Genomic DNA, 72,089 nt, shown 5'->3' on the forward strand with positions numbered 1-72,089 from the left:
TATATCCATCCATGTGATTCTGCACTCCAAAACCCAACACAAAATGCCAATAGAACCTTTAACCCGGACACGGATTGCATACGGTGCACTATGGGCCCACTATGATGTATGTGTTTAATTCACGCTGCTGTCCATCCAATTTTCCAAATCATTGAAGGGTACGGGTGCCAAAATAAGGCAGGTTCAAGTCTCAGATTGACCAAACTGCTGGAAACAGTGGTGATAAACGGCCACCATTAAAAACTTCCCGTGGGCTATAATATTTTTGGATCAAGCTGATATTTGTTTTTTCACTTCATCCAGGTCTGTGTATTTTTATCAACAGGTTGGATGGAAAACAAATATTATGGTGGGCCCAAGGAATTTTTTAACGGTGGGCGTTCAATCAAAAATGTTTCCTATGGTATGGTCGGGCTAAGATTTAGATCTGCTTTTTGGGTTCATGGCCTAAAAGGAGCCAGAAAAACTAATAGACGGTATGGATATACAATAAATACATCAAGATGGGCTGAGGTCGCACCAATTTGGAAAGCCTTTAACATGCTGCAAAGACGGACGCAATGCTCCCCACTCTTTTTGTAGTAGGAAGCTGTGCGGGGGCCAACAAAGATTTCTGAAACAAATCCACTCCATTCATCAGTTTTTCAAGACAATGAAAGGACAGTAATCTAAAAAATCAGATAGATCCAAAACCCATATGGGCTACACCACATGGAACAACGGGGATTAGACGCTCATAAATGGAAACTTTGTGGGGCTAGTGAAGTTTTGAATAAATGAACGGTTGTGATAGCCTATAAACATCATGGTCAGCTTCAGGAAAGTTTCAACGGTGGATGTCTGTTTTCCCACTGTTTTATGTCATGTGGCCCACATGATTTTTCGATCTGCCTGATATTTAGAATTTTATCCTATCGTGATTTATGACGGGAATCACCGTGAGCCTCACATTGCTATGACTACATGAACTTTTTGCGGATCCGCGAGGTGCCCTTAACCTGGCTCTCATACGGTGCCATGTGGGCCACACCATGATGTATGTGTTTAATCCATACCGTCTAATTATTTTTTCAGATCATTTTAGAGCATAATGTCAAAAATGAGTCAAATCTAAGTCTCAAGTGCACCACGCCGAATGACACAGTGGTGATGAACTCCCACCATTAAAAACTTTTTACTACAAAAGTTTTGAATAAGTGTGTGTGTGTGTATATATATATATATAATCCTTCGGCCAAGTTTGTGTGACCTAATGAACTGGTTGGATGGAAAAATAAACATTAATGTGGGCAGTAAGGTATGTGCCAGTAAGTTTTTAATGTGGCCATTCAATCATCACTGTTTACTTTGGCCTAGCTCACCTGAGATTTGGATCTGCCTTTTTTAGGGCTTATGGCCTAAAATGATATGGAAAAATGATGGACTGCGTCGATGCAACATGGTGGGCCCTATGCGATTTTTCTCCTTGTTTAGAATTTTTATTTATTTATATAATAACACATATTTATATCCAAGTACTTATTTAATTCTTATCAACAAACCTCATTAATGGGTGGGCATTTTCGTCATTTCATGAAAAAATATTCTTCAAACTAAAAAGTAGCGGAAAGCATCTTTTTAGAGATACTCGCAGTGATGCCAGGTGGGGCCTACCGTTATGTTAGTGAGAAATCCATCCCGTCCATCCATTTTTAGAGATAATTTTAGACATCACTACAGAAAATTAGGGGGATAAAAAACTCAAGTGGCCCACACGAGAGGAAATACTGAGGATTTGAAACATTCGTATGGACACAAAAGTTTTGTATCGGGCTTTTTTTTTTTCGTGATTTTACTTCATCCCAGTGGGAATGACCTTATAAACGGTTTGGATGACATGTAAACATCAAGATGGAGCTGTTGAAGGTTTCAACAGTAGGCATTTCTTTCCCTGATTTTCCCTCTCGTGTGGCCAACTTGAGTTTTGGATCCACGTAATGTTTTAAAAATTATTTTTAAATGATCTCTAAAAACGGATGGACGGGTTGGATTTCAGAAATAATATCAAGATGGCCTCACCTAAGCATCTCAGGAAATTCCTTTGAAAGGCTTTCGCATGAAATCCGTGTACTGTTTTGTAAAATTCTCTTTTTTAAGTTCTACGCAGAAGGGAATTAATATCTACACCCACCTTATTGACTTACGTACAATCTTTTTCCATTTTCAGAACTGAAATTGTACAAAAGTGCATAGTTTCAATTCCCAAAATGCAAAGTGGGTATATGAAAATCAGGAATATTGTCTGTAAACACTCTTTCCCGATGTAGAATATGCATAGAAGTAGCTCAAATGATCAGTGGAAATTTTCTTTTTTTCATGGAAATGTTTCAGATACCGAATTGAAAAGGACCCAAATCACAATTTTGTCGGATTTCAAATTGGCGAATGAGTTTTTAGATTTTCATCTGAGAAAAAACAGAATGGAAGACAGTCCAGAACTCAGTACTCCATTAGTCAACAAGCCGGGGCCCATGGAAGTGCGTCGTATGAACCGTAGCAGTTCTGCTAATTCCATGATGGGAGATTTCTATTCGAAATTGCCAGAGAAAGTGAAACATGCAGTCAATCTGGAGCGGCCTTTTCAGATCGGTTTCTCAAAAGTGAATGGTTTGGTAGAAGGTAAGGTTTGTGTTCTTGTTGTTTCAGTTTTCTTTCTTTCTTTCTTTCTTTCTTTTAAGTGTTTGGATGGATTGAATTATGGGAATTGGTATCTACAGCTACTCTGATTGATTTCCTTTCAAACACTACTGTACTACTTCGATTCAAAAAGAAGGAAAATGGGTGTGTGCAAATCAATTAGGTGGGTGTGGATTTTAGCTGATGAGATGATGGTTTTGCTTCTATTTTCTTCTACTCTAAATCCAATTAGAAGTAAGCTAAAATTTTAGTAGGGGACGATCGGGTTGGATTGTTTTCTGCCAAATTCTGTACCAGTTTTTTTGGGTCAATCATAAAATATTGGGCTTCATGATTTCGAGTTGAAAATATGAAAATCTAAATATGATATTTGTATTTTTGACATTTCCCAAATGCATGGAATGGTTATGCAATTCCCTTTAAGAATCTAAAACCCTACCTAATTTGGGGTAAATCCAAAGGGAGTGGTTTAGGTGCCGTAGGGGCCGTGGAGCCCACCTTGATGTATGTATTATATATCCAGCCCGTCCATCCGTTTTGTAAGGTCATTTTAGGGCATGAGCCCAAAAATGATGTAGACCCAATTCTCAGATGGACCATACCATAGGAAACAGTGGTGATTGACCATTTGATGGGCCACAATAGCTTTGGATCAAGCTGATTTTTTTTTTCCTTCATCTAGATTTGTGACCTTATTAACTGGTTGCATGGCAAATAAACATTATGGTGGGCCCTAGGAGGTCTTTAATGGTAAGGCAATCGATCACCATTGTTTCCTATACTATGGTCCACCTGAGATTTGGATCTTCTTCGTTTTTAAGCTCATTCCCTAAAATGATCTGGAAAAATGGATGGACGTTGTGGATATAGAATACATACATCAAGGTGGGCCCCATGGCAAGGGCCGCACCATCTTGGGTGAGACCTGGGGCCGCACCTAATCCGTTCCCAAATCCAAATGGGCCCTGCAAAAGAAATTCAAGTGCATTTGGATTATTGCAGTGAAGATTTTGTTATCTAGAGCTGGGTACTACAAAATGCTCATGTGTGGGGGGTTTTGTATCGGCCTGTATTGGTTGTCGGGGGTGTTGTATCGACCTGTATTGGTCATCTGTATCTGTGCCGTTAGAAGCCGATACAGCCATGAAGGACCCATTTAAAAGAAGATTTTCCACCTTTTTCTTCATTCAACCAGGAAGATCCTATTTCTGATAGGAGCAGTTGACAATTGAATCCAATGTTTCCATTATTTTTGTATCCATAATAGTGCAAAAAGAAGGCCCAGCTCCAGGTTGTTCAGGAATAGTGGCATTGAGTTTCTTGACCCTTTGCCTTAGGATTAATCAGTTCCATTTCTCGATAGGGTTTGGGTCACTTGTTTGTTGTTGATAGACTCGGTGATTACTAAGAAATGAAATGATTGGGAGGGAGCCCCAACACAAGAATTTTGACCAGTGAATCCTTCTGAAGAATGGTTTGAGCCTTGGTGTGAGACTCCATATTTTTTGGAAACTGAACTAATTGCCCCATGTGTCTCTTAAGAAGTATAAAGAAAGCTCCTAAGATATATATGATACGACTCCATGCTTCACCTCAATTTATGATGAAACTAGTTCTGGATCTAGAGACTCTTGATTCTTCAACCAGTGCCCAGATGCTACTTGCCAACCTAGCTTATCCGGCTTCTGACGATGGGCGATCAACGGCCTATGCCTCTACAAGTGCTCTCTAGGCTTCTATGGGGCTTCCAAAACCTGAGGCAGCTCAGCTCCCAGAATGGAATTGCCTGACTTACCTCTCTAGCTACCGACTCCGCCTTTGCTATTGGTATGGCCCATATCATATCAGCCAGTAAGCTGACCAATACACCAGGCAATACCTTCCCTAGGTACCTTGATCTAGAGAAGAAGGGATCTTTGTTATCAGGTCCTTAGCTTATAGACTGCAATGAACTTGCTTCACCCCTGCCGGCCTATCACCCTACTTGTCAGGTGCTTGTAACATACTCTGCCACAGTGAAATTATGATGTAATGGAATTATTCAGGTTACAAGCATCATTTCACACAGCAGTCTTGATGAATGGAATGTAGATTTTAGTTAGGTGATCTTCAAGTCCCAAGGCGGTCTGTTAGACATGGTTATAATACTCATCAAACCGAATCAACTCTTATCTTGGTTGAATCTTGAGCTGAGTTGCCTTCTTGAATCGATTTGCTATGCAGACTCTCTTTAACAGAATTATGTGGAAGAAAAGGTCGTTGAAGTGAAATAACTAGCTGTGGATACCTTTTTTTTTTTCTTTCTCATTCCTACATTCATATGTTAATTCACGAATAGGAGTACGTCCCGTCTACCCAACCGTCTGGACAATGAGTCAACTTGAATTTTTCAGATTCTACACTTTTGAGGCAACTCATTCCAGAGATTTTTCTCTCCTTGCAGATTTGAGGATTATCAACTAGAAGAAGACGGTGGTCTTCTTCATTTTATACACACACCTGCTATGCCAAATTGGAACATGAAATGTTATTAATATCATTTCGATCACTATTAAATTGTTAAATGCCATTGCCAAACACAAGTTTACTTGTTTAGATTTTATTTTTTCTATTATTCATTCCTTTCCTACAAAGCCTCCTTCACCAAATTCAAATTAGTAAGATTTTCTGTGTAGGGGAGAAGGAATACTACGAAAGACAATTCGCTATTCTAAGGTCCTTCGAGGAAATCGATTCTTTACAAGCATCAGATGTCATCGACGAGGATCAAGACCGTGAAGAGCAACGCCGCCATGAATTTGCAATGAAGATCTCAAACTACTCAAATATTATTTTGCTGGCCTTTAAGGTAATTCAATTTATTTCTTTGTAATATCATCGTGAAATATTTCAAGATATCAACACAACAAAAAGATCTTCAATTAAAACTTTGATGATTTGATGGACAGGTCACATAGGCAGGGCCAACCTAGCAGAGAGACATGTGGGTCCCAATGCCTATGTCAACCAATCAAACTGATGAGTGGATAAGATTAGAACCTGTTTGGATGGATTGGAATTTGGAATCCTCTACAACACTTATTTTACCCAGTGCGTAAAGCACCCAAGTCTGTGAGGCCCACCATGTTGTATCTGTAAATCTGCTCCGTCGATCAGGCTTTACCCTCAATGTTAGCCCCACAGACCAAAAAAGTGAGCTAGAACCACAATTCAGATGGGCCACACCACATGGAAAAATGGCATGAGATGCCAACCATCAGTTTCCGTGTTGGGCCACCATGGTGTATATCTTTTATCAAACCTGTTAATCAGGTGTGACTCGCTGGGATGAAGAGAAGATACAAAAATCAGCCTAATACAGAACTAAGGTGGACCACTCCGTGTGAAATTAGCGGTTTTGGGAGTAATTTTACTTTTTTCATCTCAACATGCAGGTCTTTGCTACATTCAAGACTGGATCCTTAGCAATTGCTGCTTCAACACTAGATTCCTTTTTAGATCTCATGGCGGGCGGTATCCTTTGGTTCACGCATTTGTCGATGAAGGACATAAATATCTACAAATATCCGATCGGCAAGCTGCGTGTACAACCAGTCGGCATCATCATTTTCGCTGCTATCATGGCTTCTCTTGGTGAGTGTTTTTATTTGTATCCACTCATTTTTATGATGATTTGGATATTATGATCATTGTTACACCAAAACATAAATTTCCAATTTTGAATCAATACTCGGATTCAAAAGAAGAGATTACTATGTTTTCGAAAATAGATCAGTTTCAAATGACATGGATCTACACATCCTTTGATGAATTCAAATGATCATGAGGCTTATATCAGCTTATGCTGTGTTTGGATGAACAATTGGATTAAATTGTAATAATTAGTTCAATGTAGTGGGAATAACCAAAATCTACCAATAAGCGGGCCATGCATTCGCTAATAAGCAGTCAGTTAAAAGATCTTACTACCGTTCTTCAATCAATGGAAGTGTCTTGCCCACCTGATGGCAGACCAATGGTTCACAATGGACAGCCTGATTTATGGCCATCGAAAATAAACAATATGGCATGGATGATGAACAACCTGGATCATGCACAAAAGTTCTACGTTGGCACATGCCGTAAGCTGGCTCTAGTGAACAAACTCTCTTTGATGTTTCTTTGGTACCGGGTCCACTGGTGCCTCTCATCTTGTTTGTAGGATTTCAAGTACTGGTCCGAGCAATAGAGCAACTGATTGAAGACAGACCTTCTGCCAAGATGACAATGGAACAACTGGTGTGGTTATATTCAATCATGATCGTGGCTACTGTTGCAAAACTCGCACTTTGGTTCTATTGCAAAGGCTCGGGAAATGAGATCGTCCGTGCCTATGCAAAGGTTTTCCTACTCAAATCTGTAGTTTCTGAAATGAGAAATGCTGGGCTAATTTGTGCAAAGGTGGCACCCACAGTGAGATTTGGAACATTCATCAGGTGGGGCCCACATTGAATGTGCTCTGGCTGAAAATTTAGGACAGTGATCATCGGACAGCGCACGTTTATAGTGGGCCCCACCTGATGAATGGTATGGGTTTCACACAAATGTGGCACATTTGCACTTGTGCCGCTAAGTCACCTTCGCATTTCTGTTCTGAAATACTTCATTGCATGCATGATTACAACGATGATGAATGTACTTGTTTGTCCAATACTGGCATCCAGGATCATTACTTTGATGTTGTAACGAACGTTGTGGGCTTAGTCGCTGCCATTCTCGGTGATAAATTCTACTGGTGGATTGATCCAGCTGGTGCTATTATCCTGGCAGTCTATACAATTTTTAATTGGTCTGGAGCTGTTTTGGAAAATGCAGGTATCTTGTTTTCTCCCATTGAAAATGCAGCTATGAGAAATGCTGAGGAGGCCCAGTCGAAGATAATCGATGACCCTCTTCACAGATCTAGTTATGATTGGTGATGGGCCACGGCCAGGCCACTGCTAATCAAAACCCAAATTTCAATAGGCCCAGCTCGATAGTGTGGCCACAAGCATTTTGAAATTCGGGTATGAGATGCTTCAAGGCCCAGCATTTGATGCTACTAGATCTAGTTGTCCTCTGCATTTCATTTTTTCTTCTCTTGAAAAATCTTTTACTATCTTCTCGATCCATCGACTAATTACCTTGATGGTTCTCCTGATGCAGCATCATTGGTGGGCCAATCAGCCCCACCTGAAATGCTTCAGAAACTGACATACATCGTCGTAAGGCATCATACACGAATCAAGCATGTAGACACAGTTCGAGCCTACACCTTTGGTGCTCTTTTTTTCGTCGAGGTTAGTGTTGTCTGTTATTAATTTTGAGAGTTTGTTCCTACAACTCCTTGCATGGTAACTTGTAATGCATACCAGCCCAAAAAGGTGTGTATAGAGAGGGGAGAGACATTGAAAAATCTGGCCATTAAGGGCTGGAATGCATGTCTAATTACCCTGCAATGGGTTGTGGGTTTTACAATCCTGAGAAATTACCTCATACAGGCACTGTATGTGAACTTCCATATACAACCATGTCTTTCCTGTTAATGTGTCACGTGTGGAAAATTCAATCCATGCAATGTCGGGCCACACGATGATGTAGATCGCTGGATAAGTTGACCGCCTTGGGTGCGATCATACCAACACTAATGCATCGGATCCCATCAGGCCACGCTTGTTTTCACACCAGGTGGTCCTGGTGATATAGCCCACCTTTTGTGTGGCTCTGATATTCCAGACATGTGACCCATCAGCACGAAAGACTAGGATGGGTTGTGAAAGCTCATGTACAATACTCGTATATGTCCATTCTCCACAATATCTGGTTAAAGTGTCATAACACAACGCCCTTAAATCAAAACCATGCTATTGAGTGCCAATGTAGCTAATGATCATGGTTTTAAGACTTAGACAAACCTGATGTGACTCGGACACAGTTCGACCCAATCCGGTTTGAGACCATGACTCAACCCCAACTCCGGTGAGTCGGGCTGATTCAACCTGTACTCAACTCGGGACTGAATGAATCGGTACGAGTCACTGAGTCTTTTAACCATGCTAATGGTACATATTTTCTTAAGCAGCTTCTTCAGTTCTCAATGCTTGAAATATTACACTTCCTCTGTGCTTTTTATTCCTTTCTTTTCGACATAAATATTTTACTAAGAAAATTAAAGGAGACAAAAAAGTAGTGGGAAGTATGGATTAGTATCAGTTTCGGATTGTTGAATCATCCCGAAACTGGTACAACTTGCATGGACTTGTTCTGGCTCTTTCTGACTCAGTCCTGTTTTGGTCCCATATCAGTCTGGTGGCTCATTTTATTTCAGACCAAGACGGATACAACGTAGATGATACTGAGCCATATTAGACGACTTTATGAACCATGGAGGGAACAAATTCCATCCAAATAAGGTTGATGCCAGGTGGACAGCCAGTAGAAGTGATTATATTGGACGCTTCAAATGCAAAATTTGGCCCATTTGGACACACTTCTGTAAAAAGGGGTTTTCATGCCTGCTTTTTCCGGCCAACTTGACAAAAATTAATCCAATTAGGTTTGGTGAGTGATTGATGAGGCAAGATTAACATCCTGTCCAAGAAAGTGTATCCAAACATACAACACAAACTGGAGTTTAGCCCTGCATCATGAGTGCATCCAAACATATACTAAACTATAACTTGCCTTTCGGAGGATATTGACTAATATGCTCTCCTAGATTTGTTTTATTAGTGGAGTCAACCATTATGTGCCCACAATGGTACGTGATGAAATCCAACCCGTCCAACAAGTACACCCCACCATGATGATCACATTTTGCAAGCCCTTTATCAGATGAGTGTGATTATATGACCAGGATGGTTTGGATGTGCAATCCGTGATGGACCCATCCTATTGAATGGTTATTGGTGACCCTAGGTGGTGCATACAAGTCCCACAGAGGGATCTGCACTGCAATACAGTACTAAGAATTTTTATTAGATCATCCTCTATCCACAATTGTAGTTTTTTTTTCCTTTAACCACTGTCTCAACCAAAACAGGTGGACATCGAACTGCCTGAAGATCTGCCATTAAATGAAGCACATGCCATTGGAGAGTCTTTGCAGACGAAGATCGAGAGTCTTCCCGAAGTCGAGCGGGCATTCGTCCACCTTGATTTCGAGCGTGATCACAAGCCAGAACACCACGTTCTTAACAGGCTGCCTGACACTCAGCCTTGAATCTTGATGATGAGCTTTGAGGCCAACTTTCAGTTGTTGTGATATTCTCTTAAGCCTTTGGATCAATTTTCTTGTAGGAAAAGAACTGGAACATGTAGAACGATATTGGATTTCACCAGCAAACGAATCATATATACTTGACTTGATTGCTTGAGTTGCAAACAGCTGGGCCACACATTGGTCTGGTCTGAAAACTTTAGCATAAAGAGGCAATGAGAAATGCAAACAAGTGGGCCACAGATGCACTCTACACGTGAACCTTCTGACTAAGTCTTTAGACGGTCCAGCTTTCAATAGGCATCAGGCAAACTTGATCATGGGCTCACCTGTAGGCAGAACATAGCCTCAATCCACACTTACAGGGCAGTATCAACCATCCATTTTCTACTACTGAATTTTAGACCGTTGATCATTATCTTTTCCAATGGCACTATTAAGAATTAACAACTCTTTAGGAATTACGTCAGAATAAACAGATTTCTCCTCATATAGACCTAAGCACTCTCCATGAATTGTGTCAATTCATCCAACAATCAGGAATACTCGAAATCTTTTTCCACAATCTTCCACACTAACTATAGCTACCAAGCAACATTCTTCCACAAGACTAACCAGTGAACTCTAAACTCTTTTCAAAATCTCTGCACGACCCTACCATAGAATCAACTACTCCGTAATTCTCTCCACCTTTCTATTAGACTCCATATTATTGAAGATTTCTGATATACAATGAGCAACAAATTGCGAGATTCATTAAGGAACCACAATAGAGAGAACTGCAAGCGCAAGGCATTTCAGTGATATAAAATCATTCTATGAGAAAATGCCAGGTCCATTCAGGAGCCTCCACAGAGAGAGATGCAAGCTTAAGGCAATCCAGTGATACAAGCCTACACTTCAACAATACAAGATCATTCATTGGTGCAACCCACAATAAATGTCGACGCACCCCCAAAGATCTCCATCAGACCAATCCCAACCATCCACCCAGTTTTATAAATAATAATTAAAAATAAAAATAAAAAAATACATGTACCCATGATTCGGAAATCACTATATGATGGATACATGGCCCCATCTTTACAAGCAGGAGGAAACAAGGGTTGGATAATCCAGACTGGTATAGGTTGGGTCACCCATGGATGGATAGTGCGAAAATCTCACATGTTTGAAAATCCTAGCCGCCAGTATTACATCCTTGTTGAATTGAGGGCGGACCACTATCATGATACTCTTCTAAACCATCGATCCAAAAGATAGATCCGAAAGTCAAAGATTGTATTACAAGTTTTTTTTTATATGTGTTTGGTGAATCCACAGCAGGACAAATAGACAAATGCCTGGATTACCTAACCATGATCCTCAGTAGTCACGCTGCACATGGATGAGATATTTTAACCCACGGTCCATGTTCGGTGAAAGAAGGATCCATCATTCAGGTTTTCGAGTTGTGATTTGGTGGCCATTTACAATTCTAATTCTTTAACTGCCCCATTGTTAGCCGAAACTCTCAATCAAATTGATGTTTAACCATAGGGGCATTCACAAACAGGACCATTTGACAGAGGTTGAATCTACACAGTGATCCCCTCACAGGTCGTAAGCACAGCTGCACAAGGCGACCTGAATTTCGATGAATTAACGGAGTGATCAGTGGCCTGATGTGCCAGTCATACAATCGGGGCCATGTCTGGTGATCAAGACCGTTCATTTAACAGGCACCATGGTAGATATTCCCAACATGGAAGTTACCCTAAGAATAGAAGACGGTAAATTTATAGAGATTATCGAGAACAAAAAGGCAACAAAAAACAAAAAAGACATGATCAGACAGGTAGGATCTGCCAATCTAGAAATTTGTTTGGCAACCCCACATTGGGAGTGAGGTCCCCCAGATCGACGGTCTGGATTGCCAAACCATAGGCCCCGCTTGTACTGAATGGGTACATAAGAACACCCTATACTGCATGGTTATGCAATCTTCCTAAAATAAATCACAACCACAAGAACACCCTCTTCTTATTGGTGTCCTTAATCTTGGGTCTTTATAAACAGAAACATTGAAGAAACATCTCCATCGGGCAAAAATGTGTCGGTGAGGAATGAGACCATATAACCATCAATGGCTAATTTGGGTAGATGACAACCCGAGCGGTAGTTCGGAGAGTTATTAGGATCGACGGACAAAATGAGAGGCTGAGAAAACACTGGTAACTCATGAAACTGCTATCACAATCATTTCAGTTTTGCAAACAGCTTTGGCGCAACCTGCATCGTTAAGGCAGTTTAGCACAGGGCTCCACCAATTATGTGTCAAAGAGGAATTTACGCTGCCCCTTGTCCCGAGTACATCACATGGTGTCCTTGGATTCAGTTTGTACAAGTGTGATGATTGCTCTGATGGGCCCCACCCTCACTGCCTCATGTCCCAAAAATTTTACTTGGAAGGAACAATCCTGACCCCCTTTGTATTGTCAAGGAAACATAATCCTCCAATTAGTGGCCAGCAAACAGACAGGAATCACAAAGAAATGTCCATGTTCAACGGAAGAAAGGCCAAAAGATTAGACGGCTAGGATTGTCCGATCTGGGAGACTTTGAAAGGAGGGTCCATCAGTGATTGGCCCCATCTCCTTAATGGTCTGGATCACAGAACCATGTATCCAGGTCTAAAAACTGAAACCAAGAAAACTATGTATGTTATCAGGTAGAAGCATACAAGTCCTGCTATATGAACCACAACCCATGTCCACAATGAAGAAGACAACTTACACATTTATCAACGCACGACCAGTAATCGAAGTACTGCCCGGTACAATGCTTGTGCCCAGATTCATCGCCTTCGATCCTCTTAACACATGCCTGTAAAGAAAATGAAACAAGCTCTTAAATACACCATATATTACAATTGTATGGCAGTCATCTGCTTAACTAGTTTTCTTCTCACATGCCCTAATGCCCAGATTATGGTACAACAGAATGCAATTTGGAGTACAACCAAATGTCCAAGAAGATTGCATATCCATGTTTCCTTTCTCTATTGTAGTTACTTGCAATCAGTTGCCTCAAGATCAGATTATTAGCTAACCTCAGCGGGGCCTTACAGATGACTGTTAGTGAAGAGGCATGACAGGTTACAAGCAAATTATAATCGCCCCACGCCAAGACTAACCCCAAGGCATTAGCGAATACGGAGGTCATAGGGCGGGGTCCTTTGCATGCCTATGTCAGCCAGGTTGGCACACCTTGTTCTCTTTCCTTTGTTTTCCCCCTTTTACCGACGTAGTCCATGAGCCTATAACAACATGGATATGCGTATCAAGGGAGAAAATGCAAAATCTACAACAGGGATCTGAAGCCGGTTGTTGGATATGGGTAAAACCGTAAAAGGATAATAATAATATAATGCACGTCAGCACAGTGACTAGGTGTTCTATTCTTGTAACTTGTAAGCAACTCTCATCCATTAGTTTAATGGATAGAAGCGGGAGCGGGAGCGCGATTCCAAAGCATGACTTGAAGTGGGAGCCATGCAACTAAGGTTCAAATAGAAATGGCTTGTGCAATATCGCATACCCAAGTCATATCCTACTAAGCCAGGTGATCCAGGATCCAATTATTAGAGCTCTCTATTATGTGGCATAAAAATATTTTCACCCCAACAAATTTTTTTCTAGTTTAAGACAACAAAAACACATACAGTTGATTGATTAAAATCCAATCATAATAGCATCCCCAAATATCCGAAGAAGCATAATTAGGTATATGATGATAGGTGAAACAATCAAGGTGCTCATGCTGGTAATATTTGAATATCTGAAAATTCGATATGCCAGATATTACCCGGTACTCAAGAAGAGGCTTCACACACTTTGGCTTGCAAGATTCCTCGAGGTATTTCTTCTGATCAACAGGCTCCTCGTCCGCCCTTAATTGAAAAGAAACATGTAACTTACAAAGTTCACACAGTTATTCGAATCAAATTGACTATGAGGAATATATTGGCCCATAAAAAAGGAAAAAACAAAAACTATCAGCAGGTTATTGTGATTGTCATTTACTGAGGTGGAGCATTCAACACTCAATAGTACAGGAGAAAAAGCAATGAGCAAGGCGAACATGGACATGCATGAAATTCCTTGACCAAATAGTATTCAATAATTTGGTGTTATACCGATAATTGCTGGATGGTAGATATATCAAATGAGATTATCCATTTAAAGCAAATATGCCAATGAAAGGCTGGTAATCACAGAAACACGCGAAATTATAGCCCACAGAATCACAGATAGCCCACAGAATCACAGACCACCGCCATACAAGGTGTCCACCCATCCATGATCAGGATTGTTTATTCATCCTCCCACCAATGACAGAACAATCTTACTGGCTCCCCTAAGCCCCCGCAAAAGGATGGCTAAAATCAAAAGGGCATTATTAACAGTCTACAAGATTAACCAAGTCCACTGGATGGCAGGATTGTCCTCTCAGTACAACTTTAGTGCAAAAGGCCACTCTTTGTTTTGATAGGAACACAAGATAAATAGTCTGAACTGACGAGTGAAACAGAGGGGCCAGAAGACTGCAATTTCAGGTGATCCAGTGGACTGCCAGATCAGTCTGAGGGGTAAATCAAATTTAACATCTTTATTTTACACTTCAAAGACACTAGTTTGCCAAGGTTCGAAGAGAGTAGTACCCAATAGATAGTTAAGAGTTGTAGCTGGCACACAGGCCAGAACAAATGCATATCTTGAATTCATAGGTTCTAGTGGTCAAATGCAGATATTTGCATTCGCAACTTCATTCAAAATAGAAGGATAAAAGCCCCAATGAAGTACAAAAGCCTTGCATGATTTTTTGGGATTTTTCCATATAGCTGCCTGCCTTTGTGCCATGGACCAAAAAACTCCTGCTTTTAAACTATTTCCACAGAATTGCCTGCCTGTTGCCCTGTTAATCAAGCAATCCCCTGCTATTAGTCTTGCATATAGTTTGAATCTCGTATTTTCGTATTGATGAAAGCGACCTCACTGCACTAACCAGCACTAAACCGATGCTGGCTTGCAACCCCCTGATGTAGGTGGGACCCACTGTGACGGTTTTTGAGAAATTCACCATCCATCCATTTTGCCAGCTCATTTTCGGGGGTGGGTCTAAAAATGAGGCAGATCCAAAACTCAAGTGGCCCCAAAAACAGGCAGATCCCAAACTCAAGTGGGTCACACAAGGGGAAACAATGAGAAAGGAAATGCTTACCATTGAAACCTTCCCAGGGTCCATGTTGTTTATATGCCATCCAAACTAGTAATAAAGTCATTCCCACTGGAATGAACTGAAAACCAAAACATAGTAGACAGATCCAAAACTTTCATGAGCTTGGGCCCACAACTGCCCCATGAATGTATCAAACGTTCAATACGAACCGCCATCCAAACTAGTAATAAAGTCATTCCCACAATTGTTTCCTACCATGTGACCTACTTGAATTTTCAATATGCCTGATCTTTTGGCCCACCATCTAAAATGATCTAGCCAAAATGGACAAGATCCCTCAGAAACATCAAAGTGGGCATCAAGTGTTTGAACAACGGCAGTTCAATCTCCACTACTTGCCGCCCTATGGTCCACTTGAGTTTTGGATCTACGTCATTTTTGGGCTGATGCAGGACAATTAACCATTTGCTCTAAAAGCTCAAACTGTTAGAGAATGGCGAATTAATCCATTTATCTCATAGCCCAGGCCCCACATCTCATGGGTTAGGACCTCGGCCGAACCCCCTTCGTGGGCCCCAAATCACATGGGCCGCCCACCTCGAGCGTGTCCTCACATCCCATGGGCTACCCCACTTAAGCCCGGTGTGAAATACGCATTAATCACCCTGGTAAGGAGTCTCGAACACGAGACCTCCCCCGTGGGCCCCAAATCGCATGGGTCACCCACCCCGAGTGTGCCCCTGCATCCAACAGGCGACCCCACTCGAGCCCAGTGTGAAAATGCCCCTGCATTAATCACCCCCGGTGAGGAGTCTCGAACACGAGACTTCCCGCTTTGATACCAATTTGATGCAGGACAATTAACCACTTGCTCTAAAAGCTCGAACTATTAGAGTATGGCAAATTAATCCCTTTATCTCATAGCCCAGGCCCCACATCTCATGGGTTAGGACCTCGGCCGAACCCCCTTCGTGGGCCCCAAATCACATGGGTCACCCACCCCGAGTGTGCCCCTGCATCCAACAGGCGACCCCACTCGAGCCCAGTGTGAAAATGCCCCTGCATTATGGGCCCACCACGTACCCTGAGCTGGAAAAACAAATGGATGGCCAGGACGGGGTGGATTTCTCAAAAACATCACAGTGGGCCTCATGATTGTTTCAACGGTGGACGTTCAATACCAACTGTTTCCTACCATGTGACCTGCTTGAATTTTCAATATGCCTGATTTTTGGGCCCACCCTCTAAAATGATGACAGGGTGGATTCCTCAAAAACATCGAAGTGGGCCTCAAGTGTTTGAACAGTGGCAGTTCAATCTCCACTATTTGCTGCCATATGGTCCACCTGAGTTTTGGATCTACCTCATTTTAGGGCCCACCCCATAACATGAGCTGGAAAAACGAATGGATGGCCAGGACGGTGGATTTCTCAAAAACAGCACAGTGGGCCTCACGATTATTTTAACGGTGGGCATTCAATACCCATTATTTCCTACTAAGTGGCCCACTTGAATTTTAGATATGCTTCATTGTTGGGCCCACTAAAATGATCTAGCTAAAATGGTGGACGATGGATTTCTCAAAAACACCCCAGTGGGCTCCATGACTTTTTCAACAGTCCTTGAATGAACACCAAAGAGAATCAGAGAGAAGCAAAGTGTTTCAAAGGTGGGCATTCATTACCTACTGTTTCTTGCCCATATGGCTCGCTTTAGTTTTAGATCTGCCTAATTTTTTGGCCGCCCCCTAAAATGATCAAGCTTAAATGGTGGACGGTGGATTTCTCAAAAACATCATGGTGGGCCCCGTGTGTTTGAACGATGGTTCAATCTCCACTGTTATCAAGCATGTGGCCCACTTGAGTTTTGGATCTGCCTCATTTTTGGGCCCACACCCTAACATGAGCTAAAAAACAGGTGGACGAGGTGGTTTTCTCTAAAACATCACAGTGAGCCCCATGACTATTTCAATGATGGTTGTTCGTACCCATTGTTTCCTACCATGTGGCTCATTTGAGTTTTGGATCTACCTCATTTTTTGGCCAACCCCCTAAAATGATCTAGCTAAAATGGACAGGTTTGATTGCTCAAAAACATCATGGTGGGCCCCACAGCTTTTCAGCAGTACCTAAATGGAAACTAGAGAGAGGCAAAGTGTTTCAACAGTGGGCATTCAATACCCATTGTTTCCTACCGTGAAGCTAGTTTTGGATCTACCTGATTTTTGGGCCCACCCCCTAAAATGATCCAGGAAAACTGGCAGAATGGTGGATTTGTGGGGAGTGTTTCAACAATGGTCGTTGAATCTCCACTTTCCACTGTGTGGCCCATTTGAGTTTGAATTTGCCTCATTTTTAGATTCGTGCACTAAAATGATCTGGCGAAACTAAAGGACATGGTGGATTTCTAAGAAACATAACAGTGGGTCCCATGATTATTTCAACGGTGGGCATCAATGTCCACTATTTCCTGCCATATGGCCCACTTTATTTTTGGATCTGCTTCATTTGAGGGCTCGGGCCATAAAATTTGATCTAGCGAAGCCAAACATGGTGGATTTCTCACAAACATCATAGTGTGCCTCACAACTGTTGCAATGGTGGGCGTTCGATGCCCACTGTTTCATGTTATTTGGCCTGCTAGAGTTTTGGATCTGCCTCTTTTTTAGGCTCACGAAATAATTTCTTTGGGGCAAAACTGGTGAACGAGATGGATTTGCTAGAAACATAACGGTGGGCTCCGAGTGTTTCAATGGTGGGCATTCAATCCCCGTCATTTCCTGCCGTGTGGCCCACTCAAGTTTTGGTTCTCACGCCCTAAAATGATCTAGAGAAACTGATGAATGAGGTGGATTTGCACAAACATTGCAGTGAGCCCCACCTAGGCAATCCTTGTCCTATTAATGGCACATTTGACTAACCTTAAGTACCTTGCAGTGAGCCCCACCTAGGCAATCCTTATCCCTTTTAATGGCATGTTCAACTAACCCAACTACCTTCTCTCTACTCCGCTGCTGACCCTCTCTCAGCTACCACTCTCTTAGCTCTCACATCCGATCATAATCAGGGCCCTAGTATGGATGGCCTAGCATTCAATAATCACAGATATTAGACAATCTTATCCATCTAATGTGCGGCCACTAAAGCGACGAAAGAAAACAAAATCAGTTATAAGGTCACACATGCAATGGGTAAACTGTTTATAAAGTTACAGATGAGATTTTTTAATGGATTTTATTTTTGAAACATAGGTCATCTTTCCTGATGCCAATACATAGGTGGACACCATCAATGCATGGCTATGCGCACACCCAGTATTGAAACCTTCCTAGGGCCCATCATGATGTTTCCTTGCTACCTAACCTGTTCATAAGGTCACACAGACCCAGATGAAGGGAAAACACAAATATTAATTTGATCCAAAACTTGTGGCCCCCAACAAGTTTTCAACATTAGGCGTTCAATCCCCACTATTTCGTGAGATGTTGTCTGTTGATTCCATTCTCGAAAAAGCCTAGATGTCACACAGAAAATGCAATGGCCCCACCAAACTCGATCGTATCACGTGTTCTCATCTTACTCCACAAAATTGTGCAGTGGCAATGTTTCTCATTGAAAAGGAAATCTCCCCCATCAAATAAGGTAAAACTGTGAAAAGTGAGCACCGCGAGGGCAAAAACGTCATTTTCATGCTTAGCGGCCAATTTTTCTAACCGTTCATCAATCAAAGTCAACGCAAGCAACTGAATTACTGTATCTTGAAAAGGCAATCGGTTCTATAAAAATAGTTCAGAAGTATGTGGTTTTCGGTACATAGCCCGAAAGGCAGGAATTTGAATCGTGTCAATTCAATTCATACTATTTCAAGATATCAACGAAATGAAAAGAATTCAAAGATCTAACCTTTTAGACCACTAAAAAACAAAAGTTTTTCATATAGACGCCTACCTTTTGAGTTATGGACCGAAAACCGCTTACTTTTAAACTATTTCCATAGAACCATCTGCCATTTCAAGATACGGACACCCAGCTATCTGTGCTGACTTTGATTGATGGACGGTTTTAAAAAGTGATCATTAAATGTGAAATGACATTTTTGCCCCTTGTGGTGGTCACTTTCCGCGATTTTATCCCTTTCAGTGAAGGTCGAAGGGGGTTGGCTTCTTTTTCAACAAGAACCAGTGTCATCGCACTGCACTACTTCATGAAGCGCGATAAGAACATGATGTACAAGCAAGTTGGGTAGCCACGGAGGCCACCAAAACTCGAATAGGCCACAATGCAAGAAACAATGGGGATTGAACACCCACCGTTGAAACATTCGATGGCTTCCATCTCAACGAGAACCAGTGCCATTGCACTGCTTCATGAGATGAGACAAGAACACGTGGTTAGGGCTGTACACGAACCGGGCTAGCCCGGTTAACTCACTTGACTCAGCCCGACCCGGAACTGAGTTCGGTCCGAGACGGGCCATTTTCTTCAGCTCGAAATTGAGTTCGGCCCGACTCGGTCCGAAACCCGACTCGACTTGGCTCAACTCGGCCCGACTCAGCCGTTTACATATACATTTTAACCATTCATTTGATAGCCGCTGACTGGATAACCTGGATAGTTTGACATGTTTCAAGTTATGCACTATCCGCAATGAGACGTATAACTTGAACGGCCTAGATTTACCCAAATACAAAAAGGAATTATAATGTCCTAACTAGTTAGATTTTTTGTGGAGTCTATAGTTCAACTATCTAAACCGTTGATCGAGGGCCTTGTAATGGGATGCGAATTACCTGCCAAAGCCCTTCCCATGAACTTGTTGTAAGGTCCGAAACTGGCCCGAACTCGCCCGATTGCTGACCGGGCCGAGTTCGGGCTGGACATGTTGGCCCGGTGACCGGGCCGGGCCGGGTTCGGGCTGGGTTTGGCTGGTGACCGGGCCGGGCCGGGTTGAGCCCAGTTCGACTCGGTTTGGCCCGATGTACACCCCTACACGTCGTACAAGTGAGTTTGGTAGCCAAGTAGGCTGCCAAAACTCAAATAGACTACAACGCAAGAAACAATGGGGATTGAACACCCACCATTGAAACATTTGGTGGCTCAACGTGATGTTTCTGACAAATCCATTCCATTCACCAGTTTTGCCAAAAAGCTTATGGCGTGAGTCCAAACATGTGTCAAATCCAACTCTAGTGGGCCACACAGCATGAAATAGTGGGCATTAAACGCCCACCACTGAAACAATCATGGTTCTCACTATAATGTTTGTAAGAAATACATCACACCCACTAGCTTTGCTAGATCATTATATGATGCGAGTGCAAAATTGAGCAAATCCAAAAATCAAGTGGGCCACACGATAGGAAATGATGGGTCTTGAACACCCACCCTTGAAACAACTGTAAGGCCCAGAGTGATGTCTTGGAGAAATCCATGTCATGCCCGTTCATCCATTTGTCCAACACATGTTAGGAAGTGGGCCCAAAAATCAGGCAAATTCAAATCTCAAGTGGGCCGCATGGTAAGAAACAACGAACACCGTTCAAACACTCAAGGTCTACTATGAGGTTTTTGAGGAATCCACCCCGTCTACCATTTTAGCCGGATCGTTTTTGAAGGTGGGTCCAAAAATCAAGCATATCCAAAATTCAAGTGAGCCACTGAGCAAGAAATAGTTGGTATTGAACGTCCACTAGTGAAACATTCATGGGGCAATTGTGGGCTCATAGAAGTTTTGGATCAGGCTATTATATTTGGATTTTCAATTCATCCCTAGTGGGAATGGCCTTATAACCGGTTTGGATGGCATATAAAAGCATGGTAGACCCCTGAAGGTTTCAGTGGTAGGCATTTCCTTCCTCATTGTTTCCTCCCATGTGGCCCACTTGAGTTTTGGATCTACCTCATTTTTTGGCCGACCCCCTAACATGAGCTGGCAAAATGGATTGACTAAGTGGATTTCTTAAAAACATCACAATAGGCCCCACCTACAACAAGGGGTCGCAAGCCAGCGGTAGGTTAGTATGGGTTAGTGCGGTGAGGTCATTTTGATTAATATATAATTACGAGAGTCAAACTGTATGCGAAACTAACACTAGGCGGTTGCTTGAATAACAACATAAAAGGTAAGCTGTTTTATGAAAATAGTTTAAAAGCAGAAGGTTTTCAGTCCATAGCCCAAAAGACAAGCCACTATATAGAAAATTCCCAACAAAAAAACTGTCCACAAATAGTGGATTTTTTTAATTGTGATCCAAATATCTCCAAATGCAACCAAAATTTTAATTCTAGTGTCCAACCAAACAGGTCCTAAAAGAAAGTTGAACACTATCATATCTTGACGGTAATATATATATATATATATATATTCATGAGGCAAGAGAAGTCAGAGAATTCAGAAAATAATTCAGTCAATTGCAATACTTTAAACCAATAATAATTATAACAATAATAAAAAGATGGGAGCACTTATAATACATGCCAAACCACCACCCCTACAAACCTATTTCCAATGCATATATCACAAAGAAAATGAAGAGACCAATCGAACTATTACCTGCAGAAGAAGGGAATGCAAACAAGTGATAGGAAATCAAAAAGAAGAAGAGATACTCACATAGTGAGAGAATATAGATATCAACAACAAAAGGCAAAAGAATCACCGATTTAACCTGCAGAAATGAAACCGCCGTTATCATAATAATCAACTGTCAGGCATATCGAGCATAAAACAACCTAAAATAAGGGAGTCGATACGTAATTACTATGAGTGATTATTTACATAATTTGTTTAGTTCACGATTTGTCTTTCTACTTTATTTAGACTGTGCTTGGATGCACACGTGAATTGAATTGCGAACATTTAGTTTAATTAGAGGAAATGAAAAAACAGTAACAACAGATCCCAGCATTCGTATTGAGGAAGTAGCCCTCAAATTATGATTACGATCCTTCTAAGGATGACAGATTGGCAGTGGGTCAGACCAGCCTCTCAGATCTTTGGCCTGGTGCAACATGGGTCAGGCTTTGGGGGTGGATTCCTAGGCTCATTTCGACAAGTCAAAAAGTTTGCCAGATTAGTAATTGGCTGTGCTCGATCAAGCTCATTGCTCCATTGGATCAAGTCGGCTTGGGTCGTATCAGGTCAAGCTGGGCCCAGACCATGATGATAAGTGTGTGTCAACCATATGTGTGTGTATTACACCATGATGATAAGTGTGTGTCAACCATATGTTTGTGTATTACACCATGATGATAAGACTAGGTGTGCCAAAACGGTTACGTATCGGCCGTAACGGCCGATACGTAACGGAAACGGTGGGAACCGTTACGTGTTTCGGGGTCGTATCGGCCGTTACCCGATTTTGTACCCGTATCAGCAGTTACGGGCCCGTGTAACTTTTTTTTTTTCATTTTAAGCTGTTTTTTTGAAACTTCTTGCTTCCAAACTGTTTCTCACTCCTACTACTAATTTCGACCAACCTTGGCTAGGTATTCGAGATAAAAACACATTATATTACAGATTTTTTTGAATCAAAGTTCGGTGGGCCATTTTTCAGAAATTCGTCAAAAATAGGTATTTATACTTTTTTTAATATGTTTTACTGTTTTAATCATGTCATATGATGTGTTAATCATAGTAGAACATGTTAATGTGCATTTTATAGATTTGGAGTGCCATTTAATAATTTTTTAATATTTTTTTCTATTTACGCATGAATTTTGGCCCCTTTTTTTAAAATTCGAAAAATCAATTTTTAATGGTTGTTTTGCTATTTTAATCATGCCATTTGATGTGTTAATCATAGTAGAACATGTTAATGTGCATTTTACATATTTGAGGTGCCATTTTATATTTTTTTAATTTTTTTTCTATTTACGCATTTATTTTGGCCCTTTTTTTGAAAATTCAAAAAATCATATTTTAATTATTCTTTTGTTGTTTTAATGATGCCATATGATGTGTTAATCATAGTAGAACATGTTAATGTGCATTTTACAGATTTGGGGTGCCATTTTTTATATTTTTTGTATTTACGCATTTATTTTGGCCCTTTTTTTGAAAATTCGAAAAATCATTTTTTAATGATTCTTTTGCTGTTTTAATGATGTCATATGATGTTGTTAATGTGCATTTTACATATTTGGGGTGCCATTTTATATTTTTTTATATTTTTTTCTATTTACGCATTTATTTTGGCCCTTTTTTTGAAAATTCGAAAAATCACTTTTTAATGATTCTTTTGATATATATATATATATATATATATATATATATATATATATATATATATATATATATATATATTTCTATTTATGCATGAATTTTAGCCCTCAAAAATAATTGCAAACACTTAAATGTAAGATATTTTCATATTACATTCATTCTAATATATCTATCATTGATAATAGATAATTAGAAAATTAAATATATGAATTTTGTAGTCAAATTCAGGTTATCCGGTTCAGAAATTTATCAAACAGTCCGATACAACTTCTCACCAAAGAGTGGACCGTTACACCACCATAAACATGTTCCAATTTATAAATGAATGCATATTTGGAATGCTTAGAATATTCCAGATTTAATCCATATTTTTTCATATTTTTTTGGCAAAAAAAAAATTTGCGCCGTTACGGGCCGTTACACTCCCGTATCACCGTTACGCCCCCGTATCCGTATCGGTTTTGGAGGTCACCGTTACGCCAACCGATACCGATACGGGACACCTTGTGATAAGTGTGTGTCAACCATATGTGTGTGTATTACACCATGATGATAAGTGTGTCAACCATCTCTGTGTATTACATTCCACTAACATGCATGTATTGATTGCTTGATAGAATCAGCTTGCAAAGGTTTTAATCGGATCTATTGGGGATTAAGAAAAACTTGACCCATTTTTTAGTTTTGACAGCCTGACCCCAGCCCTGGCCCGTTAACATCCCTACCTTCAAGCCGAACTTGAAGGTAAGAAAATGGCAACTTGGTGTTGAGACCATTCGATATAGTACTAAGGGAATTACAATTTGGTTCGTTCCATTTTCTTAGACCAATTAATTGCAATTCAATTTGATAGTACAGCTAAAAATTCCCTTTAAATTATAGTCTTGATAGTCAACAGGAAGTATTTGCATCACATATATCCATTTCATGCTAGACAAACATCCAAAATACATATTGGCAATTGAAGTCCACATATTGTGCCTATAGTTGCACGAAGCATGAAGCAAAGTGGCAACAGATTTGGGTGTGGGAGCAGGGAAGTTTGTGACAAAACGTTTTCAATTACAAACTGTTAGGAAGCGGGAGCAGAAGTCTAAAGCATGATTCAGAGCAGGAGAGGGAGTCTTGAGCATGATTCGAAGCGAGAGTCTAGAGCACTTTTTGAAGCGGGAGCCATGGATTTAAATATCCATATCGTATTGGCTGAAATGGGCATATTTGCATCGCCTCGACACAATACACAATACGCGCCAATACAGCCATAAAGGCCCAAATTTGAATTATTTTCCCCCACTTTTCTCTACTTCTTTTCTCTTTTTCATTTAAACCAAGTAGGAAGCTTAGACTACATCTAGGCCTATTTTATTGATTAAAACCAAAGATTTGAGGGGGACTTGACAAATTGAAGTGGAATGGACCGCTATGGAAAAGGGGCAAACCATCACTTTTTATGTTTTCATCTTTTTTTTCCATTGTATTTCAATGTAATGGGCCCTAATTTACCAAATTCTATTTGATTGTGTTCAGTTAGGGCTCATTTGGTTGACTCCAAACAGGTCAAGCTGACAACCAGCATTATTATCAAAGATAGGTCTGATCCACTATCATATACTTGTCCAAAATGAGAGAGAGAGATTCTTGAATATCTGATTATTTCCCTTTTTCTAGTATTTTTCCTTAATTCTTTTGGCTCAATATGGACCAATACCATAAGTGATGCCCATATCGTATGGTTTTTCGAGCGGGTAAGATACACTCCACGAGACCGATATTCAGAAACATGATGGGAGCACCACCTGGTGAAAAGGATCATGCAACAAAGATCATGCTATAAAATCAAAAGACGCCATACAAACCAAAAAACAGTTCGAAGTTTGCAGAATCAGTACCTACAATAGGTTGTGGGTTAGACTAACATACAGAGCCTAGTTCACATCCCAACTTGTCAAGTGACGCAGCACAGGCAAGCCCCACAGTAGGCGGAAGCCACCACAAAGATCACCTAACACATGAACGAGGCCATCCGCAAATCGGACCTACCAACCGTACAAAAAAATGGACTGTTTAGATCAAACATTTCAATGATTAAATATGCTCGTGCCATTGTGCTGCCCAATCAATGAGCACACTAGCCTGATCTTTGTGCATGGTGATCCTCGTGGTGGGGCCTACCTTTTTCTCAGCTCAGTCGTAGGCAATGTTGTCAAAATCATTACCATATCGCAAATCATAATAAGGGTTGAATCGTTTCGAATCGCAAATTGTGTCGTAAATCATAAGATTTTATTATTTTCTTAAAAATCTGAAGAAAAACAACAAAATATGAACAACTCATCAGTCATTCATTTCCCATCCATTTGCACCATTATACCTCCAATATCATGATGGAGTTAGATGATTGCTGTTTTGTCATTCAAAAAAGTTACCTTAAAAACATACAAGAATCCTTCAACAATTTATGATCTTTTTACCTTTCTTGAGCGTAAAATCACATTGGAAAAGCAGCTTTCGGTCATGTAGACCAATGAAAAAAGAATTGATTTTTAACCATCATTACCATAATATATAGGTCAACACTATCACAACCATCTATAAAAACATTCGAGATACGTTATACATCAATTTGGTGCTTTGACCAATTAAAAGGTAAGAAATGATAATAAAATGCAAAACAACTTAACATTGAAGAGTATCCATCATGTAATCTCTTATAAAGAACAAAATAAAATAATTGACCTCTTTTAAATGATTCTTAAGGCTCCCACCAATTTAAAAACATAAAATGAAAGCCAACTAAAGCTTAAAATAAAAGACAAAATCAAGTACATTTTGAATTGTAAATCAGGATTTGAATCATAATTGTAGGATTCATCTACAAAGGGATCTAAGGTGGGATTCAAATCGTTTTGCTTGAGATTCGACCTAAATCGTAAATCGTAGGGCCTATTTAGATGGGTAGGAACAAGTCCAACAAGACAAAATACTGTAACCAGGTTGTGATGACAGGAAATTGTTTAGGGTCTGTTTAGATGGGTAGGAAAATCCTTGTTTTTCACCCCGATATGCACTCTTAGAGAGAATATGGCTCATCTCACTTACGTATCTGGGTGCTGCTCTATTTTCCCATCTGCACAAGGCAGGAAATCCGAACTGGCCCTTGGTTAGTCGAAATAGTTGTTTATGACTTTTATGTTGCTCAGTTATTCAATGTATGGCTAAAGCATCCTGGATTTCTTAGGTAATATTTACTATACTAGCGCAAATCATCACAAGCAAACATTGCAGTTTTCTGTATTCGCAGAATTAAAATTACATTTTTGACCTATGCCCGCCTAACCTGGTTGGGTACTTTGAGTTCACACACACATGCACAGACACATGCATAAAATCTAACTCAATCTAATAATTAAGCAACAATTGTAGTCCAGAGAAGTTAATAATAAATAAATAAATAACTTTGTTTCAAATCCTGTAACTAAATATGTACCTACTCAAGAAATTGGGTATATCATTCAGTTGTTCTTAGTTGTTCGAAATCCTGTACAAATAGAGTCAATAGACCAATTAACAGACAGACATTCCCTGAGATCATGAGACAGTACTGTCATCCAATATGATGAATTATGAGGGGGGAAATGATGAAGGATTACAACTCTTTATCTATGGATGCGGCGATCTCCTATACAATAGAAGATCGGTACAATTTGGTTGGTCAGGAATTTTTCACATATAGACAATATATACTACTAACTTTTTGGTCAATATGCCAAGTGAACCTACAAGTGAGTTTACAAATTATCGATATCAGGTATTGCAAGGGAATCAACCATTTTTCTCTCTTTTCCTTCTCGCCCGAATCTATCTCTTCATCATCCATACCCTTCTCTTTATTTTCCATCTTCCATATTCTATGATCTATCCTTCAAAAAAAAAATTCCATGATCTACTAACCAAACTGAAGAACGAGCCAAGCTCTGTGCTATCAGGTCAGCTGTCTACTCATAGGCAAAGGTTCTGAATGCCGAAGGTCCTAGCATACCCTAGGACAAAATATTTTATTATTTTACATTTCTCGTATGGGTGTGTTGGCAATCTGATTTTTAAAAGCCTGTGTGAAGAAAGGGTGGAGAGAGTGAAGAAAAAGGAAGAGATCCAATTTATTAGACTTATAATTGCAATTCAATTCAATAGTCCAGCCAAACACACCCTTACATTACTGATTATAGTGTTATTTGTCATCAGAAAGTATTTTTACATCGCAAATATCCATTTATTGCTACAAGAAAACATCCAAAATACACATTGGCAATAGAAGGCAACATATAATGCCCTAGGATCGAAAATTGCTCACATCCCAACTAGTCAAGTGGTGCAGAATAGCCAAGCCATGCAGCATGTGGCACCTGCCACAAAGATCAGCTGGCACGGGAACGAGGCCATCTGCACATCAGACAGGCCACCTGTGCCGAGACAAGGGAATGTTTAGATCAGACACTTCAATGATCTGATTAAATGTACTCATGTGACCCAAATCGATCAGCACGCTGGCCTGATCTTTGTGCCAGGTGATCGTCATGGTGGGGCCCACCTTTTGCTCGGCTCAGCTGTAGGCAATCATTACACCACGTAAAAACAAAAAACCAAAAAAAAATCAAAATCAAAATCAAAAAATTCCCCATGCTTTGAAAACCAAAACCCTAAAAAGGGCAGCACAGATCCAGATCACTGCTTATTTTCAGAAGAAAATTTTTTAAATTTTATAAAAAGGGGGGAATACGCTTACATAGACACATCAAAGTACGGAGAAAATGCGAGAATTACATCTCATTTGTGGGGTTCATTTAAACGGATTTTCATTGGAAAAACCAGATTTACATAGACATGCAAAGAAAACAACAGATTACATCGAAATGCAGAGAAAAATACGAGCTGTGCATCAAAATACAGTGAAAATACATGATTCACATCAAAATACAGAGAAATGAAAAGGCATCAGTACAGATCTGATCGGAATCTGACGAGAGAGAGAGGGAGAGAATACGCTGTCCTACCTTCGAAATTAGGGCACGCTTCGTTTCTTCGTCTCACTGCTGAGGTGAAAAACAGAAGACGACGGACCAAAAGGCTCTCTCTAGATTTTAAGCATGCGCTAAAGGCGATTCGCGCGAGGATAATTGGAAGAAAAAACTGCCAGACACGTGTGCGACGTCGCGATCGTTCATCAAGCGGAAATTTTCGTAACCTCCCTGAGAGCCGGAAACGGATTGGCTACTCCCCTGACACCAGCCAATGGCTGGTGGTCGGTGCTCTGTGGGCCCACTATGATGTATGTGTTTCATCTATGCCGTCCATCTATTTTTCCTGATCATTTTACGGAAAGAGGCCAAAAGCGAGATATATTCCAATCTCAGGTGGACCACATTACAGAAATGAAACATGAAAAATATTTTGGGGGCCATAACAGTTTTGGATCGAGATGATTTTTGTTTTTTTTCTTTACCTAATCAACAGATTGGATGTCAAACAAACAGTACAGTGGGCCTTAGGATAATTTTAATGGTGGATATCCAATCACTATTGTTTTCATGTGGTGTGGTGCACCTGGGATTTATATCCCTCTCATTTTTGGGATTGAGCGTAAAATGATATTAAAAAATGGATAAACGGAATGGATGAAATACATACATCATGGTGGGGCCACATAGCGCCGACCTGGTGTTAGGGGGAGTAGCCAATCCGTACACACACTCCATGTTAGCGACCCCACTGGGGATCGATACCAAAGACCTCGAGTGTTCAACGCAGCAATCTCCACTCAGTCTGTCAGTTGAGCTATGGATGTGGGTGTTTTTTTTTTTTTTTTTTTTAATACACGCACACCCACCCCCCATACTGTGATTAACTAAAATCACAAATATTATAATGATTCAAAACTTTTGTAGGCCCACGAATATTTCAACCGTAGACGTTCAATTCTCACATTTTTAGCTCACTTGAGCATTGGATCCGTTTCATTTTTCCTTTTTATACTAAAATTAACTCACAAAAAGGTTGGACGGGGTGGATTTCTCACAAACATCATAGTGGGCCCCACCTGGTTCCCAACGCAGGAACTTCCTTAGTACGTCTTCAAGAGAAAAGACGCCGTTCAGCAAGACACGCTACTGAAGTGACGTCACCAAGTTATGTGGCCCCGCCAGAAAATTTAGGCAGATCCAAAAGTTTAGTAGACTCGACCATAGAAAAGAGAGGGGAGAGTGATTCCCACAGTTGAAACCTTTCTAGGGCTCACCATGATGTTTATTTGAAATCAAAACTGTTCACAAGTTAATAAAGACATGAAAGAAAGTAAAACACAAGTATAAGCTTGTTCCAAAACTTATATGGTCCCTGGAAGTTTTTAATGGTGGGCGTCATTCTCCCCATTGTTTTCTATTGTGTGGTCCTCTAGAGATTTGGATTTTACTAATTATTTGGATCTTGCCCTAAAATTATCTCTAAAAATGTACAGACCGCGTGGATACAAAACATTCATCATCATGAGGCCAACAGAACTTGGTGACGTCAGTTCAGCAGCATGTCTCGCAATCAAACCTGTCGGTGCCTAATCTATGTCCGTAGCCATACTCGTTGCTGAAGTGGCATGCAGATTGCCTCTGATGGCTACTGACAGTGCTCTCTAGGCCCATCATGACGTATGTGATCTAATCCATGCCATCTATCTATTGTACTAGATTATTTTATCATATGAGCTTAAAAATAAGGTAGATTTAAATCAAATATGGAAACTTCACCATTAAAACTTCATAGGGGCCACGAAAGTTTTGGATTAAGCTGATATTGGTGTTTTCTCTTCATCTTCATCTGTATAATAAAAAAGTTAGATGACAAATAAACATTACAATAAACCCTATGAAGTTTTTAATGGTGGACATTCAATCTCCATTGTTTTCTTGTGGTGTGGTCCACTTGAGATTTGGATCACCCTCATTTTTGGGTTCATGTTTTATAATAACCCGAAAAATTAGATGGATGGCTTGGATAAAACAAATATACATTACGCGGGGCTTACAAAGCACATTCAGTAGCAGGTCAGTACATAATTGCCTATGTTGAAGTGTTGTCACCAAGTTTTGTTGGCCCCACCATAATGTATGTGATGCATCCACTCCGTCTATTTGGGGAGAGAATTTTAGGGTATGACACAAAAAATGAGGCAAATCAAATTGTAACACCTAAACATTTCAAGAGTCGAGTAGTCCTCGACTCCCAAGTTTTCGAGTGTTAATCTTGCCCCTTTGGGCAAAGAGCGTGATCGAGAACTTGTCACAAGACGATCACGCGCCTAAGTAATCTCATATAAAAGAGTTACAGATTTGAAATGCACAGAGTTGATTAAACTAGAATTATCAAGGATATACATCTAAAGCTTTCAAAGGAATATGTCTAAATTTCTCAAACCAAAACACATGGAGTCGGGCTACGGGCCTACACTCAGGCTCAATATACAATCAAGGTGCTCAAAAGAATATGTCGAAAAGAATGGGGTATCCAAGCCCAACATGGATGACAAAAGAAGATGGGTAACACGTAGGCTAAGTTGGCCTGTCAAAGAGCTGGAAGTACAAGAATTCCGCCTCCTGGTCCAAGTATGCATCGTCGAGTGCGTCTGCCTCAGTGGTACCTGCATCTAAAGGGTTATCTAGTTTGTGTTTTCAAACACCGTCCCAGAGTGAGAGTGAGTGATCAACTCAGTGGTACCATTAACAATGAGTTACGCATGTTATCAATCCAATCAGCAAAGGTAAGGATATCAAGGGAACAGCAAATTCAAATAAATCTTATCAATCCAAGAAATATGAAGTTGTGGCATGAACATTTTTCTAATTAATGCAATGCAAGAAATTCAATCCAGTAGTCAAGCATCTCGTCAATTCTGTTCACCCCGTGGGTTGGGAAACTAAAGTACCCTCATCTTATCTTAGTCTCAATTAGTTTACGGACTCGGAGTGGTGGAAACACTCCTTGCCCGCGCTTCAAAATCCGGTATCAGGTTCATGACCCGTGCGACAATTCCCACATCGATAAGAAGCTAAGACTGGCCCGACCGATCACTATGGATCCGGATGACACAGTCTGGATGCACAGGATCAGACGATTCATCGACGAGCGGAGGGCATTCGCGATCTACATAAGAGTCTCACTCATATGCACACGCGAGACAGTCGCAATATCAATGCGGTTAGGAATCTTTGATTCACAGCTTCCTTGGTCGCTCAATGGTCACTACGGGGAGGCTCGTACCCCGGCGTAGGCCGACAGCTCGGACATGATGTTTCATACCACCATGCCTGGTTCATGAGTCTCGTGGATTCTTATCTAGTTGCGATTCAAAGTAGACTCATCCAGTAGTAACGTGGGTACTCTAAGTTCCTTTCAAGATTACTTAATCCAAGTTTTCAAACAATTTGTCCACTTTCGGGCTAGTTCGGTCGACCTGGGGCACTTCGGCTCAACCGACATTGGTACAAGCGTGCCATGTAGTCCAGCTACTGTCGGTCTTCTAAGTTCAACCCGGGTCGATCGGATAAGCCAAATATAGCCAGCTCAAACCGAGCCATTTCTTAATTCAAGCGGTTAGTCGACGTTCCCGAGGTGGGGAGAAATCATACGTATCTGCGACTCAGTAATCGCCACATTACGTTTGCATATTATTACTTTCAAGTTTACACTGGCATTTCATCAAACACATGAGCATTAGTGGAGTTACACATTTATATAATCCTAACAATTAACACATGCATAGCATTTAGTGTCCCAACTCCACTTAGACATTTCATCGAACACTCGAGCATCAGCTGAGTCACACATTTATAAAATCCTAACAGTTTTACACATGAGTAGCGTATGTCATGTTAGCTTTACTTAAGCATTTCTTCGAACGTACAATCAACAACAAAAACTAGAACATGAATGATCAAGCATTTTGGGGCCATAAAAGTTTTGGATCAAGCTGATTTTTGTTTTTGTCCCTTCACCTAATCAACAGATTAGATGTCAAACAAACAGTACAGTGTGCCTTAGGATAATTTTAATGGTGGATATCTAATTACTATTGTTTTCATGTGGTGTGGTGCAGTGGGATTTATATCCCTCTCATTTTTGGGATCAAGCCATAAAATGATCTTAAAAAAAGGATGAACGGAATGGATGAAATACATACATCATGGTGGAGCCACATAGCGCCAACATGGTGTTAGGGGGAGTAGCCAATCCGTACACATACTCATGTTAGCCACCCCCACTAGGGATCGATACCAAAGACCTCAAGTGTTGAAACGAGGTATCTCCACTCAGTCTGCCAGTTGAGCTAAGGATATGGGGTTTTTTTTTTTTTTTTTTTATAACACACGCACACACACCCCCCAATGCTGCGATTAACTAAAAACACAAATATTATGATGATTCAAAACTTCTGTAGCCCCGTGAATATTTCAACTGTGGACGATCAATTTTCACATTTTCAGCTCACTTGAGCATCGGATCCGTTTCATTTTCCCCTTTCATCCTAAAATTAACTCACAAAAAGGATGGATCGGGTGGATTTCTCACAAACATCATAGTGGGCCCCCACCTGGTTCCCAACGCAGGAACTTCCTTAGAAAGTCTTCAGCAGAGAGGACACGGATCAGCGAGACACATTACTGAAGTCACGTCACCAAGTTATGTGGCCCCGCCAGAAAATTTAGGCAGATCCAAAAGTTTAGTAGACTCGACCATAGAAAACAGAGGGGAGAGTGATTCCCATGGTTGAAACCTTTCTAAGGCTCACCATGATGTTTATAGGAAATCCAAACTGTTCACAAGTTAATAAAGACATGAAAGAAGGTAAAAGAAAAGTATAAGCTTGATCCAAGACTTATATAGTCCTTAGAAGTTTTTAATGGTGGGCATCATTCTTCCCATTGTTTTCTATTGTGTGGTCCTCTGGAGATTTGGATTTTACTAATTATTTGGATCTTGCCCTAAAATTATCTCTAAAAATATACGGACCGCGTGGATACAAAACATTCATCATCATGAGGCCAACAGAACTTGGTGACGTCAGTTCAGCAGTGTGTCTGGCTACCGAACCCGTCGGTACCTAATCCACGTCCGTAGCCATACTCGCTGTTGAAGTGGCATGCGGATTGCCTACCGATGGCTACTGACAGTGCTCTCTAGGCTCATCATGATGTATGTGTCCTAATTCATGCCATCCATCTATTTTTCTAGATTATTTTATCACATAAGCTTAAAAATAAGGTAGATCTAAATCATATATGGAACACACGACGATAAAGAGAACACTCACCATTAAAACTTCATAGGGGCCACGAAAGTTTTGGATTAAGCTCATATTGGTATTTTCTCTTCATCTCCATTGTATGATAAAAAAGTTAGATGACAAATGAACATTACAGTAAACCCTATAAAGTTTTTAATGGTGGACATTCAATCTCCATTGTTTTCTTGTGGTGTGGTCCACTTGAGATTTGGATCACCCTCAATTTTGGGTTCATGTTTTATAATAACCCAGAAAATCAGATGGATGGCTTGGATAAAACAAATATACATTACACGGGGCTTACAAAGCACATTCAGTAGCGAGTCAGTACATAATTGCCTATGCTGAAGTGTTGTCACCAAGTTTTGTTGGCCCCACCATAATGTATGTGATGTATCCACTCCATCTATTTGGGGAGAGAAATTTAGGGTATGACACAAAAAATGAGGCAAATCAAATTGTAACACCCGGACATTTCAAAAGTCCAGTAGTCCTCGACTCCCAAGGTTCCGAATGTTAATCTTGCCCCTTTGGGCAGAGAGCGTGATCAAGAACTTGTCACAGGATGATCACGCGTCTAAGTAATCTCATTTAAACGAGTTACAGATTTGAAATGCGCAGAGTTGATTAAACTAGAATTATCAAGGATATGCATCTAAAGTTTTCAAAGGAATATGTCTAAATTTCTCAAACCAAAATACATCAAGTCGGGCTACGGGCCTACACTCAGGCTCAATATACAATCAAGGTGCTCAAAAGAATATGTCGAAAAGAATGGGGTATTCAGGCCCAACATGGATGACAAAAAAAGATGGGTAACACGTAGGCTAAGTCGGCCCGTCGCAGAGCTGGAAGTACGAGAATTCCGCCTCCTGGTCTAAGTATGCGTCATCGAGTGCGTCTGCCTCAGTGGTACCTGCATTTAAGGGGTTATCTAGTTGGTGTTTTAAAACACCGTCCCAGAGTGGGAGTGAGTGATCAACTCAGTGGTACCATTAACAATGAATTACGCATGTTATCAATCCAATCAGCATAGGTAAGGATATCAAGGGAACAGCAAATTCAAGTAAATCTTATCAATCTAAGAAATATGAAGTTGTGGCATGAACATTTTCCCAATTAATGCAATGCAAGAAATTCAATTCAGTAGTCAAGCATCTCGTCAATTTTGTTTACCCCGTGGGTTGGGAAACTAAAGTACCCTCATCTTATCTTAGTCTCAATTAGTTTGCGAACTCGGAGTGGTGGAAACACTCCTTGCCCGCACCTCGAAATCCGATATCGGGTTCATGACCCATGCAACAATTCCCACATCGATAAGAAGCTAACACTGGCTCGACTGATCACTATGGATCCGGATGACACAATCCAAATGCACAGGATTAGACGATTCATCGACGAGCGAAGGGCATTCGCGATCTACATAAGAGTCGTCACTCATATGCACACGCAAGACAGTCGCAATATCAGTGCGGTTAGGAATCTTTGATTCACAGCTTCCTTAGTCGTTCAATGGTCACTACGGGGAGGCTTGTTGTCACGCTCCAAACTCGGAGACCGGGTTCACAAAATTTCCGATCGCCGAATCCGGTGCCGACAGCCTCCGTAGTACCCCATTCTCGGCTCCCAACATCCATACGCCAGATTCCGATCCTGGGATCTTACAAGGAGAATTTTTTTTTAATGTACATTTAACTCGTAATAAGCATAACCACAAGTTTACCCAAATCACAAAGGCAACATCATCATCACATATCCACTAATATAAATATTTGAGTACAATACCAAAAAGGGAAAGACATATCAAAATCAAAGCTCCAGAAGACCGCTGCACGCTCCAAGCTCAATGTTGCTGCAACCTAACGTCACCTGCACATATCTATCGTGCATAAGCTTATAGAAAGCTTAGAGGGGGTGTAAGTGTGTGCACGAGGTAAGTGTCAAGCACACAAATGTCAGAGTAAGCGAAAATACTGACAAGATCAGGAATTATCAGAGTAAACAAAAATATTGGTAAGATCATAAATCATACGATAACAGAGTAAATAGAAGTACTGACAAGTTCATGAATCATATGATATCAGAGTAAATAGAAGCACTGACAAGTTCATGAGTTATATAATATCAGAGTATGCAATATAGATCAATTATGCAAAGGAGGAGTCAAGGAGAGCCAAATATCAGATGTCGATGGTACAATGCAATATGTAAATCCTGCTAAGACTATCTAGGTCATATAAGTATAGAAAACATAACAACCCAAAATGTCATGTGCATGCGGATACAATATGCGATGCGAATGAAATGACCAAGCTGGAGTGTGTGGTCGGGATGATAGTACGTAGTATCGCAGGTTACGGGATCCATCACAAGGGACTTCTATCCAAACCAGTCCCATACCTAAATTTGGATAGTCAGACTCAATGTGGTAAACTCCTGGTCTCAGGTTAGTCGCGCGCCCAACCGAAATCCTAGCCATGCGAAGTTACACGTAACAAATAGTTACGCACCATCAGCCCGAGTGGATAGTGAATGACTGAATGAATGAATATGCAATTTCTGCTCAATAAGTCCACATATCGATACGGTTCCTCTCTGAAAAATCACCGGGATCTATTACACTCCAAACCAGATTACCGCCCCATCGTGCGCAACAAGGTGAGTGGAAGAGACCTCACTATCTGCCTGCCAATATCAGGCCCGGCTCGTAGATAACGGACCCATTCCTCGAGCTGGTCAGACTCAGCCTAGCATTACCCCCTCCTCTCTGGCAGGTAAGGCCGTACCCCCTTCCAACCAACCACGACATAGTGGGAGACGCGGCCTAACGCTATACGGCTCTCATGCGCTCATGTATCCACTCTATCTAGACGTTGGAGCAACCTCTGAAACCAAGAGGGTTCTGGGACTTTTACCCAAGGATATCTATAGCACCCCATGTAGAACAGATTTTCGGTGTCCCATTTGGCCATCCACGAAATAACTGTGGAGGCTACGGCCTTGATGTCGCTAGGGCGTACGGTGGTCATGTCACACAAATGCGAGATGCATGAGTCACACAGTCCAATCATGCATCAATCCTGCGCATGCCGTGCTCTCATGTGTGGCAACTCCACCTATTAGGGAGCCTCATAAGCAACCTGCCCTATGGCTATGTAATGGTTAATCACATCTCATAACAAACATGCAGATGATGCGTATGGGCATGTATTATGATGCTATGCTGTCACATACTCATAATCGGTATTTATAACCGGCATTGATAATAGATCTTGACAATGTGGACATTTAACCAGCATTACCCTCAAGGAATGACCCACATAAAGCCTAATATATAGTAGACTCATGGCCTCACACAAGGACCTAATATACAACACCATGGGCCTTACTTAAGGGCCACATGTACACAACAGGTGGGCCCTGCTCATGGGCTTCAAATACATGATATGTGGGCTCTACACATGGGTCACGAATACATCAAATGTGTCATACATCATGGGCCTAATACATACACAATGGCCTTGCCCATAGGCCACGAATACACCATAATGGACCTTGCCCATGGGCCATGAATACATCACAGTAGGCCTCAACTATGATTCGCATATACATCATATAGGTCTCGACAATCGGAATCGACACTCGGAATTGGCATCAACAATCGGAGTCGGCTTATACAATCGACCTCAACAATCGAAATCGGCTTCGATACTCGGCCTCGATAATCGAGATTGATCGATAATCAAAATCGGTAAATCGATCCGATAACCAGCCTCGATCGCTAATCAGAATCGGTAAATCGGTCACGACAATCGGATCGATCAATAATCAGAATCGGTAAACTGGTCACGACAATCGGGATCGATCGATAATCAGAATCGACAAATCGGTCACGACAATCGGGATCGATCAATAATCAGAATCGACAAATCGGTCACGACAATCAGGATCGATCGATAATCAGAGTCGGCAAATCGGTCATGACAATCGGATCGATCGATAATCAGAATATGCAAAATCAGTCACGACAATCAAGATCGATCGATAATCAGAGTTGGCAAATCAGTCACTACAATCGGATCGATCGATAATCAGAATCGACAAATCAGTCATGACAATCGGGATCGATCGATAATCAGAGTCGTCAAATCGATCACGACAATCGGCCTCGATCGATAATCAGTCAATCGGCCACGACAATCAGAATCGGCAATTGACCTCGATCGATAATCGGAATCGGAATCGATAATCGCCCTCGATGAGAATGGGCCGAACAAAGCCTAAGGGAAGGTCACGACGTGGACATTAAACCATCATTGCCCATCAATGTGACCATTTAACCAACATTGCTCCCAAGGAGTGGCCCACATAGGGCCAAACATATAGTGGGCCCATGGCCTTACGTATAATCATGATGGGCCTCATTTACATCACATAGGCCTCGTCATATGGGCCAACATATATCTCATCGGGCCTCGAATACACAACAGGTGGGCCTCGCACCAGGGCCTCGAATGCATCTCAATGGGCCTCTTATGTCAAGCGGGCCACATCACATGGGCCGCACCAACGGGATTCATGTACATCGAATAGGCCGCACTGATGGGCCTCATATATATCAAATCGGGCCCACCCTTATATATATTTGAGATCCAACCCATTCATAAGTTAACATAAAGATAAATGAAGTGAAAACAATATCAGCCTAAATTGGAACTACCATGGCCCTTAGAAGTTTGAACGGTGGATGTCACGGTCCACTTTTAAATGGTGGGGTCCACTTGAACTTTAGATCTAACCCATCCTTATGTTCATGCCATGAAAATGGTATCTCAATATGGTTGGACGGTTTGAATACAATGTATGCATCATGGTGGGCCCCACCATCGAAACAATGGACGGTGTCGATACGACACATACATCAATGCGGGGCCTGCGGGCTTGCTGCCAATAAAGGAGCAGCTAGATAGCTGATGTACATGTAGCTCCTTGCACAAAAGGGCATAGGTGGGTCCCACGTAGGGCCCACCCTCAAGTATAATATATATATATATATATATATATAAAGTAGCTGCTGCAGTGCAGCTTACCACTTTTAAGAGGGCAGATGTGGTCCCACGTACGGCCACCACCTTAGATATATATAAAAAATATATATAATATACAATATAATATATATACACATTAGCTGACGTCCAAGCCCTTGGATGGCCTGGACAGTCACATGCATTAAGGAGGGCCCCACACGAGGGGTGTGTCCCACCGTCCAAGGACGGTGGACGGTTTGGATAAAACACATGCACTATGAGGTGGCCCATCTAAGAGGATGGACGACGTGGGGTGGGTCCCATGGACCCCACCGTCAGCACACACACATCCCTGTTAGCCACCCGTACAGGAATCAATGCCAAGACCACAATATTGAAATGAGGCATCTTACACTCCGTCTACCATTTGAGACGTGGATCTGGGTCCCACGGTCTGGACGGTTTGGATCTCACGTGGGACCCATGGGCTTGCTAACGTTAAAAAGGGCAGTGGGTCCCACCATCACATGTAATACAGTGTGGCCCATCCAATGGTTGGATCCCACGGACCCACTGTCCGTTTACACTTCATTGTTAACCACCCCAACGTCAGATCACACTTCACTGCTGGCCACACCCACCTCCAGTACACACCTCACTGTCAGCCACTCCCACTCCCATAGACAGTGCACACCTCACTGCTAGCCAATCCCACCGACCACTCACACTCACTGTTGAAACGTGGTGTCTTTCACTCAGTCTGCCACTTGAGCTATGGATCCGCGTGGGTTAACACATCAAGGAGGGCCCCACCCACACGTGTGGGGCAGGCCACGTCCTAGATGGACGGTTGGGATGATATACAAACATCATGGTGTGTCCCACATGGATGGGGTCCACCGGTAGATGGCATGAATAAAATACACACTTCATAGGTGGGCCATTGATCATAGGAAGAGAGAGAGAGAGAGAGAGAGAGAGAGAGAGAGAGAAAGGAACGTGTAGGGGAGGGACCCCGCCACTATTGGGCCCTCCCTTGAACAATACAAACATCAAGTGGGTCCTACAACAAGTGGACCCTTAAATCACAACAAAAATAAATAAATAAATAATAAGAATGTGGGTCCAAGATCACCCACCGTCCACTCCTTGGTCCGATGGAAAGGTAGTCGCCTAGGCTTCGATTTCAACGGAAGATGATGAAGCTTTGATGGTGGAGATGGAAGATGAGAGTGTAAGAAGTGGGCCACATACAAAACTCTCTCATGGAGGGTTAGGAGAGTTTAGACGTGTGGTGTCTTTGGGTTGCTTGGAAAGTGAATTTTGAGAAATGAGAGAGAGAGAGAGAGTTGTAAAGAGAGAGAGAGAGAGAGATGGGAGAGGAGAGATGGGAGAGAGGGATGGTGAGTGATGGGTAGGTGTACTTGGTTGTGAGAGAGTGTTGACTTTAGGGGAGGGGTGGTTGTACTTGGGGATGGGGTGTGAGCTGATGGGAGTACTTTGATTGATTGATGGATTGATGTGATATTTCGTAGAGATTCTCTCGGAATTGCAACGTGCTGCGTTTTCCTCGCACCGAACGTTGGCCCACATCTCCTCGCCAGAGTATCGGATCGGAGCGCGAGTCGTGGCATCAAAACCGCGACGACGGCGTGGTCACTAAGGTACAAGTCTTGGGTTGTGTCAACTTAGGTTGGCAGCGTGTGAATCAGGGTCGCACGCAAATGCCGGTTAAGGGTCGAAGGTTGCCGAAATTCGACTGGAAAAACCGGGGAAGCCTACGGAACGGTACGGTCTAGGATACAGGTCTTACACTCGTATCCTAGCGTAGGCCGACAGCTCGGACACGATGTTTCATACCACCATGCCTGGTTCATGAGTCTCGTGGATTCTTATCTAGTTACGATTCAAAGTAGACTCATCCAGTAGTAACGTAGGTACTCTAGGTTCCTTTCAAGGTTACTTAATCCAAGTTTTCAAACAATTTGTCGACTTTCGGGCTAGTTCGGTCGACCTGGGGCACTTCGGCTCAACCGACATTGGTACAAGCGTGTCATGTAATCCAGCTACTGTCGGTCTTCTAAGTTCAACCCGGGTCAATCGGATAAGCCAAATATAGCCGGCTCGAACTGAGCAGTTTCTTAATTTAAGCGGTTAATCGACGTTCCCGAGGTTGGGAGAAATCATACGTATCTGTGACTCAGTAATTGCCACATTACATTTGCATATTATTACTTTCGAGTTTACACTGGCATTTCATCAAACACATGAGCATTAGTGGAGTTACACATTTATATAATCCTAACAATTAACACATGCGTAGCATTTAGTGTCCTAACTCCACTTAGACATTTCATCGAACACTCGAGCATCAGCTGAGTCACACATTTATAAAATCCTAACAGTTTTACACATGAGTAACGTATGTCATGTTAGCTTTACTTAAGCATTTCGTCGAATGTACAATCAACAACAAAAACTAGAACATGAATGATCAAGCATTTCATCGAACACATGAACTACAATAAATTTCATAAAACAGAACATTTGCAAATCATTTCAAATAAAACAGCACAATAGTTTTTAAGCGTAGATCGTAGCTCGTGATCGTTATCTGGACCCTCAGGGGTCGAAAAAAGGTAACCTAGGGTTAACAGTCCGTACTTTTGCGGCAATTCTTCCTCTCTCGGCAATTTCGAAGGTAGAGTTCGACATAGGGCATAAGGATCTATACAATAGACGTAGTCTATAAGGAATTTTGAAAAGAAAAGCTTTGATAGTCTATGGTTTGGGTCGAGGGTCGGATCTCACCTTTTCATGGTTCTAAGGAACCCGAAAGAAGTCCCAGTTGCAGCACGAAGTCTTCCCAAAGAAGAGGAGATCAACGTCCATTGGTTGGATCCAAACTCTCCCTACTTCCTCTTCTCTTTCCTTTGTTTCCTCTCTTAGAAATGCCCTAGGTTAAATAGTAAATTCGTGTAAGGGAGAGGGGTGTGAGAAAATGGAGTATTCATAACTCCAGTTCTGGTGCAATGGCCCTAGTGGCACTGGTACTCTCATACTAACCTTATATGAGCCAGTTTTGGTCAGTAGGGTTATGAGGGGAGGCCTACAAGGCAATCCATGCCTAGGGCTATGGATCCTGGTAACGGATAAGCCATGATACGTTGCGGGCCAGTGATTAGGCTCCTAAATGGGTCCTGAAAGCCCCATTTCGATTCAAAGGTGTCCCCTTGCCTGTTGGACACCAGACTATATGGAACTGACCAAGATAATAACCCTGACGGTTGTTCCAAATCTGGCTAACAACCGACAGTCCGAACTACTCGATTATGCAACCGAATGGGGTGCTAGCCCCTTTTTAATGTGTTGGCCCATTATGCTGGTCACTTGCACTTTTCATGCACTTAGCTGGCAAGCTCAAGTTGGACAGTTTTCGGGCACCGACCTGACTTAATACTCACAATGGGCGTCAAGCCTGCAAGGGTGCATGCCCCTCTAGGATCTTTGGCCCAACGGGCTGGTGATGCCAGTCTTACAACCGAAACGGCGTGTGGGGTCACCCTTATGAGGATTTCGGTCATTGGAGTAAATCTCTGGTGTGGTCGATGGTTTGATCTAGTCTCGCTTGTGGACTTCATGGTCGGGAGCTGTAACCAGGTCACCAATGTCCTAAGTCTACTAATTCCAAATAGGTTGGTCAACGCGCTTTGACTTGTACGAAAATTCCCAGGACGTTACACGAATATTCAAGTAGAACTACCACATAAAATAGTGGGGACGGATGTCCACTACCGTTGAAACCTTCCTAAGGTCTACCATGATGTTTATTTGAGATCCAACATGTTCATTAGTTAACACAGATACTGAATAAGGGAAAACACAAATGTCAGCTTGATTCAAAATTTCGGTGGCCCCTAAGAAGATTTTAATAATAGGTGTTTAATCTTCATTATTTCCTGTGATAAGATTCACTTGAGCTTTGGATCTGACCCGTTCTTTGTGTCATGCCCTAAAATGATCTCTCTAAATGGATGAACAGTGTAGATATAATATAATGGTAGTGTTTAATTTTCATTGTTTTATGTGATAGGGTCTACATGAGCTTTGGAACTGGCTTATTGTTTGGGTCATTCTATAAAGTAATCTCTCTAAATGGATAAACAGTGCAGATATTACACATATATCATGGTAGGACTTGCTACTGCCCGGTTCGGTAGCTAATATGTGTCCGAGAGCGGATTAGGTGAGACCGCGGCCAGACCCAAGACTGTGCAACCAGATGTGTGTATTATGTATCACGCTGTCCTTCTGTTTTCCCGTATCATTTTATGACATTCTCCATAAATGTAACAGATCCAATTATCAAGTGGACCATATCATAGGAAACAATGTTGATTGACCATTAATGGGCCACAAAAGTTTTGGATCAAGCTGATATTTGTTGTTCCCTTCATCTAGGCTTATTTGACCATGTCAGCAGATTTTATGGTAAATCAACATTACCAAAACATTAAGGTGTGCCTAAAGAAGTTTTTAATGGTAGGATGGTCAATTCTCATGGTATGGTCCACCTAATAATTGGATCTACTTCAATTTTGAGATAATGCTCTAAAATGATGTGGAAAAATGGATGAACGGGGTGATACATAATATATAGATCAAGGTGGGCCCCATAGTAATCCCATGGTAAGGGCCCACGGTCTTGGGTGAGGATGGGTCTCACTGAATCCGTTGGCCTAATACCTAGGGAAGCTTATTTGCTGGTGTACGACACACCACCTGATGGGATTTTTTGCCCCAGGCTCGACCGGTCGTGAGCCTCACTTGACCGGTCGAGGGCCGGTGCACGACCAATCAAGCGGGGCTTGACTCAAAGTCCAGCGACGTTGGGTTATTTTTTCCCGTGGTGCTCGACCAGTAGAGGGAGGTGCTCGACCAGTCGAGTGGGCTGCTCGACCGGTCGAGGACACTGCTCGACTAGTCGAGGCTACGCAGATTTGAGTCTGATTTTGTGCAGGATTTAGATTTATGAGACCTTTCGCAACAGGATGCAGAAGGGAGTTTCCTAAACTATAAATAGGAGGTACCTAGGGCTTTCTAAGTAATGTAAGAGGTAATGCAAGAGGGTTTCCTTAAGTTTTGTAAGGGTTTGTTAAAGAGTTTAGGGTTATCAAAGGTGTGTGTGAGAGAGAGAGAGAGAGGAAGCTTGTAGAAGGGAGGTTATGCTCGTGAAGGTGATCTACTGTGCAATCAACATCGCAGCGCTTCTACATGCTTGTGATCGGTGAGATTTCTCCATTTTTCTTTTATTCTCTTATTGTTTACATACTCCTACGTGAGTGAAGAAGGTTGTAACGTTCTACTTTATAGTGGATTGTTGATCTGGACGAGGTCCCGTGGTTTTTACCTCTTTGAGGATTTTTCACGTAAAAATCTCGTGTCGTGTGGTTTGTACTTTGATTTATTTCATTACTTTATTATCCCATAATTCTGCTTTGTTTTGGGAGGCTAGATCCTAAGGTTTTGTACAAGGCCCCCAACAAAGTGGTATCAAAGCTACGCTCATTGAACGGGTAGGATCGGTTTTGAATTATGGAAGGTGGCTCATCAAGGATGATCAGCCTCAATGGTTCTAACTGGACCATATGGAAGGCTAAGATGGAGGACTTACTTTATTGTAAGGACTTATATTCTCCAATTTTAGGCATATAAGCAAAATCCAAGGATATGTCTGATGATGATTGGAAGAAGATGGACCGAAAGGTGGTGGAGTTTATTATACAATGGTTGGACGATTCCGTATTCCACCATGTGTCTACGGAAACCTCAGCCGCTAGCTTATGGCTGAAATTGGAAGGGCTGTATGAGAGGAAGACAGCCGGTAATAAAATCTTTCTAATAAGACGACTTGTGAATCTCAAGTTTAAAAATGGTGGTTGTGGCTGAGCACATGAATGAAGTTAACAATATAATGAACCAGCTCTCCACTATGAAGATGGTCTTGGATGATGAATTGCAGGCTTTGTTATTGCTTAGTTCATTGCCTGACAGTTGGGAGATATTAGTGGTGTCTCTAAGTAACTCCGCACCAGATGGAAAGATTTCCATGGAACAGGTTACTAACTAGGGGTGCACATCGAACCGTCGGAACCGTGGAACCGGACCGGAACTGTTGGATCGGTCTGGTTTGGTCCGGTAACAGAGAGCACCGGTTCTGGTTCTGGTTCCAAAAATTTGAGAACCGTTGGATACGAATCGGTTCCGGTTTAAGGCCCTACAAAACCGAACCGAACCGTTGATCCAAAACGTGAACCGAACCATAGATCTGAACCGGTTTAAGGCCTTACAAAACCAAACCGAACTGTTGATCCAAAACGTGAACCGAACCATAGATCTGAACCAAAATCCAATGCAATTTTCGTTATTTCTGCCCTTTTGTATCAATCCAGAGGACCCACATTGCTAAAAACAGGATTCTTCTCATTCTCCTGCAATTTCAGAAAAAACCCCTAAATGAAAAAAAAAATCTCAATTCCCTACAAATCTCCATCTCCCTGACATGCATTTCCTTCCAAATTACCCAAAACACGATTCTTCTCATTTTCCTATAATTTCATGAAAAACCCAAATGAAAAAAATCCCAATAATTCTTCAAATTTCCATCTCACCTTACCTGAATTTCCTTCCACAGGTAGTAAAGAAATACGTGAAAGATACCTGTGTACTCATCGCAACCCACGAGCATTCGGAAATCACCGTTGCCGTAAACCTCCTCGATGTGGCCCTCGCACTCTCTCCCCGCCTCGAGGTGGCCCTTGATCTGAAAGTGCGATCACTTCTCTATCTTCGTCGATTCAAGGACGTTGCCAACATGCTCCAAGAACACATTCCCAGCTACAAGATCACAATGGAGGAATCGTGGTTGTCATCATCTCTCTCCTCTGAGAATTCATCCCAGCAGCTTTTAAAAGATCGAGTCAAGCTCCTCTCCTCCAACAACATATCATCGTCGGTGTCACCGTCTGATGGGGACGCTTCCTTCAAATGCTTCTCTATTTCAGATCTAAAGAAGAAGGTTCTAGCTGGTCTATGCAAAAACTACGAGAAAAAGGGGCAATGGTCTATTACAGCTTTCAATCCGAAGTCTAAAATTTCCTCCCTCACACACACACACAGAGACACACACACACACACACTCTCTCTCTCTATCTCTCTCTCTCTCTCATTCTGCTCCAAGAACCGTGGAACTGATTCAGAACCGAACCGTTTTTCACGGTCCGGTTCCGGTTCAATTCTATATTGCTAACGGTCCGGTTCCGGTTCCATAATTTGTAGAACCGTTAGGGATGGTTCGGTTCCGGTTTCACCCCAGAACCGGACCGAACCGACCTGTGTGCACCCCTATTACTAGTTGTCTCTTCAATGAGGAGACAATGAGGAAGTCTTAGGGGTCTACTCAGCAAGAGGCCTTTGTGACACAGGAATGAGGGAGAGGAAAGAACAGGAAGGGCGGGAAAGCCCGAGATAAATCAAGAGGCAAGTCGAGTACCAAGAAGGATGTTGAATGCTGGAATTGTAGTAAGAAGGGTCACTATAAGCATGAATATCGTAAAAATAAGAACGACAAGAAAGGAAAAGGAAAGGAGAAGGAAGATAAATCAGTTTCCACTACGGTCGCTTCAGATGGCGACGTTGTACTTATTCTTTCAGCAGATCATGATGTTTATCTCACGGTTATGAGTCAAGACACCGACTGGGTGATTGACTCAGGAGCTTCTTTTCATGCGACTCGATGCAGGGACTTCTTTACAAGCTACAAGTCAGGTGACTATGGGACCGTGAAGATGAAAAATTTTGGCGTATCGAAGATCGTATGAGTTGATGATATTTGTGTGAAGACCGATGTGGGCTGCACATTGGTTCTCAGGGATGTGAGGCATATCCCAGGCCTTCGCCTCAACTTGATATCGAGGGGAAGTTTGAATGATGATGGCTATGAAAGCCGGTTTGCTGGTGGGCGATGGAAGCTCATCAAGGGTTCGTTGATTGCAGTTAGAGGAAAGAAGTGTTGCACCCTTTACAAGGCAAGTGTCAATGTGTGCAAGGGTGGGCTGAACGCAGCGGAAGATTTAGCTATTGACATGTGGCACAGGTGTCTAGGCCACATGAATGAAAAAGGACTTCAGCTACTAGCGAGGAAGTGGCTCCTTCCAGACGTAACAGGTATACCTCTCAAAACCCATCTTAATTGTTTATCAGGGAAACAACCTAGAGTTTCATTTGTTAAATCTGTTTCTCATGTTAATAAAGTGCATGCATTAGATTTGGTTTATTCTGATGTCTGTGGTCCTATGAGGACAAAAGCCTTGGGTGGGGCATTGTATTTTGTCACTTTTATAGATGATGCATCTAGGAGGGTTTGGGTTTATGCTTTGAAATCAAAGATAAGGTCTTTGGTGTGTTTAAATTATTTCATGCTATGGTCGAGAGAGAGACAAGTAGATCATTGAAGTGCATCCACACTGACAATGATGGTGAGTACATTGGCGACTTTCATGAGCATTGTAAGTCCCTGAGTATATGGCATGAATAGACGGTTCTCAAGACCCCTCAGCATAATGGTGTAGCTGAGCGAATGAATCGCACCATTATTGAGAGAATCAGATGCATGTTATCCTATGCGAAATTGCCTAAGACGTTCTAGGGAGAAACAATGCACACAGCAATGTATCTGATAAACAAGTCTCCATCAGCCCCGTTGAATAGAGAAGTGCCTGGGAAGGTGTGGATTGGACAAGATCCATCGTACAGTCATCTCAGGGTGTTTGGATGCAGGGCATCCGTTCATGTACCAAAGGACGAGAGGTCCAAACTCTATATGAAGATCAAGCAGTGTGTGTTCTTAGGGTACGGTGATGAAAAGTTTGGTTACAGATTGTGGGATCTGACCAAGAAGAAGCTCGTCAGGAGTAGAGATGTGGGTTTCTTTGAAGATTAGTGTATAGAAGACATTAGTAAGCCAGAGAAAAATCAGTCTAATTCAAGTAAGCTAGAGGACATGGATCCATTTATTCTTCCCGTGGTGTCTGATGATGGGGGAGTACAACAAGGTGTAGAGGACAAGGGAGTTCCTACAGAAGATAGACCGAGGGAGCAGCCCCCACTTGATCCACCTGTTAAGTCACATGTGAGGAGGTCATCTAGGGACAGGCAGCCATCCAAGAGGTACTCGCCGCATGAGTACATTATACTGACTGATGGAGAAAATTCAGAAGATTATTCTGAGGCCCTAGCCGACGAGCATAAGGGGGAGTGGTTAAAAGCTATGCAAGAGGAGATAGAATCCTTGCATAAGAAACCACACCTATGATATGGTGAAATTGCCTAAGGGCAAGAAAGTTTTGAGCAACAAGTGGGTGTTCAGAAAGAAGGTTGAACAGAAGAATTTACAGACGAGGTTCAAGGCCAGATTTGTGATAAAAGGGTTTGGTCAGAGGAAAGGCATAGACTTCGAGGAGATATTCTTACCAGTGATGAAGATGACATCCATAAGAGTGTTGCTTGGGTTGGCGACTAGCATGAATCTGGAGATAGAGTAGTTAGATGTTAAAACTGTATTTCTCCATGGTGACCTGGAAAAAGAGATCTACATGCACCAACTAGAGGGGTTCGAAGTCAAGGGCAAGGAGCATATAGTGTGTAGGCTGAGGAAGAGCTTGTATGGGCTGAAACAAGCTCCACGACACTGGTATAAGAAGTTCGACTCATTTATGTTGAAGCATGGGTATGACAGAATGGAGTCGGACCACTGTGTGTTCACGCGTAAGTTCTCGAATGGTTATTTCTTAGTTATGCTGTTATACGTTGATGACATGCTCATCATGGGAAAAGACATCAAGAAGATCGACAGGCTGAAACAGGAGTTGGGCAAGTCGTTTGCGATGAAAGACTTGGGGCCAGCTAAACAAATCCTAGGAATGGAGATAACCAGTGACAAAAGCAGTAGGAAGCTTTGGCTGTCACAAGAGCGGTATATTGAGAAAGTCCTAAATCGGTTCAATATGAATGCAGTAAAGCCGGTCAATACTCCACTGGATGGTCACTTCAGATTGAGCGACAGGCAGTGTCCCAAGACGAAGGTAGAGGTGGAAGAGATGCAAAAGATACCCTGCACATCAGCTATATGAAGTTTGATGTATGCTATGGTGTGTACACGCCCAGACATACAATATGCGGTTGGTGTTGTCAGCCGGTATCTTGCCAATCCTGGTAAAGAGTATTGGGCAGCGGTGAAATGGATACTGCGGTATCTAAGAAGCTCATTCAGGTTGAGCCTATGCTATGATGACGGAAAACCTGTGTTAGAGGGCTACACAGATGCAGATATGGTAGGCGACATAGACTCCAGGAAGTCTATATCGAGGTTCGTGTTCACGTTTGTAGGGGGAGCAGTTTCTTGGCAGAGCAAGCTACAGAAGGTCGTAGCATTATCGATGATAGAGGCCGAGTACATTGCAGTCACAGAGGCATGTAAAGAGATGCTTTAGATGAAGAGGTTCCTAAAGGAACTTAGCCTGAAGCAAGAAAGACACGTGGTCTATTGCAATAGTCAAAGTGTTATATACTTGAGCAAGAATCCAAGTCAGCATTCCAAGTCAAAGCACATAGAGATTCAGTTTCATTGGATCAGTGATACTTTGGAACATAATGTGTTACAGCTTGAGAAGGTCCACATGGACGATAATGGGTCAGACATGATGACCAAGGCTTTGCTCAAGGGCGAGTTTGAGGTTTGCAGAAATCAGGCTGACTTGAAGAATGTGAATCCCTCCTGGGTCAAAAAGGAGGAGATTTGATGGAGTTTTTTACCCCAGGCTCGACCGGTCGTGAGCCTCATTCGACTGGTCGAGGGCTGGTGCACAATCAGTCAAGCGGGGCTCGACTCAAAGTCTAGTGACGTTGGGTTTTTTTTGTAGTGCTCGACCAGTCAAGGGAGGTGCTCCACCGGTCGAGTGGGTCGCTCGACCAGTCGAGGACACTGCTTGACTAGTTGAGGCTACGAAGATTTGAGTCCGATTTTGTGCGGGATTCGGATTTCTGATGTCACGCCCCGAACTCGGAAACCAGGCTCACAGAATTCCTGATAGCCGAATCCGGCGCCGACAGCCTCCGTAGAACCCCATTCTCGGACCCCGGCACCCATTCACCAGGTTCCGATCTTGGGATACTACAAGGAGGATTTTTAATCATCAGTCTGAGTCATAATGAGCATAACCAAAAGCATAACCCACAAACAATAACCACAAGAACACCACCACAAAATCCACTATGATAAAAAACTTTTGAGTACAATGCGACTGAAAGGGAAAATACAATGTAACAAAAGAAACAAAACTCCAGAAGCTCGGCTGCACGCTCCAACTACAGCGAGACTATGGCTGCGACTGCGTCCTGGCGTCACCTGCACGCATCAATCGTGCATAAGCTTATAGAAAGCTTAGAGGGTGGTGTAAGTATGTGCGCAATATAAGCGTGCTCAAAATACAAGGTCAGAGTAATGCGGAATCATGGTGATGAGTACATGAATGCAATCAGCCGTACCAAGGCTATGCGGTGCAATATATGAATGTCATCGGCCATAACACGGCCATGCGATGCGAGATACAACTCAGGCATGCCAATCCTCATTATGTATCAATACAGTTCTCATTCTGGATAATCACCGGGGTTCAATACACTCCAAATGGCACTATCGCTCTCCTAGCCGCACAGTCCAAGTGAGCGTAAGAAACCTCACTATCCGCCTGGCTAATAGTCTGCCAATACCTATCCGGCACGTCGATAGCGGACCCATTCGCGAGCTGGTCAAACTCAGCCTAGTATTGCCCCCTACCCTCGGGCGAGTTAGGCCACACTCCTTTCCAACCGACCACGACACAGTGGGAGACACGGCCTCCTGGTATTCAGCCTTCATGCGCTCATATATCCACTCGGTCTCGACGTTGGAGTCATCCTCTGGTACCATCGGGTTTAGGAATTTTCACCCAGGGACATCTATGGTGCCCGTATGCTAGAACCAAATATTTTCGGTATCCAATCCTGCCATCCACGATGTGTCTGTGGAGGCTATGACCCTGATGTCCCTAGGGCATACAGTAACTACAATCACACAAATGCAAGTGCATGAGCCAAACTATCAGTCATGCAACAATCCTGCGTGTACCATGCACTTATATGAGGCAACTCCGCCTATCAGGGAGCCCACAAGCAGTCTATCCGAAGGCATGTACTATGATCGGTCACTCCTCACATCAGGCATACATATGGTGTGAATGATTATGAATCATGGATCTGTACTAATCATGTTATGTGGTGATGGACTCTGATCAAAATGAAGATGAGCCTGGACGGCCTATATACTACAGGTATGGGCCTATTAATGGGCCTTAGGGAGAATCGTAATGCGGACATTTAACCAACATTACCCTCATAATGTGGACATCAAACCAACATTGCTCCTACCTTCCATGAATCACACATTTCAATGGGCCTTTTGTACATCTTATAGGGCCTCGACCCATGGGCCTCTAATACATCAAATGGCCTCATACATGGGTCTTACATATATCAAGGTGGGCCTCAACAAGGACCACTAATACATGAAGATGGGCCTCCACAATGGGCCTTAAATTATCTCCAAAATAGTTGGACAGTTGGATGAAACACATACATCATGATGGAGCCCACACTAATAGATGGCGTGGTTTACAATACATACACAGGTGGGTCCTAAGTAGGACTCACCATAATGCTTATTCTCCACCCAGCCTAGGGCCCAATATAATGTTTATTTTCCACCAAACTTAGGGCCCATTATAATGTTTATTTTCCACCCAACTTAGGGCCCATTATAATGTTTATTTTCCAACCAACTATTCATAAGGTCATGTGGACCAAGGTAGGGCCCACTAAAATATTTATTATCATCCAATCTATTCATAAAGTCACGTGGGCCTGGATAGGGCCCATTGAAATGTTTATTTTCCATACAACCCGTTGATAGGGTGGTGTGGACCAAGGGCCCACTGGAAATGTTTATTTTTCATACAACCTGTTCACAGGGCCATGTGGTGGAGGGGCCCACCGTAATGTTTATTTTCATCCTAACCCGTGGATGGGTTCACGAAGGCAGGGAGCCCACCGTTACGTTATTTGGCGTCTAACCTGTTATAAGGTCATTGGACCTTGGGGTGGATGTGGGGCCCACCGAAATGTGGTACACAAATCCAGCCCACTCATTATGTGAGTCCCACTTGACTAACGGTCCATACCGAGTTTCAGCGACATCCAAAACTCAGGTAGGCCCCACCAAGTAATTTTATATGTTTTGGCATGTCTTCACATGATTTTAAATGGTATGGCCCACATGAGTTCCGTATAAGGCAGATTTTTGGGATGGACGGTCAGTCCATGGGGACCCATCAAATGCACGGTTTGGATGGTCGAAGGGCATCAAGGTGGGGCCCACAATAGGGCCGTGAGGGCCTGCTCGGTCCGTTCGCCCGTCCTCTGACAGCGGCAGCAGCAGATGCTGCTGCCTCTGATTCCAAATTTTTTTTTAAAAACCAATGTTTTGATGGTTTTTGATAGATGGGGCCCACTACAGACGAATCCATCCCAGCCATTGGTCCCTGTGACTCGATATAATCCCATCGAGTCTAATATTGGGTGGTTTTTGATATACAGGAGCATCAGGGAGGTATTTTAATGGCAATACCGCTATTTCCTTTGGTATGGCCCGCTTGATTATCAGATTAGTCTATATTTTTGGTTCAACGGCTGAAATAAACTGGGTAACGGAATAGACGGTGTGGATCAGTCCGATACATCAAGGTGGGGCCTGCATGGGCAGCCTACTCCAAAAAGGCTCCCTTTTTAACGTTTTGCTAGTTTGCGAGTACACACCACTGTCAGTATACACACTCCAAGTTGGCCACGCCCGTCCAGCATCCACTGACGCTGGACGGTGTGGATAAACACATGCATTATGGTGGGTCCCACATGGACGTGGCCCACCAAATATATACATATAATACATATATTATATTATATATATAATACATATTATATTATATATATTATATAAAATATAACATATATATATATATATATAAAGCATTTGGCCCACCTAAACAGTGAATGGTGTGGATCATCACCTACAATAGGATGGGCTACACCGTCTGATGTAGATGGACGGGTAGATATAACATATATTGGTGGGATCCACACCATTACAAAGGAAGAGAGAGAGACAGATAGAGAGAGAGATATACGGTGAGATAGAGGAAACCCGCCACTATGGGCCCTCTTGATTAAATCACATACATCCAAATGGGTCCCACCAACAAGTGGGCCCTAAAATCTAAAGTAGTGGCAAATCACCCACCTTATCTTCCTTCTTCTTGGTCCCTTAGACTCCAATGCTCCTTAGCTTCAACTTTGATGGAGGTTGATGGGGTTTAGATGGTTGAGATGAAAGTTAAGAAGGTGGACCACACTTGGGAGGGAGAGGGGAGCTTGGACGTGAGGGGGTTGAGTTGCTTGGGAGAGATTTTCTTTTTGGAGAAATGAGGGAGAGAGAGAAGATATGGATGGGTGAGGTGTGATGGGTGATGGGTTGGGTTGAAATTTTGTAAAGGTGGTATGGTTGTTGTTGAAAATGGGAAAAAGAGGAGTGGTGAGGTGGAAAGAGGGTAAACTTTTGAAAAAGGAGGGAATGGGTTGAAGTACTTAAGGTATGGTTGCATTTATGGTTGATTGATGGGATTAATTGTGTAGAGATTCCCTCGAAATCCGCAACGCGTGGTGTTTCTTCGAAATAAACGCAGATCGGCATCTTCTTGCCTGGGTATCGGTTTAGTGCACAAGTCACGGCATTGGAACCGCGGCGACGACGCGGTCGCCAAGACATAGGTTTCGGATCGAGCCGAAGTCGTGTGCTGGACCTGACTTAGGATCGTGCGCAAATACCGGATACGGTGCGAAGGTTGTCAGAATTTGACCGGAAGAACCGCGGAAGCCAACGGAACAGTACGGATTAGGACACGGGTCTTACATCTGAGGCCTTTCGCAACAGGATGCAGAAGTAATTTTCCTAAACTATAAATATGAGGTGCCTGGGGCTTTATAGGTAATGCAAGAGGTAATGCAAGAAGGTTTCCTAAAGTTTTGTAAGGGTTTGCCAAAGGGTTTAGGTGTAAGACCCTTATCCTAGTCCGTACTGTTCTGTCGACTCTCGCGATCCTTCCTGTCGAATTTCGGTAACCTGCGACGTATAATCGACATTTGTGCGTAACCCTAAGTCGTATCCCGTAAATCTAAGTCGGCTTAACCCGAGACTTGTACCATTGCGACCGCACCGTCGCCGCGGTTCTAACGCCGCGTCTTGCATACCGATCCGATACCCTGGCAGGGAGATGTGAGCCGACGTTTATTTTGAAGAAAACACAGCGCATTTGCAATCTCAAGAGAATCTCTACAACATGTCCTATCAATCAATCAATCAATCACCTCATGTCAAGTACAAAAGCAACCCTTGTGCAGGATTTAGATTTATGAGACCTTTCGTAATAGGATGCAGAAGGGAGTTTCCTAAACTATAAATAGGAGGTACCTAGGGCTTTCTAGGTAATGTAAGAGGTAATGCAAGAGGGTTTCCTAAAGTTTTACAAGGTTTTTCTAAAGGGTTTAGGGCTATCAAAGGTGTGAGAGAGAAAGAGAGAGAAGAAGCTTGTAGAAGGGAGGTTATGCTCGTGAAAGTGATCTATTGTGCAATCAACATCTCAGCGCTTCTACGTCCTTGTGATTGACGAGATTTCTCCTTTTTTCTTTTATTCTCTTATTGTTTACCTACTCCTACATGAGTGAAGAAGGTTGTAACGTTCTACTTTATAGTGGATTGTTGATCTAGACGAGGTCCCGTGGTTTTTACCTCTTTGAGGGTTTTCCACGTAAAAATCTCTTGTGTCGTGTGGTTTGTGCTTTGATTTATTTCATTGCTTTATTATCCCATAATTCTGGTTTGTTTTGGGAGGCTAGATCCTAAGGTTTTGTGCAAGGCCCCCAACAAAGTGGTATCAAAGCTAAGTTCATTGAACGGGTAGGATCGGTTTTGAATTATGGAAGGTGGCTCATCAAGGATGATTAGCCTCAATGGTTCTAACTGGACCATATGGAAGGCTAAGATGGAGGACTTGCTTTATTGCAAGGACTTATATTCTCCAATTTTAAGCATATAAGCAAAATCCAAGGATATGTCTGATGATGATTGGAAGAAGATGGACCGAAAGGCGGTGGGGTTTATTAGACAATGGTTGGACGATTCCGTATTCCACCATGTGTCTACGGAAACCTCAGCCGCTAGCCTATGGCTGAAATTGGAAGGGCTGTATGAGAGGAAGACAACCGGTAATAAAATCTTCCTAATAAGACGACTTGTAAATCTCAAATTTAAAGATGGTAGTTGTGGCTGAGCACATGAATGAAGTTAACGATATAATGAACCAGCTCTCCGCTATGAAGATGGTCTTGGATGATAAATTACAGGCTTTGCTATTACTTAGTTTATTGCCTAACAGTTGGGAGACATTGGTGGTGTCTCTAAGTAACTCCGCGCCAGATGGAAAGATTTCCATGGAACAGGTTACTAGCTAGGGGTGCACATCAAACCGTCAGAACTGTGGAACCGGACCGGAACCGTTGGATCGATCCGGTTTGGTCTGGTTACAGAGAGCACCGGTTCTGGTTCTGGTTCCAAAAATTTGAGAACCGTTGGATACGGATCGGTTCCGGTTTAAGGCCCTATAGAACTGAACCGAACCATAGATCCGAACCAAAATTCAATGCAATTTCCATTATTTCTGCCCTTTTGTATCAATCCAGAGGACCCACATTGTTAAAAACAGGATTCTTCTCATTCTCCTGCAATTTCAGAAAAAACCCCCAAATGAAAAAAAAAATCCCAATTCCCTGCAAATCTCCATCTCCCTGACATGCATTTCCTTCCAAATTACCCAAAACACAATTCTTCTCATTTTCCTGTAATTCTATGAAAAACCCAAATGAAAAAAATCCCAATAATTCTTCAAATTTCCATCTCACCTTACCTGAATTTCCTTTCACAGGTAGTAGAGAAATACGTGAAAGATGCCTGTGTACTCATCGCAACCCACGAGCATTCGAAAATCACCATTGTCGTAAACCTCCTTGATGCGGCCCTCGCACTCTCTCCCTGCCTCGAGGTGGCCCTCGAGCTGAAAGCGCGATCACTTCTCTATCTCCGTTGATTCAAGGACGTTGCCAACATGCTTCAAGAACACATTCCCAGCTACAAGATCACAATGGAGGAATCGTGGTTGTCGTCATCTCTCTCCTCTAAGAATTCATCCCAGCGGCTTTCGAAAGGTCGAGTCAAGCTCCTCTCCTCCGACATCGTCGGTGCCACCGTCTGATGGGGACGCTTCCTTCAAATGCTTCTCTATTTCAGATCTGAAGAAGAAGGTTTTAGCTGGTCTATGCAAAAACTATGAGAAAGAGGGGCAATGGTCTATTGCAACTTTCAATCTGAAGTATAAAATTCCCTCCCTCCCTCACACACACTCTCTCTCTCTCTCTCTCTCTCTCTCTCACATTCTACTCCAAGAACCGTGGAACCGATCCGGAACCGAACTGTTTTTCACGGTCCGGTTCCGGTTCCGGTTCAATTCTATGTTGCTAAGGTCCGGTTCCAGTTCCATAATTTGTAGAACCGTTAGGGATGGTTCGGTTCCGATTTCACCCTAGGACCGGACCGAACCGACCTGTGAGCACCCTTATTACTAGCTGTCTCTTCAATGAGGAGACAAGGAGGAAGTCTTAGGGGTCTACTCAGCAAGAGGCCTTTGTGACACAGGAACGGGGGAGAGGAAAGAATAGGAAGGGCGAGAAAGCCCGAGATAAATTAAGAGGCAAGTCGAGTACCAGGAAGGATGTTGAATGCTGGAATTGTGGTAAGAATGGTCACTATAAGCATGAATGTCATAAAAATAAGAATGACAAGAAAGGAAAAGGAAAGGAGAAGGAAGATAAATCAGATTCCACTACGATCGCTTCAGATGGCGACGTTGTACTTATTCTTTCAGCAGATTATGATGTTTGTCTCAGGGTTACGAGTCAGGACACCAACTGGGTGATTGACTCAGGAGCTTCTTTTCATGCGACTCAATGCAGGGACTTCTTCACAAGCTACAAGTCAGGTGACTATGGGACCGTGAAGATAGAAAATTCTTATGTATCAAAGATCATAGGAGTTGATGATATTTGTGTGAAGACCGATGTGGGTTGCACATTAGTTCTCAGGGATGTGAGGCATATCCCAGACCTTCACCTCAACTTGATGTCGACAGTCAGGTGACTATGGGACCGTGAAGATGGGAAATTCTGGCGTATCGAAGATCGTATGAGTTGATGATATTTGTGTGAAGACCGATGTGGGCTACACATTGTTTCTCAGGGATGTGAGGCATATCCCAGACCTTCACCTCAACTTGATGTCGACGGGAAGGTTGGATGATTATGGCTATGAAAGCCGGTTTGCTGGTAGGCGATGGAAGCTCATCAAGGGTTCGTTGATCGCAGTCAGAGGAAAGAAGTGTTGCACCCTTTATAAGGTAAGTGTCAGTGTGTGTAAGAGTGGGCTGAACGCAGTGGAAGATTTAGCTATTGACATGTGGCTTAGGCGTCTAGGCCACATGAATGAAAAAGGACTTCAGCTACTAGCGAGGAAGCGACTCCTTTCAGACGTGACAGGTATACCTTTCAAAACCCGTCTTAATTATTTATCAGGAAAATAACATAGAGTTTCATTTATTAAATTTGTTTCTCATGTTAATAAAGTGCATGCATTAGATTTGGTTTATTCTGATGTCTGTGATCCTATGAGGACAAAAACCTTGGGTGGGGCATTATATTTTGTCACTTTTATAGATGATGCATCTAGGAGGGTTTGGGTTTATGCTTTGAAATCCAAGGATGAGGTCTTTGGTGTGTTTAAATTATTTCATGCTATGGTCGAGAAAGAGACAAGTAGATCATTGAAGTGCATTCACACTGACAATGGTGGTGAATACATTGGCGACTTTCATGAGCATTGTAAGTCTCTGGGTATATGGCATGAATAGATGGTTTCCAAGACCCCTCATCATAATGGTGTAGCTGAGCGAATGAATCGCACCATTATTAAGAGAATCAGATACATGTTATCTCACGCAAAATTGCCTAAGACGTTTTAGGGAGAAGCAATGCACACAGCAGTGTATCTGATAAACAGGTCTCCATCAACCCCGTTGAATGGAGAAGTGCCTGAGAAGGTGTGGATTGGATAAGATCCATCATACAATCATCTCAGGGTATTTGGATGCAGGGCATTCGTTCATGTACCAAAGGACGAGAGGTCCAAACTCTATATGAAGATCAGGCAGTGTGTGTTCTTAGGGTACGGTGATGAAAAGTTCAGTTATAGATTGTGGGATCTGACCGAGAAGAAGCTCGTCAGGAGTAGAGATGTGGTTTTCTTTGAAGATCAGTGTATAGAAGACATTGGTAAGCCAGAGAAAAATCAGCTTAGTTCAAGTAAGCTAGAGGACATGGATTCAGTTATTCTTCTCGTGGTGTCTGATGATGGGAGAGTACAACAAGGTGTAGAGGACGAGGGAGTTCTTACAGAAGATAGACCGGGGTAGCAGCCCCCACTTGATCCACCTATTGAGTCATAGGTGAGGAGGTCATCTAGGGACAGACAGCCGTCCAGGAGGTACTCGCTGCATAAGTACATTATACTGACTGATGGGGGAGAGCCAGAAGATTATTCTGAGGCCCTAGCTGACGAGCATAAGGGGGAGTGGTTGAAAGCTTGCAAGATGAGATGGAATCCTTGCATAAGAAACCATACCTATGATATGATGAAATTGTCTAAGGGCAAGAAAGTTTTGAGCAACAAGTGGGTGTTCAGAAAGAAGGTTAAATAAAAGAATTTACAGATGAGGTTCAAGGCCAGATTTGTGGTAAAAGGGTTTAGTCAGAGGAAAGGCATAGACTTCGAGGAGATATTCTCACCAGTGGTGAAGATGACATCCATACGAGTGTTGCTTAGGTTGGCGGCTAGCATGAATCTGGAGATAGAGTAGTTAGATGTTAAAATTGCCTTTCTCCATGGTGACCTGGAAGAAGAGTTCTACATGCACCAACTAGAGGGGTTCAAAGTCAAGGGCAAAGAACATATGGTGTGTAGGCTGAGGAAGAGCTTGTATGGGCTGAAACAAGCTCCACGGCACTGGTACAAGAAGTTCGACTCGTTTATGTTGAAGCATGGGTATGACAGAACAGAGTCGGACCACTGTGTGTTCACGCGCAAGTTCTCAGATGGTGATTTCTTAGTTTTGCTGTTATACATTGATGACATGCTCATCATGGGAAAGGACATCAAGAAGATTGACAGGCTGAAACAGGAGTTGGGCAAGTCGTTTGCGATGAAAGACTTGGGGCCAGCTAAATAAATCTTAGGAATGGAGATAACTAGTGACAGAAGCAATATGAAACTTTGGCTGTCACAAGAGCGGTAATTGAGAAAGTCTTAGATTGGTTCAATATGAATGCAGCAAAGCCGATCAATACTCCACTGGATGGTCACTTCAGATTGAGCGACATATAGTGTCCCAACACGAAGGTAGAGGTGGAAGAGATGCAAAAGATACCCTACGCATTAGATGTATGAAGTTTGATGTATACTATGGTGTGTACACGCCCAGACATACAATATGTGGTTGGTGTTGTCAGCCGGTATCTTGTCAATCCTGGCAAAGAGTATTGGGCAGTGGTGAAATGAATACTGCGGTATCTAATAGGCTCATCCAGGTTGAGCCTATGATATGGTGACGGAAAACCTGTGTTAGAGGGCTACACAGATGAAGATATGGTAGGCGACATAGACTCCAGGAAGTCTACATCGGGGTTCATATTTACATTTGTAGGGGGAGCAGTTTCTTGACAGAGCAAGCTATAGAAGGTCGTAACATTGTCGATGACAGAGACCGAGTACATTGCAGTCATAGAGGCATGTAAAGAGATGCTTTGGATGAAGAGGTTCTTAAAGGAACTTAGCCTGAAGCAGAAAAGGCACGTGGTTTATTGCGATAGTCAAAGTGTTATACACTTGAGCAATAATCCAACTCAGCATTTTAAGTCGAAGCACATAGAGATTCGGTATCACTGGATCAGAGATACTTTAGAATATAATGTGTTACAGCTTGAGAAGGTCCACACGGACGATAATGGGTCAGACATGATGACTAGGGCTTTGCTCAAGGGCAAGTTTGAGGTTTGTAGAAACCAGGCTGACTTGAAGAAGGTGAATCCCTCCTGGGTTAAAAATGGAGATTTGATGGGGTTTTTTACCCCAGGCTCGACCGGTCGTGAGCCTCACTCGACCGGTCGAGGGTTGGTGCACGATCAGTCGAGCGATTCGACTCAAAGTCCAGTGACGTTGGGTTATTTTTTTCGTGGTGCTCGACCAGTCGAGGGAGGTGTTTAACCGGTCGAGTGGGCCGCTCGACCGGTCGAGGACACTGCTCGACTAGTTGAGGCTACAAAGATTTGAGTCCGATTTTGTGCGGGATTTCTGAGGCCTTTTGCAACAGGATACGGAAGCGAGTTTCCTAAACTATAAATATGAGGTACCTAGGGCTTTATAGGTAATGCAAGAGGTAATGCAAGAGGGTTTCCTAAAGTTTTGTAGGGGTTTGCTAAAGGATTTAGGTGTAAGACCCGTATCCTAGTCCGTATTGTTCCGTCGACTCTCGCAATCCTTCCTGTCGAATTCTGACAATCTGCGACGTATAATCGACGTTTACGCGTGACCCTAAGTCGTATCCCGTAGATATGGGTCGGCTTAACCCGAGACTTGTACCATTGCGACCGCAACGTCGTCGCGGTTCCAATGCCACATCTTGCATACCGATCCGATACCCTGGCAGGGAGATGTGGGCCGACATTTTTTTCGAAGAAAACACCGAGCATTTGTAATCTCAAGAAAATCTCTACAACACGTCCCATCAATCAATCACTCAAATCAATCAATCAATCACCTCATGTCAAGTACAAAAGCAACCCATGCTTTCTTTCTCCATAAGTCAAGCAAACCCCAAAAGTCAACAAGTCTCTCACCTCACCCATCACTCACCTCACATCCATCACTCCATCACCCATCACTCTCTCTCCTTACATCCCATTCTCTCTCTCTTTCTCTACACCATTTTCCAAGCAACAAAGTAGAGAAAGAGTGTGGACATCCATGGTTTTTCAAGTGAGAGAAAAGTGAGTTTGTGTGGTCCACTTCCTCTCCCAAAATCTTTCATCCTAGTCATTCATTTCTCATCTTCCACCATCAAAGTGGGACACAAGGAGATCGGCTTTCCAACAAACTAAGAAGATCGAACGGTGGGTGCTTCTATAGGCTAGATTTTCATGTTTTTATGATGGGCCAAGTGAGGCCTACCGATTGATGGTATGGATCTCACTTTGGACCCTAGGTGTGGCCGATGGCCCACCTTAATTCTCATGATCATTCCATGATGGGGCCATTCTCCATGGACCCCATTATGATGTTTATTTTTCCTTGCATGAAGAGATGCCATCTAGACCGTCCATTTTGGGTGGAGAAGGAATCTCCACCGTTGATTTTTATTTTGATGGGCCCACATGTATTGAGACCCACTTGATGTATGATTGAATGCAAGGGAGGGCTCGTAGTGGGGGAGCCCTCCATCATCACATGTCCCTCTCTCTCTCTCTCTCTCTCTCTCTTTTTATGTGATGATATGGCCATGTGGCCCACCCGGATGGACCCCCCTTGAAGCATATATTTTATCTAAGCCATCTGTAGGTGAGGCCCACTTCACATATGTGTTGTATCCACACCATCCATCATTTGGTGGCCCACCTGAGCAGGGCCCACCTTACATATATGTGTCATGCCAAGCCGTCCAGCGTCCAGAGATGCTGGACGTGAATTGTAAAGCAAAAAAAAAAGAGATTTCTTTTGGTTTTGGGGTGGACCGCTCCCACAGGCCCCACCTTGATGTATGTTTTTAATCCAAGCCGTCCATTTCATTCCTTAGATCATTTTAGGCGTTGAGCCGAAAAATGAAGTTGATCCGAATTTCTGGTGGCCATAGCATAACAAACTGTGATTTTTACTGTTGAAAAATCACCTGATGATTTTATACGCCAAAACGCCTCAAATATTGGGCTTGTTTGGCTTGTTTTGAGCCATGGGAGCCAATGGACGGGGTGGATTCCCCTGGTGCGGGCCCTACCACAGAAAAACCTCAGGAAAAGCAATTTTTCAAAAAAAAATAATAGGTAGTAACACTTGTTGCCGCTGACAGAGCAACAGGCGTTATTGCGCCATGGGCGGGTGGATAGGGACCACGGTCCCATGTGTGGGCCCCACCGTGATGTGTCCCAACCATCCACACCATGCATTGGTGGGCCCCTTAGGCTAGTGGGGCCCCCACCAAAAATCAGCTGTATACACAGCTCGGGTGGCCCACATCATAGGAAACAGCGTGATTGAACGTCTGCCATTGAAACCCTTTTCTAGGTCACAGAAGTTTTGGATCACCATGAAATTTGTTTTTCCTTTGCATCCAAGTCTACGTGACCTTATAAACGGATTGGATGGAAAGTAAACATTATGGTGGGCCCCACATGGGACCCACTGATGCATGTATTGTAACCCACACCATCCCTAGGTGGGTGGCTGGTGTACCTCACTCCAGTAGCCTGCTGGAGTGGCGTCACTAAGCTCTGTGCGCCCCCCCACCCCCCCTTCTATCATCCACGCCGTCCATCTATGGACCCCACCATGATGCATGTTCTGCATCCAAACCGTCCATCCATTTTTAAACCTCATTTTATGGCATGGGCTAAAAAATAAGTCAGATCTAAAGTTCAAGTGAACCCTACCATTTAATGTAGTGGTCAATGACGTCCACTGTTCAAAATTTCTAAATGGTGGAAATCATTATCACCACTTTTATTTGGTTGTGGCCCATTTTATGTACACATGGGGCCCAATTGGTGTGGCCCATCTGATATACATAGGGCCCATGTGATTAGGCCCATCTTGATGTATTTGTGGTCCGTTGTTAAGGCCCACTTTGATATATATGAGGCCCATGTTATGAGGCCCATTCGATGTATTTGTGGCCCGTTGTTGAGGCCCACTTTGATATATATGAGGCCCATGTTACGAGGCCCATTGTGATGTATTCAAAGGCTAGGGGTTATGGCCCATTGCAATGTATATAAGGCCCATTGATGTGGCCCACTTGATTTAAATAAGGCCCATATGATGCGGCCCATTTGATGTATCTAAGGCCCATGGGTCGAGGCCCAACAAGATGTCCTTAGGGTCTATTGCAATGTGTGATGCCTCCATGGTTTGTGTAATGATGTTTTATGGCGGGCTATGCCTTGGGAGCAATGTTGGTTTGACGTCCACATTGTAAGAATAATGTTAGTTTAATGTTCACATTATAAATCTCCCTAGGGCCCATTAATAGGCCCATATTTATGGTTTGTAGGCCATCTAGGCTCATCTTCATTGTGAGGATAGTTTATCACCTTATAACATACTTAGTGTAACTCCATGACTTATGCCCATACGCATAATATGTATGCTTGATATGAGTAGTGACTGATCATTGCATATGTCATTTGCAGATCATTTACGGGACTCGTTGATAGGAGTTACCCACATGAGCATGTGGTATGCGCAAGATTGTTGCATGACTGAACAGTATGCTTCATGCATCTTGCATTTGTATGTCTTGATCATTGTATGCCCTAGCGACATCAGGGCCATGGCTCCACAGGCACATCGTGGATGGCCGTATCGGATACCGAAAATATTTTATTCTAGCACTGTGGGCACTTAGGATGTCTTTGGGTGAGAGTCCCAGAACCTTTTTGATACCAGGAGATGCTCCAACGTCTAGACCAAGTGGATACACGAGCGCCCGAGTGCCGAATACTAGTAGGCCGCGTCTCCCACTGTATTTTGGTCGGTTGGAATGGGATGTGGCCTTATCTGCCTAAGTGAGGGGGCTATAAGCTAGGCTGAGTTTGGCCGGCTCGTAAATGAGTCCGCTATCTACGAGCCGGGTAGGTATTGGCAGACTACTGGTCAGGCAGATAGTGAGGTCTATTCCGCTTGCTTGGCTGTGCAACTAGGGAGGAGGCAGTCAGTGTGAAGTGTATTAGACCTCGGTGATATCCAGAGAGGAAATGTACTGATATGTGTACTTGATGAGGACTGACATGCTTGCTTTACATCTCACTTATGAAATTTGGCTATATAGGCCTCCCATTGCATGACCTTAGTATGGTCGATAACATTCATGCCTTGTATCACATAGTTTTGGTATAGCTGATAGCATTATGGACTTACCCGCATACTTCTGCATTACTCTGATATTAGATACTTGACACTTGTCATTCGCACACACTTACACCACTCTCTAATCTTTTGTAAGCTTATGCACGACCGTTGCGTGCAGGTGGCATTGGATCGCAGCAGCACTGAGGCAGTAGCGCACATCAAATCATTTCAGAGTTTTTTATCATCTTGTATTTTCCTTTCCGCATTGTACTTAAAGCTTTTGATATAGTGGATATGTGGTGATGTTGTTTTGTGACTTGGTTATGCTTGTGGTTATGCTCCATTACAAAAAAAATCATACTGAAAATCCTCCTTATAGGATCCCAGGATCGAAATCTGGCATGTGAGTGCCAGAATCTGAGAATGAGGTACTACGGAGGCTGTCGGCACCGGATTCAGCGATCGAAAATTTTGTGAGCCCATTTTTCGAGTTTGGGGCGTGACATTAGGGCTATCAAAGGTGTGTGTGTGTGTGTGTGTGAGAGAGAGAGAGAGAGAGAGAGAGAGAAAGAGAAAGAGAGAGAGGAAGCTTATAAATGGAGGTAATGCTCGTGGAGGTGATCTACTGTGCAATTAACATCTCAGCGCTTCTACGTCCTCGTGATCGGTGAGATCTCTTCAATTTTCTTTTATTCTCTTATTGTTTATCTACTCCTGCGTAAGTGAAGAAGGTTGTAATGTTCTACTTCATAGTGGATTATTGATCTGGACGAGGTCCCGGGGTTTTTACCTCTTTGAGGGTTTTCCACATAAAAATCTCTTGTGTCGTGTAGTTTGTGCTTTGATTTATTTCATTGTTTTATTATCCCATAATTCTGCTTTGTTTTGGGAGGCTAGATCCTAAGGTTTTGTGCAAGGCCCCCAACACCACCAACCTAGCTTGTGTGGGTAAGTGTCATGTCCGAGGCTCAAGTGGACGACACCATGAATAGTAGTGGGGAGAGTGATTCCCACCATTAAAACATTCGTAGGGCCTACCATATTGTTTGTTGTTCATCTAATTTGTTTATAAGGTCATAGAGAGGAAAAACAAATATCATATTGATCTAAAATTTTTGTGACTCCCAAAATTGGTCCACTTGATTTTTAAATGTCTTATTTTTCATCTCAAGCCTTAGGACAAGCTCCCCAAGTGATGGACAGTTTGGATATAACTCATACCTCATGATGGGACCCACATAACTTGGTGACATCAACACACCACCCAGATTGGTGGTGCGTGGTACACCAGCCAATCCACTTCCAAAAGCTAAGGACGTGGATTCCTGCTAAAGGCCTTTCACAGGAAGTTACTACGCTAGGATCCAAGGTGGGGCCCACTGTGATGTTAGTAAGAAATCCACCCAGCCCATACATTTTGCGAGCTCATTTTAAGACGTGCCAGTAAAATGAGGCACATCCAAAAAAACTCAAGTGAACCATACAAGAGGAAAAATTACGGGAAAAAATTCATGCAGTTGAAACCTTCTAAGGCTCCACCTTGATATTCATGTGCCATTCAAGATGTTCATAAGGCCGTTACCACCGGGACTAAGTGAAAACACCAAAAAATAATAGTTTGATACAAAACTTTTGTGGCCAGATGAATGTTTTAACAGTGGTAACTGAAATTCCATTGTTTCCTCTCATGTGCATGGTCAATTTGAGTTTTCATTCCATCTCATGTTTTTTGGCACATCCTAAAATGAGCTCACGTATGGCCGGGATGGATTTCTCACAAACATTACATTGGGCCCCACCTTGGATCCCACCGCATCAACTTCTTGCCAAAGCTTTTGCTGGGAATCCGTTTCCAAAGGATATCATGCTTAAGCCCTTGGCAACAAGTTCATGTGCTTGAATGCAAGGTGGGGCCTGCTATGATGTTTGTGAGAAATTTATCTCGTCCATTCATTTTGCGGGGGATCCAAAACTTAAGTGGGACACACCGAGGGAAAAATAGGGAAAGAAATTCATGCCATTAAAACTTTTCTGAGCTCCACCTTGATGTTTATATGCCATCCAAACCATTTATAGGGTAATTCCCACTGGGATGAAGTGAAAACACAAAAAACTTAACTTGATACAAAATTTTTATGGCCAAGTGAATCTTAAAATGATCTCATAAAATAGATGGATGGGGTGGATTTCTCATGAACATCATCGTGGCCCCACCTTACATCCCAACTTCATATTAAAGGCTTTTTCATACGAAATTAGCGTCCATGTGTTTGGTACCTTTTTTTTTTCCCTCCCTTGTTAGTACACAATACTGTCAGTTCACACTTCACTGTTAGCCAACCCTGCCAGAGTGCCAAGACCTCAGCGTTGAAACGAGGTATCTTTCACTCAGCCTACCACTTAAGCTATGGATCTGGGTGTGTCCATGTGTTTGGTACTTGAATCAGGTACTTACCTTGCCTGTACTGATCTTAGCACACCCCGAACGTGGATTTCTTGAGAAAACCTTTCGTATGAATTTTTTGAACTGGAACGCTACGTGGAGCCCACCATGATGTTTATGAAAAAAATCATCCATCCATCAATTTTTTTAAGATCATTTTAGGACATTAGACCAAAAATCAAGTGGATCCAAATTTCAAATGGCTGCAAAGTTCAAGTATAAAGCTAATAGTCTCATGTTTTCACTTCATCCCAGTAGGAATGAACTTATAGACAGTTTGGATGATATATAAACATCAGGATAGAGCAAGGTTTCAATGGTGAAAAACTCATTCTCCATTTTTCCTTCTCGCATGGCCACTTTGATTTTTGGATCTACCTAATTTGTTGTCTCATCTACTAAAAGTATATGAAAAAAGGATGAACATGGTGGATTTTTCAAAAACATTATGGTGGGCCCCACATAGCATACAAGCACAGGAACTTCCTGTGAAAGGCTTTCCAGAAATCTGCAGCCATACACATGACACAGATTGCCTGCAACACCCCGTGGCACGAAATTACCGCACATAAGCTAAGGTAGCCTATGGTGATATTAACGAGAAATCCACCCATCCATCCATTTTGCCTGATTGTGCATGGACAAGAGCAAAGAAAATAAAAATCAAACATATCAAAAATTCAAGTGAGCGACACAGTGGGAATTGTTAGGATTGAACGCCCCACCTAAAATTCAAGTGAGCCGCACAATAGGAACAATTAGGATTGAACATCCACCGTTGAAAATCTATTTAGTCCACTATGATGTTTATATGCCATCCGAACCTTTCATAAGATCATTTCCAATGGAAGCACATTGCGTGGAGTGCGTTTATGTCACCAAGTTCTATGGGCCCCACCATAATGTGTATATTATACGCACATTGTTCATCCATCTGGCAAGATTGTTTTAGGTCATGAGCCCAAACCTAAGGCATATTCAAAGCTCAAGTGGGCCAGATGACGGAAAGCAACAGGGATTGAGCTCCTACCATTGAAAACTTTCAGGGCCACATAAGTTCTGGATTAAGCAAATATTTCTATTTTCCCTTCGTCCAGGCCTATGTGAGCTTATAAACAAGTTGGACGGTAAATAAATATCTTGGTAGTGTGGACACCCCACCCTAAGCTGATAAGCTAATTGAGTTTAAACCAATAGATAGTTACCTAAACTACAATCCTAAACCCTAATCCTATAAGCCTAAACTGTAGGAACCCTAAATCCTAAATCCTAAACCCTAAACTCGACCTAACTCAATTTGGTCAACCTAGCCGATTTAATCCTAAACCCTGGGACCCTAAAACCCCGAAGCCTTGAGTCAACTCGCTGAGTTTACTCATTCGGTCAGCCTACTCAATCCAACAACCCATTTAGGTCACCTAGTTAAGCCCAAAATCAAGCTCGAATCAAAGCCCAAAAGTAAGCCCAATTGAAGTACAATACATAACCTCAATGTAGCATCCTTTACAGTACAGGCTCCATATGAGTGAAGGAAGTGGCTTACTAAAAGAGGAGTCCCATGTGTGGACCGGCGACAACATGGTTGCAGTCATCCACTTGGCACTCCCCCTCTTCTAGCTGGCATCCCTCAAGCACATGGAGTCTCTCTTTTATAGCCCATAAGTGTGCAACTAGTGTGTATTTACTCTGATGCTCATCTCCTTTCCTAAATTTATCATTTTACCGCCTCATCCAACCTATGAGATGATGTCATGTGACAATCTTAAATCAAAACCATCCAATTGTATTTTGTCATTGGACTTTGCAGGAATTACAAGAAAATCGGGTTTGAGGGCTATAAATAACCCCCTCCTATTTTCATTTCCAGCATACGGTACATACACCCAGATCCATAGCTCAAGTGGTAGACTGAGTGAAAGATCCCTCGTTTCAATACTGAGGTCTTGGTATTGATTCCCTAGTGGAGGTGGCTAACAATGATGTGTGAACTGACAGTGGGTGTACTAACAAGCTAAAAAAAAAGCATATGGTACATACATTACATATGAGAATCCCTTCTCATCCAGAAGCTTCCTCATCCATCAGAGCCTTGGCCATCGAGCCATCCCTCTACCAAGGAGAGTGAGAGTCTATACCTGGTCTAGCCTAGCGTAGCCAAAATCTGAGTCTCCTAAGCCACTTAAGCATTGATCCAAGCTACTCATTCTTGCCTTTTGCAATATTATTGTACATCCAACCATTCAAGCTTCAATTAGCTGCATCTAATTATGAGCATTAGCATTATGCAACTCTCATTCCCTTCTCAAACCCCTGCTCCTCAAATACACCATCATTATATTGCATTTCATCGTTTTCTTATATTTAATTAGCGAATATATGTTATGTGGCATGCTAATATAATGGAAGCCTAGCACCAAAAACCTAACCAGTTAACCGTCATTTTATCATCAACGTAAACACAACATCGAGCATCCCGCACATCACATTTCTATATACACCGCACTCAGGCACTTGGTTAGTTTGAACGTATACTCTGCATCTTGCTAAAACAATTAGACTTTGCCCATTAGAAATTTGGACCAATTGGCCTCATCATCATTGCATTACATTACATGTTTTGTGTGCAAAAACCAATCATATTCCTAAAAAATTAGTCAGATCTTGAGAAGTAAAGACCGTACATCTATACGGGTAAAGTGGGTGCCTAACAGCTTCCCTCTCCATAACCATGATCCCTTACTCATAATCTCTGGAACGCAGACTTAATAATCATTTTATGATTAAGTATATTCAGATTCCCAACCATAAGTGCTCCTAGAAGGTCTAATCAACTACAAAATCGAGGTAATTTGTTAGTGGTAACTGTAACGCCCTGAAATTTGGGGGTCATGCATACACTCGACTCCCAAGTTCTGGGGTGTCACTTATAATCAAATTTATTATTTTATAATTAATCAGATTTTAATGCGCAGCATGGAATTACTTAAAACATGAATCATAATTCACAACTAATCTACTGAAATGAAAGAGGTCAAATATATACAAGTCCAAAGAATGTAAATGGGTCGCTCAAGGCGTTGCCCAACAAAATCACAAAAGAATGACAAGTCCAAAAGAATAGTGCGTTGAGTCCACCACTCAGCAATCCTAAATAGGCAGGAAAAGTCTATGATGAGCCGCCTATCAGCTGGAAGTAGGACAACTCATCCTCCTCGTCAATGCCAGCGCTGCTCGGCTCTTCGAACTCATCGTCACCTGCAGCTACTGAAGAGTCTGGTTGGTATTTTAAAACACCATCCCAGAGTGGGAGTGAGTGATCAACTCAGTGGGTACTATTAGTCTTAAGTTACAACAGACATTAATTAAATTATGGATTTAATGAAAGGCAATACATTCATAAAAACTAACTAATCTTGTTAATGCATGTGCATGTATAATGATATGATGCATGCCTTCACAGCAACACTCCCTCAAGCGACTCTATCTAACGACCGCGTATGACCAACACTCCCTCATTGCGACCTCGACTGCCGAGTCGCCACCCTAATTAGTGCGATGCATGAATCATGTTAACTAAGTATTTAGTTAATTCCATTCATCCAATAGATTGGGAAAACTAGTACACCTCACATATCAATGCCCTCAACTAGTTTCGGAGCCTAGGCGCCTCAACGTGCGAGGTTAGGGCTCCGCAATCCTTGATCCCGTCGGGTTTCCCATCCCCGACTTCAAGCACATGAGGAGTGCTAAGAAAAGGGATTGCTCGCGATCACTACGGGGAGGCTCGTCATCCCAGCGTAAGCCGACAGCTCGACCATAGTGTCTCATTCCACCATGTCCGGCTCACGAGTCGGTGGATCGGCTTCAATTGGTTATCAATTGGCTACAATGGTTATAAGGTGTTCCAGGTTCTATACATATGTAAGAAAATAGGGTTAACAAACAAGGTTGGTCAGTAAGTAGACTAGGCCGCACGAATTCAGGCGAGTATGTGATAGATGACATCGGGTACGAGCAACCCATGTAGTCGAACTATGGCCGCTCGTATACACCCACCCAAATCCACGGGTTTAGTCTCAGGATAGTCCTACCAACGGGACCACTTACACTCTCCTCATGTTCCTGACTAACCCAAGGGTTTGATGGTAATCCACAACATGCCAACGGTTAGGGTCATCAACTAATATAAGCAATACCATGCATCCATATTTCCTAACATACAATTCAGATTTTTCCTACAAAGCAAGCTAACAATATTATGAAACAAAGGTGCATGTGTGGTGTGTGGGTTAGTGAGGAAGCTAAGCATTTCATATATCTCATAGAACTAAATTGCACAAGAGTTAATGAATCATATATGTCATAAGGCAACATCATATATGAACCAAGCAAGCCATGAACATGCAATCATCCATTTATACCAAATCATGTGAGAGGCAACAAACATTTCCTAACTATTCTATGTAAATTGAGAGGATCAAGGGTAAGGTCTTTCCTAGGTTTCCTCTAAATTCTCCAAATGCATCATCGAAGCAATCAAAATAATTAGATTCGTAATAAAATTGGTTCTAGGCCACCTAAGGATAATAATCTGCACCTATGGATCGTTGAAGACTTGGGAAACGACCTAAGAACGTCGAACTCAGTGTTGATCGGCCGAAATCCTAAGAAAATGTACTTGCATGTTAAAATCTCATGTGAATCCACCCTCAACATGAGGGATTTCTAAGAGATGAGGGTTTACCTACTTAATCGGTGGAGATGGGCTCTTCCGGTTGTGGGTGAAAGATTTGTTGAGGAAGAGGTGAGGAGTTGTAAGAATCGGTCTCCTTTGGGTCCCACTAGAGCTATGACCTACCTTCCCTCTTCTTTACTCTCCCTTCCTCTCTTCTTCCTTTCTTCTTTCTCCCTTTTCTCTCTTCTCTCTTTCATTTTTTTCTAGGGCAAAATCGTATGGGGAGAGGGGTGCCCAAAAGAAGCTCCTTTTATAATGCCAGATTTGGTGCAAATGGCCCCAAGTGTTGGGTTTTTACTATATTAGCCATATGGGAGGGTTTTTCTAGCCTCTAGGGCCCATTAAGGGGTATACAAGTTGATATACACCATAGGATAGTTAGCCCTAATGATGATCTACGTATGGATATGTTCGGCCTGCCATTTGGATGTGTCAATCAACGGATATGATTGGAAGTCTGTTTAACGGTCACCGATGGTCAATTGGGGCCGCAGCTATACGGATATGAGTAGAAAAATATCCTTACTCCACGTGTGAAGTTTGGTCGCAAACCGACGGTCTGAAACTCTCAACTTTGCATACGAGTGGACGACCCAATTCACTTAAGTTCCAGCTTCTTCCTTTAGGGTATTTGCACTTCTGTAATGCCCTAAAAATTGGAGGTTGAGCATAAATTCGACTCATGAGTTCCAACGCATCACTTATGCAACACAGATAATGA

The 72,089-nt window shown here is 42.5% G+C and overlaps 2 protein-coding genes and 1 long non-coding RNA gene across 4 annotated transcripts; 1 reads left to right on the forward strand and 2 right to left on the reverse strand.

The window, feature by feature from the left end:
* Positions 1–2,168: 2,168 nt before the first annotated feature.
* Positions 2,169–10,155, forward strand: LOC131251652 (metal tolerance protein 4-like). The gene is made up of 7 exons (XM_058252512.1): positions 2,169–2,658; positions 5,352–5,524; positions 6,111–6,309; positions 6,878–7,056; positions 7,380–7,530; positions 7,861–7,994; positions 9,737–10,155. The coding sequence occupies exons 1-7, from the start codon at positions 2,310–2,312 to the stop codon at positions 9,914–9,916; spliced, it is 1,365 nt and encodes a 454-aa protein (XP_058108495.1). The 5' UTR covers positions 2,169–2,309; the 3' UTR covers positions 9,917–10,155.
* Positions 10,156–11,906: 1,751 nt separating this feature from the next.
* LOC131251653 (cytochrome b-c1 complex subunit 6-1, mitochondrial) lies at positions 11,907–28,513 on the reverse strand. Of its 2 annotated transcripts, none has more exons than XM_058252513.1 (5): positions 28,408–28,513; positions 21,746–21,800; positions 13,760–13,844; positions 12,689–12,778; positions 11,907–12,184 (listed from the first exon to the last, which is right to left on the reverse strand). In XM_058252513.1, coding segments are annotated over exons 2-5 (210 nt in total). In that variant the 5' UTR covers positions 21,748–21,800; positions 28,408–28,513; the 3' UTR covers positions 11,907–12,151. The 2 variants fall into 2 exon arrangements, with proteins under 2 accessions (XP_058108496.1, XP_058108497.1); XM_058252514.1 differs by lacking the exon at positions 28,408–28,513 and adding an exon at positions 25,246–25,331.
* Positions 13,851–19,536, reverse strand: LOC131251655 (uncharacterized). The gene is made up of 3 exons (XR_009174009.1): positions 16,337–19,536; positions 14,203–15,396; positions 13,851–14,158 (listed from the first exon to the last, which is right to left on the reverse strand). It is a non-coding gene; the product is annotated as an uncharacterized LOC131251655 (long non-coding RNA).
* Positions 28,514–72,089: the final 43,576 nt, after the last annotated feature.

Source organism: Magnolia sinica, chromosome 7 (assembly GCF_029962835.1).
Source record: "Magnolia sinica isolate HGM2019 chromosome 7, MsV1, whole genome shotgun sequence".
Classification (NCBI taxonomy): Eukaryota; Viridiplantae; Streptophyta; class Magnoliopsida; order Magnoliales; family Magnoliaceae; genus Magnolia; species Magnolia sinica.

Coding starts and splice junctions, on each gene's coding strand:
- LOC131251653 (XM_058252513.1), bottom strand. Junction 12,779..13,759: donor AGCCTCTTCTTGAGTACCGG/GTAATATCTGGC, acceptor TTTTCTTTACAG/GCATGTGTTAAGAGGATCGA. Junction 12,185..12,688: donor GGTCGTGCGTTGATAAATGT/GTAAGTTGTCTT, acceptor TTAACGATGCAG/GTTGCGCCAAAGCTGTTTGC.
- LOC131251652 (XM_058252512.1), top strand. CDS start 2,310: ATGCATAGAAGTAGCTCAAATGATCAGTGGAAATTTTCTTTTTTTCAT. Junction 2,659..5,351: donor AGTGAATGGTTTGGTAGAAG/GTAAGGTTTGTG, acceptor TTTTCTGTGTAG/GGGAGAAGGAATACTACGAA. Junction 7,995..9,736: donor GTGCTCTTTTTTTCGTCGAG/GTTAGTGTTGTC, acceptor CAACCAAAACAG/GTGGACATCGAACTGCCTGA.